General features: G+C 52.9%; 1 protein-coding gene across 1 annotated transcript; it reads left to right on the top strand.

Annotated features, from left to right (window-relative positions):
* Window positions 1–12,685: 12,685 nt before the first annotated feature.
* On the top strand, window positions 12,686–59,387 carry NTSR1 (neurotensin receptor 1). Its single transcript, XM_043884609.1, has 4 exons — window positions 12,686–13,402; window positions 54,054–54,255; window positions 57,375–57,465; window positions 58,427–59,387. Exons 1-4 carry the CDS (start codon window positions 12,686–12,688, stop codon window positions 58,674–58,676), a joined length of 1,260 nt encoding a protein of 419 aa, XP_043740544.1. The 3' UTR covers window positions 58,677–59,387.
* The last annotated feature ends 11,368 nt before the right edge of the window (window positions 59,388–70,755 follow it).

The raw sequence follows: 70,755 nt of genomic DNA, 5'->3' as shown, positions 1-70,755 counted from the left end.
GAGCTGGCCCTCAGCCCCTTTTTGCCCAGCTGGGAGCCCAGAGGATCTGCAGTTGCAACCATGGGCCCCAGAGGGCAGCACAGATGCGTCCTGGGCCGCAGGCTTCCCGGAACCCAGTCTCTCTGGCCCACTTGCCCTACTGGACCCCAGTCCTGTCCCCCGCTGGTAGCCCCTCCCCCCAAAATTCAGGGGGAAACCAAATGGGGTCTCTCCCTTCCACTCCCCTGGGAGAGGTGTCTGAGACATGAGGTGGATGCCCATCTTCTTGGAATCCTGATCCTCCATTTGCTGAGGACTTGCAGGGCCAGGGTTTAAGCAGGAAACAAAGGCTGGTACATTAACTGATCACCTGCCCCATGCCGGGCCTGGGGCACACGCCCTTGGGCAGAGGGACCCCTGGTGCCTGGCAGAGCCAATGCTTCTAGATTGTATGCCTTCTGTCTCTGTTTTTGGAGATGGGGTGTCTTGTGTGTGCACTCACTGAGCCAGTGTGTGCTTATTAAAAATCACATTTAAGAAAAAGTAGCTCTAGTTAAATATAAATGACATGCATGTAATTTGTCCATTTGAGGAGAATGGCTCAGGCAGCAGACTGGGATGTCTTGCAGAGTGCACAAGACAGTCCTCCTGGTCCACAATGCCCATCAGTGTTTAAGCGACACAAACAAGAGGAATTTGAGATGAAAGGCAGAAAAGCCCCTAGATTAGGAGTTGGAATAAAGCATCAGAACATCGAACACACCCAGGGAGCTCTGGGAATGCACTGGAGCCCATAGTAATTACATATCACATGCCGGGTCTGGCAGGCTGGGTAGCAGCGATGGACTAGGGGGAAGATATGGCCTGGGGGACAGGGGGAAAGGCAGACACGGGGCCAGGCTCTCCGACCACAGCTCCTCCGGGGACGATGATTCAGCTTGCATGGGGACCTCTCTGAAGGTGAGACCACTGCCCGCGACAGAAGCCCCCCTCCTCCAGTGACCCGAGGCTGGAAGGAGGGAGTGAATACCGTAGAGGAATAGGCACCGGAACCAGGGGGCTTTTCAGGGCAGAAGGAGCAGCCACACAGACACTCAGTCATGTCTAAAGTGAGTCCTAGGAAATGAGTTCTAAATCTGGTCCTGTAGTTAGTTGGAGCCTGGCTCTGGCGGGGAGATCTGACCTTGGGAGACTTGTGGTGACCCCACCTCAGTGATCCCACTCTAAGTAGGGCCGATATGGGGGCCCACCTCACAGGGTGAGGTGAGGATGGATCCATTCTGTGCAGAGCCCCCAGGATGCCCCTGGACACAGTGAACCATCCTGGTCACTCTAGGACCCTCAGTGCCCCTTGTGATCTGAGGCTGGGGGCCAGTGGTCCCTGAAGGACTGGCCACTTGAGGGTGGGGGTGGCAAGGCTCTTCCCCCCCGCTCCCCATGCCAGCTCCTGAGGGCACAAAGATGAGCTGAAGAGCAATTGCTCTGAATGATAATTTGCACTTAGATTTATAATCGGCAGCACATTAGCCAGGCACATGCGATAACCGTTTAATGACTGTTATATGTATAATCCATTTTATTCTCAGCTGGCTCCCACGGTAATTACATTCTGCTGTGTTTAATTCATAACTTGATCGTTTATTCCAAGTCATGCTGGGTTGGTCCACAGGCTCAAGGGAAGTGCCACTTGCTGAGGAGCTCAGCCTCTGCTCTGGCCATGCAGGAAGCTAGCGAGGCCACCGACATCTCCTCGGCTCTCGTGGGAGCTCTGGGCCAGCAGCTCCAACTCTGAGCCGGCCAGAGCCAGCAGTGGGTGGTAATGATGGTGATGCAATCAGCAAAGGCTGAAATAATATCAGACACTTTCTATTTAATGTAATAACTGCGCAAGACGTGTGCACACCTCACACCCAGCACACCCGAAAGGCAGGGGCCAACAGCTCAGTGTGAGTCTAACAGGCCTGGGAGGACCTGTGGGTTCAGTTCTGATGTCCGGAGTGTTTGACTTCACCTTTCCACACCTCAGTTTCCCCACTTTTGACACAGGGATGAGACCACAGTACCCATTTCACTGGGGCCTGTGAAGACTGGAGATCCAGAATATAGTAAATGCAGTCAAAGAGTTTTTTAAATAATTAAAGCAATTCTCATCCTTGCTGCTCAGGCAAGGAAACTAAGGTTGTCCCACAAAACAATACCGAAGTGGGTATATAAATGCATGAAGGTGGAGGCCTTCTGAGAAGCTGGCTGTCAGCCAGGGAGGCTAAGGAGTCCTACACCTACCACTCGCTGGAGGACCAGGAGGCTGGCAGTCAAGCTCATTCTCGGCCTGACAGCCTGAGAACCAGGGGAGCTGATGGGTGTGAGTCCCAGTCCCTCCATGTGAGTGCCCCGTGGCCAGTTTGGTTGACACAGAACATAAAGCATCACACACACCTGCCAGGCCTCTCTGCCTCTTCTGAGAACTCAGGTGTTCCCAGATGTCTGTCCACCATCCAAAGGGCCTTTTTCAGGCTTTCAGTCCCCGACACTTCCACCAGAGTCCTGTGGGGAACTTGCTTTTAAGGACAGAGTCCACCACCCTCGCACGCACTGGCTTAGAATCTCTGGGGAGGCTCTTCTACTACCTGCATTAAAGAGCAGGGCTGGCACCACACTCAGGCCAGCAGTGCTTGCTGGGTCCATGCCTGGCCCCACCCTCCATCCGCTATCTCACAGGCACATCCCCTTGGCATGTAGTGTTGTCCACACTGCTGGGAGTCTTTTCCCCAAGAGCAGTGTGACGTTCTCCTCAATTAATCACAGCCGCCCTTGCCCCCCGCCCCCTAGACACTGCCGCACCTGGAGGTCCCTAATTAGGAGCCTAATTAGCCCCACAGCCCATTTCTCATCACAACGGCCCATCATGAGTCTGCTTTGCAACTAATAACTGAGTCTTCATGACAAGAATGGCAATTCTTTCTGGTATTTACCTCCACCTTCCCCAGAAAAGTGCCAAGGGCAGCGTGCATAAGCCACCCAGGGGCCCGCAGCACTGTGCAGGTCAGGGCTGGCTGCTAGTTGGGCCATGGACCTGAGGGCAGGGGTCGGGTGACCACCATCCTGTCTTAGCTGGGATGGGAGGGCCTTCGGGGGGAGGGAAGCTACTGGGGGAGGGCAGGAACAGGGGAGTGTGCAGGCAGGTGGGCGTAGAATGGAAAGGGGGGCCTGGCTGCTGTGTCCTATGCCTCCCCAGCCTGGATCCTCAGGAAGAACTCCGGAGTCCACTTTGTACTTGGCCCTTCCACTCTGTCTGTGTGGCTGAGCAGGAAGTCTTTTGTCTTAAGGAGAGAGTGAATGCAGGAAGCTGTCAGAGCAGGCGTGGGCCTTACACATCGCTTGCCTTCAGCGGGAGCTTCACTGAGGCCATGGTGAATGTCCTGGCTTTTCTATGGAGGATGAACTGCCTGCTGGCCTTCTTGGGAAGGAAATGCACTGGTGTCCAATGCCCAGAGACAGAAGAGTCAAATACAGAAAATGACCAGGCAGGAAGCTGCGGCCCTCATTCCCGGAACACCAGGTGAACTCGCTTCAAAGGAAGGTTTGACAGGGAATGTGTGGATCAACCTGTACTGGTCCATGGAAGCAGCAGAGCTCAGGCTCTGGGGGTCCTGGCAGTCTAGCAGGGGAGGAGGGCTCCTTGCAGGGGAGGCTGCTCTAGGTCTCCTCCTCCCAGAAAGCCCCTCCTCTCCCCAACTCTCTGCCTTGCCCCCCAAGCTGCAGTTGTGGGTGATCCCCAGAGCAGCAGCTGGGCCTCTCTGTCCGGCCACCTTTGGTCTCTGATGACAAAACTTGCCCAGAGTGAGAAAACTGAATCAGACCAGAACCGTGTGGAGGGTGAGGCCTCCAGGCAGTGGGCTTCTCCAGGGGTCATTCCCAGAGCAGCCATCCCCGCTGAGCTGTTTCGGGGAGGCCTGAGTGTCTCAGTAGGAATTCGGCTCCCAGGCTCAGGGGGACAGAGGACGTCTGAATAGCTCTTCACTGAGATGTGTCACCTCCAGAACCAGCTCAAATGAGCCTCCTTCCCCTGCCACCCCTGCACCCCACCCCTGCAGTGGAGAAGTGCCCTAGACACACCCTCTGGTTACCAAGGACAACCCTGACTGTCTGATGACCAGGCTGAGACTGGACTTTATGAAGCTTCAAAATGAAGAAAATTCCCACCTCCAAGGGCAGAGGTTAGGGGACATGGTGCCCAGTCCACCAGCCTCGGGAAGGGGGCAGAATGAGGACTGAAAACCAAGCCCTGAGCCCCGCAGCTCAGACCCCACACACAGCCCCTGCTAGCTGCCATCACTCTGCAGTCAGATCTTTGCGGCTTTCTTTTTTCAAAAATCTATTGTGACAAGATAGAAAGGAAAAGAGGGTACATGAAGCCTTGGTAGTCACCCTTTAGTCTGAATTAGCATCAACTTCTTCACCAAAGGCGGATATGGATGGTGCAGGGGGAGGTGAGAGGGAGGTAGGACACAAAGAGCCACAGAGCAAAGGCAGATGGAGGGAGTGCCACCTGCAAGAAAAGCTCCCCAAACAGGACCAGGCATCTCTGAAGAAAAATACCTTCATTTCTGTTGTAATTTGGGCCGAGCCTGGTTCAACCTCACGATGCTCCAGATGTCATGGAGACAGCTAAAGGCCAGACAGCCACATGGGATGGTGTGCTTCCGTGCACTTGACTCTGCATTTATAATACAGACACTTTGGATTCACCACTCATTCCACATTGGGAGCAACAGGAGAGGCAGTGAGGTACCTCAATGGACTGATTCTGAGGTTTAGTCTCAGCATTGAAAGGGAAACACCCACTGATTTCCAGCTCAGTCTTTGCAAATGGAGCATCATGACTCAATACACACCTTTTTTATTTAAGCCAGACTTGGTTTTGTTAACTTTGTTGTGAGACTGCCAAACACACAGAAGCGAATCGAGAACAGTGTCCCCTGCTCCCACCTTCTGGGCCCAGAGGCACTCCAGTTTTGTCCACTGTCAATCTAGGGTCTCCACTGAATTATTGTTATTTTAACATGAATTTGACAAAGTCAAAAATCCCTCATCCATCTGTCCATCCATCAGCAGGTGAAGAATAGGGTGAAATGTTGGCTTCGGGGTAATTTCCCACGGCTTTTATTTTCACGGATATCCCACAGTAGAGCTGACACCCCCACCCCTTAAACCCGAATGACAGGGCCAGGTACCATCACCCCCATCCCCGGGTGGGAAGGAAGTGGACTTGAGCTGCTCGAGAATTTTCAGACTCAGAAGACGCTGGGTGGGGTTTCTGGATTATTTTGAAAGAAGTAGCACTGGGGCCCCGGAATTATGTTTTCTCAAAAACTTGTTTTTCATAAGTAACTGACTGTGTAGGCAAATCAGTCTGTGGCGGCGACGTGCTGGCATGAAGCTAATCATTAGCTGCCACAGGAAGGAGGCGATCATCCCCACTGGCTCCCATCAGACAGGAGCAGCCCAGGAGCTGATGTCTTCATTACCCAGCCTTGAAATTTCCAGAGAAGACGGCAATTCATGCGTGGCCTGGTTGTCATCCTCCCACTGATTTCAGAAAAATGAAACCCTGGGCTTCCTCTCGATGCTTTGTGGCCATTTCTCCATCCTCACACATAAAGGAATCAGCCATCAAGTGGATGCGGAATCCTTGCTTGATGTCTGAAGGGCCCGTGGCAGGCTCGGCGCGTACATTTTTGCTCAAGCACCCACAGTTTCAATGCTTGAATGTGGGGGGTGGATAGAAATGCAAATCAAGCCAGCCTGAGAAAAAGTGGGGTGGGTGGGTGCATTCCAGGTATGAAAGGATCAAGCGTTAGATGCCATCAGGACTCCAGGCCTCTTCCCATCCCCAGCTCTGCTGGAACCAGCCTGGCAACCGGTGACAGGGGCCTGCCTCTCCCAATGAGCAGGAAGGACTCTAAGTGTACAACTCGTGTCCCCAGGGTGGTGGGGATGGGCACTCTGATTAGCAGGAATGGAGAGGAAAGGACCAGCCCCTCCCCAAGGCCATGCAGGGTGGGCTCTCAGGAACACAGACCCCTGGGACCCAGCAGGAGGGCCAGTCTGGGGCACCGGGATGGAGCAGTGGGCACTGTGGGTCTGGATGAGCAAAGCCAACAGATGTCCCCTCCTGGGTCCATGCCCACTGTCGCCGGCAGAGCAGTGCCATTCAGCCTGTTGTGGAGAGTAACAAACGGGCAACAGATTGCCCGTGTGGAGGATGAGCCTGTTCCACCAACTTGGCATTTGAAACCAAGATAATAGAAAGCAGGCTGAGATTCCAGGGTCGTGACAGGTGTCCACAGCAAGGTTATCCACTTGGTGGCATCCAGCAGCCTTGGCCCCTTTTCAAAGAAAAATATTATACCATATTAGCTCTCTTAGCTGTCGCAGCCATGACATATGTGTGTGTATTTAATATTCGATCTATGGTTCTGTGTGTGTGTGTGTGTGTGTGTGTGTGTGTGTGCGCGCGCGCGCGCGCAGGGGGTGGGGAGGGAGGGAGCATATTCAAGGCGACGGTGCATGTGAAGCGCCTAGAACAATGCCCACAGCAGATCCCCGCTTTGATGTCGGCAGCGCGGGCAGCCTATCTGCACGGCAAGCACGTGTGTATTTATGGACCCGAGAGAGGCTGTGATTTCAGCAGATCGCGTTTGCTCTGCATGCATAATCTGATTATATTTTAACTGCTCATTTACACGAGAACACATTTCCCTCAAACGTGCTAATGCTCTTTTTTTTCCCCCTCAATGATATTTTTAAAAACCAGATTGCTGGGCGGTACAACTGCACTGAGAGAGCTTTCCGAAGTGAAAACAAGCGGCTCTCCACGTGTGGACATGATGCTGCCCGCCCCAGAATTACACTCTGAGGGGAACAGACCATGCGTCTGCAGAGCCTTCAGCCCTGCCCCAGGAAACGGCTTTCCCAGGACTGGGCCCCAGAGAAGGCCAGCCCTGGCCCTCACCCTCACCTGGTCATCCTCCCAGTGCCACGAGGACGGCCCTGAGCAGGGATGAGAGTGACGGCACATCACTGCTGCCTCTAGAGAAGGGGGCTTCACGCACACCTGCATTCACTGCAGCCCCCCAGGTTGTGCTCCTTGGTTACAGCAGCCCCTGGACCCTCATGGGGCCCACAGGGGAGCTCCTCAACTGTCCATGATTAATAGGTCCAGAGGAAGTCCCTCTGAGTCCCCCGGGCTGGGCGCTGACCAGCCTTGCCCACCCCATCCCTCACTGGTCTGCTTATCCTGTAGGAATCGGGGCCCATCCAGGGTCTCAAAGCACATCCTCGGGAGCTGCAGACTCTACCTCACCTCAGAAATGGTCTCAGGGGGCTCTTGCAGGGCAAGGGAGTTCCAGGAAGGTGAGAGGCAGGCAATGGCAGCCAGAGGAGGACCCGGGCCTGACAGAAGAGGGCGCCTCTCTCTGCCCCGCCCACCTGCAGGCCAGAACTTACTCCTAAGACACACCCACCTGCAGGGCGAAGGGGAGAGGGGATGAGCCCACTGGGGTCACTAGAGTCTCAGACGTGCCATGGGGACTGCACCCTGGAATCTACAAGCCCCCAGGCCTGCTGCTGGCGCTTCTGTGGGACTGCACCTCTCTCCAAGACTCCTGCCCCAGAGCAGGGGCCATCCAGGCAAGTGGGTCACCTGCCTTCTCTGGCAGTCATCTCGAAGCTCCGAGGCAAGAATGACTAAGGAGACTCGGGTTTTATTTTGGAACTCGTATGAAGTCATTAGGAAATGGGAGATGAGTTTTTTATTTAAGTACTTTTAGGCAACTGGAACTCCTGAGTATAGACAAAGGCCGCAGGTTTCAGGTCTCTGGAAGATGAGCTGGAACTGTCAGAAGTCGTGTTTATGCAAGCACCACCCTCCCTGGGAGATACCCCCACAGAAGGAAGGCCCATGGGGCGGGGGGCAGGGGCCCGGCAGCTGTGACCCTTTCTCTTTCAGCTTAAGTCACAAGTGTGTTCACAAGCACCCCTGGGAAAGCTAACCAGAAATTGGTAAATTTATAAGAGGCATAAACTCAGCTTCCCAGGGGGAGAGCTGACAAAACACTGCTTTTCTCTGAAAGCTGAGCAGATGGAACTGTTTGTCCTTCTGCATCGGATGCGCTGTTGTCTTTCGCCCAAGAGAAAGTCTCAAAAAGAAAATGCCTTTGTGGGAGGGGGTACTCAGGGACCCTCCTTGTAGCCTGACCCAAGTGTGGAGGGGGAGGGGGATGAAGGGGGAAGGCAGGGGACTTGGGGTGGGGGGATAACTCTATCAGTTTCAAACCTGGTCCCCAGAAGTCAGGCTGCAACTTCAAAGAAAATTCTAAAAAGCATTCTTTGTGTTGATCAGCCTGAAATGCATGCCATAACAAAGCCTTCACAGGAGTAATTTTTAGGAACCTGGGCTGCATGGAAGCTTGTTTTGGAGATCAGATTTTCTCTTTCTCCTTAGATGATCTAACATGCCCTTTTTTTTCCTCCAAAACATCATCTTTCCTGACACGTCTCTTTGCTGAAGTCTTCAACGCCCCAGGTGGAGTCCACAGTTGTCAGGCCCTTCTCGGCTGCAAGTGTTGGTGGCTATTGCTTGTACAAGTGCTCTGCTCAATAAATCTAGAAAAGTGCATGGCAAGATGGTTTAGATTGTTAGGAGAAGGGGCCGTGCTGCTGCCGGGGGGGTTAAATGACAGTTGCAACCGAGGTTTCCCCACTGCCTGAACCCCTCCCCCAGCCATCTCCCTTCCTGCTTTAGAGGGTGGAGCCCAGACCTAGCCCCCAACCTGCAGCTGGGAACTCAGCCTTCCTCATGCAACCTCCACAGGGACCCTGCCACTGACGGGAATGAAAGCCATGCCCGAACTCTCAGGGGCCCAGGAGCTCAGCCCTTCCTCTTCCTCATCTAGCCCACTGGCGATAAAGCCAGAGTTTGTGGAGCAGTCACCTCCACATGGCGTGTGGTCATGCACCTGAAACATGGTGCTCATAATGACCTGGTGACACCGGGTCCACTGAGGTTTGGTCGGTTTATAGACCTGGAGCCCACGGTCAGCAGGGTACACTCCTGGCAGCCACACCCTCCCCATCTTCTGGCTCTTCCTTGTGACCACAGCTCAAATTTCCAGAAAGCCAGACAGGGGCCAAGGGTTAAGGCACGACTGGAAACATGAAGGACAAGGATGTGAGAGCCAAGGAGGGTGCCCAGCCTCGAAGGAGACCTGCCGCTCCCGCTCCACTCACTAGCTCTCACACAAATGTTGCTCTATTTTTAACATCCTCCTTGGAATGCTCTGCATTCCGACATGTGCACTTTCCAGGCTGTGGGTGGGAAGTCAACAGCCAAACTCTACAAATTATGCATACTACATATCCTTAGCGTCTTTAGATAAATGTACACTACTCCCCACCCACCTGTAGCCTCATGGGAAACCTAATAATAACCTTAATAACAATAAAATGTTTCTTTTGCCACTAAGTCACAGAGTTTGGGGTCCTTTGTTATGCAGCAGTAGGTAAATAGATAGCTGATACAGGTATTGCTGTGAACCTTTCTTTTTTTTTTTTATTTTAGGAAGAAGCCTTCTTGTAATAAGGGTTGCCCAAGGGCCATGTGGGGGCCAGAGGAAAGACAGGATGTGACCCCAGGACTCCAAGGACTGAATTCTTGTAGCCAGGAAAGCAAAGTCCTTGTTACACCCTCTGCCCCTCATCCTGACTGCCACTCTCCTGAGATGGTTAGATAACCCTGCCCCCTCGATAGCTTCAGGCCCAGAGGTGCAACCCAGAGGGGTCTGTCTTGGGTTCCATAGCTACATCCTCTTACATTCGGAAGCCTGTTGGAAAAGACCAGGGGTGTTGCCAGTCTCGCTGTTCATCATCTAATCTCTTTCACTAGTTTATCAAAAGTCCGCTGAGCACTCACTACATCCAGGTACCTCTCAGAGCCTGGGAGAAGTTAGCAAAGCAAACAAACCAGGACCCCCCACACATACCTGCCCATGGCAGTGGTCATCCAGGCATCTTCCCTCCAGTGTCTCAGACTTGACCTTCACCCTGAAGCTCAGGTGACCACCCAGCTCAACAGCCAGGACACCACCCTGCCTACATCACACTGGGAACCCCAGGAAGCTGGAGACACCCAGTTGCTGCTGCCCTCTTGGCCGACACACCAGCTTCCCCAAGAAACTCAGACCCCTCATCAACGCATCTCAGCCCTGGCAGACTTGGACAAGCAAGCTTGTTGCAGACACACAGCATGTGGAGTGTCAGGGAGAGGCCAGCAAGGCTCAGAGGGAGTTAGGCCTGGGCAAGGGTGTGGTCCAGTCACTGATGGACACAGCAGACCAGCCCCGCCCTCTGTGAGCACCTCACCAAAGCTTTCCCTAAAGGGTCCCAGCTGTTCAGGAAGCACATGTCCAGGGAAATCATAAGCGAAAGAGGCAAACAGTTCGGACTTGGAAGGTTCCGGCTGCTGGGCCATCCAGACAGGCTCCCCACTTCACAGAAAGAGGATTTTAAGACACTGGGGACTCCAGACAAGGTCCCACCACCCATGCGGTTCAGCAAGGCAGCCCAGGTGACATTTCCTCTGTGGTTTCAAGCGAAAGCCTTGTCATAATATTTGTGCTAAGTTGCCTTTTATGATTTTTTAAGCTCCTAGGCTGGCTCGAAGAGAAATCTTCGCAAAGAAGCCCAGCTTAGCAGAAAGGTCAGGGGTGTGAAAACCAAACAGTGAGCTTAAGCAGCCAAGTGAGAGCGCATTTCCATCAGGAGCATCCTCAGTGGCAACAGCTACTGGCCGGCAAAGTGGCCACTGGCTGCTGCCTTCCTCTGGGGGGAGGGGTGGGGGTCTTAAGAGAGGTGACCGGATACCACTGTCCACGGCAAGACCCCCATGTCCCCATGGGTTCAGGATGACCTCCAGGGGCCAACACAGGCTGACACGGCACTGCTTTCTGTGGCAAGGACACTCAACTCCCAACCCCAGGACCAGTTCACTGAACCTATGGGCTCGCCTTCCAGAGAGCAAATCTGGGCTAACTTGGAGAAGTTAAAGCAACTTTTGTTTTCCCAGGTATTTCAGCTTCACACCCTCTGAAATCCTCACATGGTCTGCACAAAAGCATTCACTCCACAGGTGTCCACTGAGAGCCTGCCTTTTGCAGCGCCAACAGCATCCAGAACAACAGGGACCCGGGAACATCGATTTGAACTGTGTACCCATTTCACAGATGACTAAACAGAGGTACGGGGAAGCTAAAACACTCACCCAGATATTAAGCAGCAGGCTGAAACCACTCCTGTTGCCTCTGAGCTCACTGTGCTGGCCTCCAGCAAAAGGACATCTGTGTTTCCTGCGAGGCTACATTTTTAAGCACATATCTTATGTGCCAAGACTCCATGGTGGGAACATCAGGGTTCAGTGGAGCAGAGAAGCCCAGAGCCAGCTGGGAACTGGAGACTAAGCACTGAGCCCGAGCTTCTCCCCCAACTGGTCTGAAGTCTGGCTGCTCGGCCTCACCCCCTTTCCTCAGAGCTCCCTTTCCCTCAGCTCCCTCTGGTATCTGTTCCTGATTCCCAGGCAGCCAGGTCCCTCTACATCCTGCCAGGCTGGACCCTGAGGATGACGTCTGATGGTCCACGTGCAGGTGGTGATGACAGGCATGGACCCTATCACCTGCACCCACAGCGGCACACGCCACCCCAGGGTGCTGGGTGCAGGAGACCACCCTGCACAGAGGCAGGTGGTGCTTTATCCTCTGCTTTCTGATCACCAAGTCACCCCCTCCCCCAGTTACTTGTGCTAGAGTAAAGCCCCCTGGGAGCCCAGCTTCTGGCATCCCAGGAAGAAAGGGCATCCCCCTACCTCAGCAGGAAGCCCACTGCTTGGGCGGGCTGGAAGCGACCCGGGGGCAGTTCCCTTGGGGAAGTGGGGCATAAGAAGCTGGGGAGACCCGGGAAAGAAGCTGCCTGAGGAGGGTGCCTGGAAAGAGCCAATATTCCTGGCGCACCTCGCTGGAATCCCAATTCCCTGGGGCGCACCTTCCAGCCCAGATGGTCCCTGAGAGTGCGCGGGGGTGATCAGCCAGCCCTGCCCCCTTGCGGGGCGGGGACAGTGGCTGGGGCCGCCTTCTCTCCCCTCCAGCGCCCCCCACGGTTGGGCGCTCCCGTCGCCGCCGGCTCAGTGGAGGCGCAGAACCCGGGAGGGCGCTGGCGCGGCGGGAGGTGCCCGGAGCGAGGTGCGCGGAGAGCGCGAGCGAGAAGAGAGCGCGCTGGGCAGCCGGGCGTGCGCTCCGCTCGGCTCTACAGGCTTGCCTCGCGCAGCCCAAGCCCAAACCGGCTGGGCGCTCTCCTCGAGAACCGGTTCTGCCGCCCGGGGACCCGAGGAACCGTGGGATCGGGCATTCGGAGAAAGCCGGGAAAGCGCGGAGCCCGGAGGGACGCAGCAACCCCCGGTGAGTGCGAGCGCCGAGCGCGCCAGGCTGGCACGGACCGGGTCGGCGCTCCCCGGCTCGACGGCGCGCCCCCTCGGCCTCTCACACCCACCCCTCGGGCTCCCTCTATTCTGTCCCTGCCTGAGTCGCACCCACTCTCGCCCCGGCTTCTAGCCGCGGACCCCGGGAAGCGCAGCAGCACCCCGCCCCGCGCGTCCGACATGCGTCTCAACAGCTCGGCGTCTCCCGGTCCCTGGGTCGGCCTGACCGGCGACCCGTTCACGCAGCCGCCGTCGGTGCTGGAGGGGGCGGTCCTGGCTCCCGGCCTGGGCAATGGCTCTGGCAACCTGTCGGAGCCCGTACCAGCGGCGCCCAGCAGCGACCTGGATGTGAACACGGACATTTACTCCAAGGTGCTGGTGACCATCGTGTACCTGGCGCTCTTCGTGGTGGGCACGGTGGGCAACTCCGTGACTGCGTTCACGCTGGCGCGCAAGAAGTCGCTGCAGAACCTGCAGAGCACGGTGCACTACCACCTGGGCAGTCTGGCACTGTCCGACCTGCTCATCCTGCTGCTGGCCATGCCTGTGGAGTTGTACAACTTCATCTGGGTGCACCACCCCTGGGCCTTCGGTGACGCCGTGTGCCGCGGCTACTACTTCCTACGCGACGCCTGCACCTACGCCACTGCCCTCAACGTGGCCAGCCTGAGCGTGGAACGCTACCTGGCCATCTGCCACCCCTTCAAGGCCAAGACCCTCATGTCCCGCAGCCGCACCAAGAAGTTCATCAGCGCCGTCTGGCTGGCCTCCGGCCTCCTGGCCGTGCCTATGCTCTTCACCATGGGCCAGCAGAACCGCAGCGCCGACGGCCAGCACCCCGGAGGCCTGGTGTGCACACCCATTGTGGGCACCGCCACAGTCAAGGCCGTCATCCAGGTGAGCAGCTTCTTCGGGGGGCGGGGGCAGGAGTCAGAGGGCACCAGACCGGGATCTCCCCTGGGAGCAAGGGTCCAAGGTGGACCCTCAGGGAAGCCTCAGTGCCTCATCCCAAATGTAGTTTCCTGTCTGTGTGTCCTCTGGGTACAGGAAGTTGGAGAAAATTTCATGACCCAAAGAAATTTTATTCCTATGAAGCTGGGAAGGAGTGGGGATGGGGGAGGAGCAGGGGACTTGAGAGCAGCCTGACCCCCCGCTTCTTCTCACCTTTCGCCCCAGGGCTGCCAGGCCTCAGCCCCACTTATTTCATCCCCTCCTTTCATTAAAGGGGCTGGAACCCCAGATTACCGACCACTCTGGAGCCAAGGCTCCATGGATGGGCCTCAGCTGTCCCCAGAGTCCCTGAGATGTAAGGTAAATGTGTGTGCTGGTGTCCTCCTCTTTCCAGAGAGAGTCCCTCCCATCAGCTTCTTGAAAGGCTTTGTGCTCCCCACAGGCATGGTCCCTCTCCTCTACAGCAGAATCCCTATCCCAGACGGTTCCACCAGTGTCTCCTGGCCTGATGCTGTCTTGGGCTGGTTCCTTAGTTTAGCCTCAGTTTTCCCATCTGTGAAATGGGGGCAATCACAGCCCTGGTCTCCGAAGGTACAAGATTCAAGAGAGAAGGTGTGGGAAGCCCTTGTCTGGCTCCTGGTGGGTAGAAGCAGTCAGAGGCACTCTCACTGGTGGTGGTGGTGATGTTATTTCTGCTGGAAAATCCTAAGGTATTGGGCCTGGTGGCAGATTGGAGGGCCTGGAGTCGGGTGACCAACGCCCTCAGAGGGTCTGGGTGAAGCTTGTGGGGACCGAGGTGGGTGACCTCCCTGGGCATTGGCTCAGCCAGGCAGGGGGATTCCGACCCCAGGGAGAAGTCTTCTCAGGCAGGGCCCTGGCCTGGGAGCAGGGTGTCCACCAGAGCAAGTTAGGGCAGAGATACCACCTGGAATGGCATGGTAACCTCAGGATGTGGGTAACCATGAAAGGGCAGGGGCTCCCTCCACCTCGGAGTGGGATGGGAGAGGAGGGTCTGGACTGAGCCAGGTGGGGGTGGGTGTAGCCAGAGAGACTGGCTGTCCTGTGTGACTGTCCTTTCATGCCCAAGTCATCAACAGCTTCTCAGCAGAACCCATGCTGCTGCCTCTGAGTATGACAGGGGTGCCGGGCTCTGGGAGCTGGCGTGCTTGGGGGTGGGGAACGTGCCATCTACACATCTATTCTGGGCTGCAACTGACCCTCCACAGGCCACCACCGAGATGCAGTCAGTGGGCAGAGTTAAGCTCCAGGCTCCTCGCCTGCCCTGACTCCAGGTGGCCCCCGGCAGCCACGCGTAGCAGGAAGATGAGTCACGGGCGCTGCAGGCAGGAGCAACCAAGGCGCGTGCAGTGACAGAGTGGGAATTACCTTCCGACTTCCTCTGGGGTCTTGCAGGCTGTGCTGGGGCTGGGGAGTTGGGAGATAGCAGCCACGACATCTGGCGGTGAAGGTGGGGCAGGTCAGTCATGCCCACCTGGGAGATGCTCCCCTGAGACCCCTGCCCCCTTGGACCCCTGGGGGCTGGGCCAGGAGCAGCCGGGGCTGGATCATCAAGAAAACACAGCAGCAGAGGGAACCCCCCTTAAGCACTCTCACCCTCTGTTAGTGCCACATGCTCAGATGCCCCAGGAACTTGACTTGGCTTCCCAAAGGGCCCTGCCTGAACCTTTTGGTGGGAGGCTGCCATGCTGATGTGGCCCGGGCTGTGTTCTGGTCACTCGTCCACTAAGCAAGTGTCTGTGGAGCTCGCACTACAGAAGGACCGCATCTGTGGCTGCAGCTATAACACTGCTGAGCATTTACTCAGCACTTGCTGGCTCCGAGACCTCAGAGAGCAGAGTTTCCATTTTTCTTTGATGGCCTCAGCCATGTGCTTGGGAAAGACTGATGGGCGGGTTATTAGAGGCGCACTTCTCTCTGACGCCAACCACTCCCGCGAGGCTCCTTGGGCTCCTATGTGCTGCTCCGTGTGCCTGAAGGAACATTCCTCATGGGGAAGCTCAGCCCTGGCCTTGCCCCCTCCCACCTCATCCCTCTGCACCATCCACCATCCCAGGAGAGGTTCCCAGGGGGTTTTATGCTCCCCACGTGGGCTTCTGGGCCACTTGGCAAATCTGGGCCAATGTCTACTGTTTTAAACAGTGACATCTATGCAGAGAGGGGCTGGGCACCTATCCATGTGTCTCCCTGTCATGGGCTATGTTGGGAAGTGTGGAGAAGTGGGCCAATCAAAACGACCACTCTTTCCAAAACTGGGGCCCCCTCCCAGCCCAAGTGTCTCCCACCAGTCCTGTCGGCTGTCCACCCCTGTGAGGTTCCATCCTGGACACTTGCAAACGGAAGTGTGTTTAGAAATGAGGTGCTTTGGTGATGAGATTTCTGAGCAACTTGGAGCTGTCATTGCTGGATACAGCTGGGAGTTTTCTAAGAGGGGTTGGAGTGGACAGGGTGAGAGGAGCTCATGGTGAGGACGGGGCTTTCTGGGGCTAGCAAAGGCCCTGGATCCTGGGCCCCTGGTCAACAGGGAAGCCTGGGAGGTGGAGCCCGAGGAGCCTACCCCGTTGCCCTGGGATGGTCCAGTGCCTCCCCTGGGCCCCAGAGGGGACTGGATTCAATCCTACAGGGCAGTGGTATCTCCCTCCCCCTGCCACATCTCCATCCCCTAGTAGATCCTGTCTTCCCAAGAGAGGGGAGTAGATCTTCCCAATGCTGGGTAGGGGTGGGGGGATGTGGATGTCCCCCTCCCGGGACCTGTTGCTCTAGGAGCAGGGATGGCAGGTATCTAAGAGATGCCTCAGCTCGGAGCAGCCCCTCTGCATGCACGGTGCCCTGGCGAGGAGAATTAGGGGTCACAGGGCTTGTGTACCCTTGTTGGAGATCCACCCCCTGCCCACAAGGCCACATTAAAGCAGCCTCTCCCGGAATCACCCATCAGGCCTGCATCAACATGGGGAGGGCTCTGGGTCATCACTTCATTGTTACTGTTTTCCAGGACCTGCGGCCCTGGTGACAGCAGTGAGGCCGAGGGTGACAGAGGGTGGTAGTGGGGTACCCCTGTAATCTGCCTTCACAGATGGCCTCTTTCACATTCAGTGCTGGCAGCATTGCTCCTCACAATGGGCTGGGCCCAGCTTCAGAAGGGGCGGCTGGCCCTGGGTGTGGCTTGTGCAGGAGGGGCTCGTGTCCAGGGGCACATTGACTCTGGGCAGCCTCCTGAGCACCGAGGCCATTAAAGTCTGACGTGATCTGCGGAGGCAGAGGCCGCCGAGACCTGTCTCCACAAAGTGGAAGAAAATTGGTTCCAATAAAATCAGGCCATGGATCATTTTCTCCGTGTTTCTGTCTTGTACCACCAGCTGCGCTGTGCCCTCTCCCCCCACCCCCATCCATCCACCTGTTCGCTCCCCTTTCATCCATCGCTCTCCCATTCCTCCACCAGCAGCCAGCTCACCTCGGTGATGCTGACACTTGTGGCTGAAGTTTGGCGAGTCACGGGGCCCCAGGAGAGTGATGCTGTGTTGGGGAAACAGGCAAAAATGTGCCCCCAAGATTGGTGCCTCCTGCTGGACGCACTGCTCAGAATGGGGCTCCTCCCCAAGAAGCATCTGCCCAGCACTCACAACATGCCAGATCATGGAAATTCAGGGCAGGCCAAGGGGCTCTTCTGCATTAAGGGGATTGAAGACATGGCCCCTGAGCACCAGGCTAGGTTCCCATCAGACCCAGGTGCAGAAAGGATGCTGCTGCTGAGACAGTAGGGGTGCAGTCCTTGGTTCACTAGTGATGTCCCGGCATGCAGTGGGACTTCTTGGTTTGGCGACTGTGCTGTGGTTCTGTACAAGGACAGAGTCTGGGGCGAGTGGGGCAGGGACCCCCGTGAGCAGTCATCCCAGGAGACACCCACACGCTTGGGGACCGCAGCCCATCCCTCGTGTCCAGAGTCTCAGCTCAGGGGGACCAGGACTCTAGCCGGGAGCTTTGGTGCCAGCACGGTACGCTTGCCCATGGGCCCCAGCAGGACAATTGTGCTGGGCGGGGCAGGGCCTGTGAGGGGAGGAGGGTGTCAACCTGTTCAGGTAGTTGGAAGTCTCCATCCCACCACCAGAGAGGCAGCCAGGCTTCCGTCTGGTTATCTGAGGAATCACAAGCCTTTGTTCCTTTTTTTCTGTCCTAGTGAAACACACATAATGTGAAATTTACCACGCATCTCCAGATGGGGACTTCCCCACTGTCCCTGAGGGAGACTGTGTCCCCACTGGAGACCAGCTGCCCCTGCCTCCAGCCCCGACTGTGTGTCTAGGGTTTGGCTGCTCCAGACCCCTGTCAGATGGGATTTCCAGCCTGCCTTAGTCTCTAAGATGTGGTGGAGATGCGGTGGTCACGAGTGAATGTGCTGTGCCAAGGAAGGAAGCCAGTCTTAAAAGGCTCCAACTGTATTACTCCAGTCATGTGACTTTCTGGAAGGAAAGTGACGGGCACAGGGCAGGGAGGGGAGGGGTATTGGTGATGGGCAATGCATGTTCTGTGTCTTGTGGGTGCTGCCAGCTCTGTGATGGAGCATTATCAAAACTCACAGGACTTAGATAAAGGATGATTTTGGTGAATATACACTGTCTCCCTGAGTCCCTCAGAGGTTAAAGGCCAAGTCCATGGCTTCGCCCTGTGAAGGCAGTTTGGGTGCCAGGTCCTCTTGGGGGGTGGGGGGGTGCCTTTGGGCAGGAAAGTACCAAAGGGTCCCAGGGTCATTTCTGGGGAACTTGAATGCCCCAGGCAGCTGCTCATCCTACCCCCCCCCTCATCCCAGGAGCCAGGCAGATGCTCAGCCCTCTTGGGGGGACCATGGTACCGAGCTCAAAGCTGTGGGGGCTGCCTGCTCCCCAAGATCCCCATTCTAACCTGGCAGCACCCTGGCATTGAGCCTGGCCACCACCATCCCCCGTGACAGTGCAGCCCCTCAAAGAAAGCAGCCAAGCTCCTTGGGCCCCAAGAGAGAACCAAGGCCCAGAGAAGATTAGGGCATCCAAGCCAGGCCCACCCCTGCCTTGTCCTTCTGCTCCCACAAGGGGCCCAGATGAAGCACCCCATGTGCTATGACCCCTGCCCCCTTTAGGGATGTCACATACGGGCACCTGTGGGGGTGGCTCCATCCCCCAGGGCTGGAGCCAGAGGGGGAGAGGACCAGGGAGCCTGGTGGAGCTGGGCCAGTGCACCCAAGCTGCTAGGGAGGGGGTCTTTTGGGGTTTCTTGTCTTTGACAGTCCAGGATCCAAGGTTAAGTGCCAACTTCTCCACTGACCAGCTGCAGGGCCAGGCTAGAGATGTGACCTTCTGTGGCTCAGTTTCCTCAATTGCCAGCTGTAGGTGACATAATTGTCATGATCAAGGGCTGAGGCACCCCCACACAGCAGAGGCAGCTTCAAGAAGAGACAGGTTCTCTGATTTGTACCTTTAGGGGCAACAAGAGCCTTCTGCCCCCAAGAAGGCTTCCCTGCCCAGAGCTTGGAGCTGAACCCATGGTCACACCCAGTTCCATCTCGGGGTCTGTGTGCACATGGCAAGGTCCTGCAGGAGACCCCAGAAACCCCCAAGCCTGGCATTGTTCTCACACCTATAGGGTCAGGGACCAGACTGAGCATCTGTCCAGCTCCCCCGAAAAGCCTTCGCTGCCCGAGGGCCCCTGAGCTAGCGATCTGCAGCACCATGTGCTTGAAGAATCCCCATCTGTCTTCTGTGATGAAACCTCCGCCTTCACCCCCTTCCACACCCACTCACCCAGCACCACATGCCAAACACAGAGGGCCTTATGGGGAACCTCCCCCAAAAGGTGTGCATCCCAGCAGAGAAGACAAGACAAGTGGCAACACAATTAAGTACAAGTGAACAGGAGAGGCAGTGGGGCTGTGATCTTAGGTAAGGGCAGGTATGACAACATCTGGGGAAGAAGGTTCCAGAGTGGAAACAGCAAGTACACAGCATCTGCTGGGGTGACATGGCCAGAGCAGGGGAGCCCAGGGCAGGGCAACAAGCAACGAGTGATCATGGAAGACACAGTTCAGCTCAGTTCAGTCAGTCAGTCGTGTCCGACTCTGTGACCCCATGGACTGCAGCACACCAGGCCTCCCTGTCCATCACCAACTCCCGGAGTTTACCCAAACTCATGTCCACTGAGTCGGTGATGCCAGCCAACCATCTCATCCTCTGTCATCCCCTTCTCCTCCCGCCTTCAATCTTTCCCAGCATCAGGGTCTTTTCAAATGAGTCAGTTCTTCACATCAGGTAGCTAAAGTACTGGAGTTTCAACTTCAGCATCAGTCCTTCCAATGAATATTCTGGACTGACTCCCTTTAGGATGGACTGACTGGTTGGATCTCCTTGCAGTCCAAGGGACTCTCAAGAGTCGTCTCCAACACCACAGTTTAAAAGAATCGTTTCTTTGGCACTCAGCTTTCTTTATAGTCCAACTCTCACATCTATACATGACTACTGGAAAAACCATAGCTTTGAGGACACAGGACATCCTTTATCCTGGGAAAATGGGCCCCTTGGAGACTCTGAGCAAGAGGCCATGTGGCTTACACTTCAGACAACTGTTCTCCCTGCCTCTTTCACACAGTGGGGACTCAGGAGGATGGTTAGGAAGCCTGCGTGCATGATCAAGATGACCCAGACCAGGCTGCTTTTGGAGAAGGTGGGAAAATGATTAGATACCAGATCCATTTGTCTTCTTTCTTAGCTTAAGTTTACATCCAGGCTTCCCTGGTGACTCATATGGTAAAGAACCCACCTGCAATGCGGGAGACCTGAGTTCATTCCCTGAGTTGGGAAGATCCCCTGGAGAAGGGAATGGCAACCAATTCCAGTATTCTTGCCTGGAGAATTCCATGGACCAAGGAGCCTGGTGGGCTGCAGTCCATGGGGTTGCAAAGAGTTGGACAGGTCTGAGCAACTAACACTAAAGTTTACATCCAATAAAAATCCTTTGCCTTTGTTTACATCTATGACTTCTGACAAATGCAGAGAAGCCTGTAACCACTGCCTCCAAAGATAGAGCCCAGTCCTGTCACACAAAGGAGTCTCTGCAACCCCCTGCCCTCAACCCCCCCTCTGATGCCAGGTAAATTGATACTCTGAGCCCGGCTTTCTCAGAGCATGTAATGCCTGATTCACCCGTGCCATCGCCCGTGTCAGTAGCGTGTTCCTTTTGTGTGTGGAGGAGTGCTCTACTGTACAGATGCTCCACCACATGTTCACTGCTCATTGTTTGAAGGACATTTGGGTGGTTTCTGGTTTTGAGCGATTATAAAGAAACCTGATGCAAATATTCATGTGCAGGCCGATGTGTGAGCACATGGTTTCATTTTTCTCATGTAAACATGAGAGTCAGATTTCTGGGTCACACAGGAAGTGTGTTTAACTTCAGAGGAAGCTGCCAGACCTTCTACAGTGGATGTGCCATGTTGACCATCCACTAGCAACGTGGTAGAAAGACAGTTCTCCACGTCCCAGCCGGTACCGGGCACTGTCAGTGTCTGGTTTTTTTTTGGGTTTTTTTTTTTTTTTTGCTTTTCATTTATCCATTCTGTAGGTGTGTAGTGGTATCTTGCTGGGGTTGTAATTTGCATTTCCTTGATGACTCATGATATTAAGCATCTTTTCCGGCAGTTACGTGACATCTGTTTGTCTTCTTTGGAAAAGTGTCTGTTCCTGTAGCTTGCCTATTTTTAAAAATATATAGATATATTTATTTAGTTGACTCTGCTGACTCTTAGGCGTGGAATGCAGAATCTTTAGTTGCGGCATGTGACTCTTAGCTGTGGCATGTGGGATCTAGTTCCCTGACCAGGGATTGAACCTGGCCCCCTGCATTGGGAGCACAGAATCTTAGCCACTCGATCACCTGGGACATCCCTGCCTATTTTTAAAATTGAGTTGTTTTCTTTTTTAAGGTATTTATTTATTTATTTGGCTGCCCTGGGCCTTGGTTACGGTGTGTGGGATCTTTTGATGCGATGCTCTGGCTTAGTTGTTCCACCACGTATGGGATCTTAGTTCCCCTGCCTGGGATTGAACCTGCATCCCCCACCTTGGAAGGTGGATTCTTAACTACTGGACCACCAGGGAAGTCCTGGGTTGTTTGTTTTCTTATTGTTGACCTGTGAGAGTTTTAAAGATATATTCTGCATCTAAGTCTTTTGTGAGATGTGATTTGCAAATATTTTCTCCCCTTCTGTGGCTTGTCTTTGTATTTCCCTGAAGATGCAGGTCACAGAGCCAAAGGTTGGAATTTTGACAAAACCTAACTTGTCAAAAATTTCAGCGGCTTATGCAAGGTCACAAAGCTGTTTTTCTTTTTTCATCTTCTGGAATCTGTATGGTTCTTTGTTTTACACTTTTAGGCTTATGATCCATTTTGAGTTAATTTTTTTTATAGAATGTGAGATATAGGTAATTTTTGCATATACTTACCGAAATAATCAATACCATTTGTGAAAGGATGATCTTTTCTCCTTTGGAGTTTTCTTGTACCTTAATAAAAAATCATCTGACCTTGTGTTTGGGGCTATATCCAGACTATCATGCGTCCGTTTAATCTTTGTGCCTCTACCATCCCCAGTCCCACATTCCTGATCGCCGCAGCTTTATAGGAAGTCTTTCAAGTGGTACAAATGGCACAAGAGCAACCTTGTTCTTTTCCAAAAGTGTTTCGGCTACTCTAGTTCTCCTGCTTTTTAACATAAATTTTAGAATCAGGCCTTCAGTACCTACAAAAAAGCCTGCAGGGGTTTCAGTTGGGATTATGTTCCTCTATACTAATAGATCTATGTGGGGAGACTTGACATCTTAACACTGAGCCTTCCAATCCATATGCAACGTGCATCACTGCATTTATTTAGGTCTTTGATTTTTTTTCAATGGTAGTAGATTTCAGCATATAGATCCTACACATATTTTGTTATGTTTATATCTAATTATTCATGTTTGGGGAATTATATATATATATATATATATGTACTTTAAAATTTTTTCTATTTCTTATTCTTTTCAGCTAGTATACATACATGTGATTGATTTTTAGTTATTGGCCTTATATCTTACAACCATGATAAGTACATGTATTAATTCTAGAAATCCCTCTGTACATTCCCTGGGATTTTTTATGTCAACAGAGATGTTGTTTGTGAATAGAGGAAGTTTTATTTCATCCCTTCCAAATCTTTAATTTCCTTTTTTTGCCTTATTGGTCTGGCTACAACGTCTAGTATGATATTTAATAGGGGTAGAAGAGAAAGTTTCCACGCCTTGTTACTGATCTTAGAGAGGAAGTCTTTAGTATTTATAATTAAGTTTGAGGCCTTCCCTGGTGGCTCAGATGGTAGAGAATCCACCTGCAATGCAGCAGACCTGAGTTCAATTTCTGGGTCGGAAAGGTCCCCTGGAGAAGGGAATGGCTACCCACTCCAGTATTCTTTCCCAGAGAATTCCATGGACAGAGGAGCCTGATGGGCTACAGTCCATGCAGTTGCAGAGTCAGACACAACTAAGGGACTAATATGAGAGTTTTAGTTTAAACTTTTAATAAAATTTTTTTTTTAATCAGGTGAAGAAAGTTGCCTTCTATGCCTTGTTTGCTGAGAGTTTTATCACAAATGGCTGCTGGGTTTTGTCCAATCCTTTGCTCCATGTGTAGGCTTGGTTTACACCTCATCAGTGAAAGCCCACACCCTCCTACACTGGGAGGACTTGCGACTGGACTCAGTCTCTTCTGGGGATGTTGTCCATTTGGTTTTTGGCTTGGTTAGGGTGGGTCTAGACTCTAGGGCATGGTCCTTCTTCCTAAGGTGTGGACTTGCTGGCATCTCAGTGGGATGCTTGGTGTGTGAGGAAGACTTCTCTCTCTTCCAGCTCAGCCAGGATGCCAGCCACCCTCCCATAAGCCCATCAAGGTCACAGTGTGTGCACACAGCACAGCCGGCCCAGAACCTACAAGAGACCCCCGTGGGCTTCTGAGGACCCCACCATGCAGGTCCCCCCCCCAGCACCTGAATCTGCAGATTAAAGCCACTCCTGCAGCCCTAAGCTCTGAATTCTGCCTCCTCAGCTGGAGTAGCCAAGCTCTGCTCAGACCCCAGTTCCTAATGTCACAACGAGGAAAGTGTCCCCAAATAGAGCGCTGGGTGACAGCAGACCCCATCTTGTGACTCCTGCTCTCGGGGGCCATGGTTGCACACTGCAGTTTGTCTTGTGTCTGAAAACAATTGCCTGACAAATTGTGTACAGTTTTATAGTTGTTTATGACAGTCGAGCTTGTCCAGTGCCCCAAGTAGAAATCATCTGTGGATTTTAAACACTGCCTACTTTCAAAAATATCTGAGGCAGCTTATGATAAAAGACTTGGTTCAAAGAGATTATTAAAACAATGTAGCAAAAGAATACATAAAAAGAAACATTGTTATCCTAGAAACATAAAGTGGAAGACAGCCTCAGTGTTTGAGTAAATTTTGTACTAAGGCTTATGAAAAAGTGCAACATTATTTGGACTTAAACATTTTTAGCTCTTTGTCTGTTAAAAGGTGGGCTTATTGTAAATTTCAATAACTCTCTGTGGACACATCTAAAGGTTAAGAGCATTCTTCAGCGAGTGACTCAAAGAGAGTTCCTCTGTTTGAAGAAACACGCCACTTCCAATGTCCTGAAGTTCAGAGAGTCCTGGGGTTGTTTGCAATCATCCTTGTTCAGAAATTACTAAGTTGTGAGAGCTCATAGCAGGCTGTTGGATATTGTCACCCAGAGCATTGTTTCCTAGTTGTTTGGCAGGACCACAAACCTCCAGCTCCCAAGGGTTGGGAGGGAGTGAAAGTGCATCTGGATTGTGTCACTGGGGAGCCCTGTCTGTCCAGTCATCCAGGACATGCTGGCTTGGAGCCGATATCGAACACTTGCTCTTTTGTGACTCAGTCCACTTTGGGCTCTGTGCCCAGCAGGATGTGCACGGTCGGAAGAACTGTCCAGGGTCACTATTTATTGCCGGGGACAAGGGAGAAGCAGTTACATCTGTGCTGACCCATCTCCCAGGCTCTGCTGATCTGGACATACTGGCTGCTCCTGCTGCCGCCAGCCCCACCTGGGGACCCTTAAGAGGAAGGTGTGTCAGATGAGGGCAGAGATCTCTCTATCCCTGGGACCTACTTGGACAGGCAGTCCGGGGACCCCCCTCTGGACTGTCATCAGTGTGGGGAGCCCTGTGACATCACCCCTTTGCTCTTCCCACCCCAGGGATGGGCCTGGGGGAGGTAGGGCCAAGTTGAAGTCGAGTACCCCCTGGTGATCTCCCAGTGGCCTGCCTGTCTCCCTGGACAGTAGGTCAGGAGCTCAGGCACCAGCATCCAGGGGAGGAGGCAGGATGGAGAGCCCCATGAGCAAGGGGTCAGGCAGCTGAGCTGTGGCATGGCCCTTGCTGATGCCCTTATGGCTTTAGCTGGAGGCAGAAGGGAGTACGGCTGGCCTGAAGGCCCCTCTGTCCCCACAGGCTGCCTCAATGCCTGGGTACCAGATTCTGCCCAGCCCGACTGCCGGCTCTGCTGAGGTGGACCTGAGCACCCCCAGGGGACGACTTCTCTGCCTAGGGCTGCCCGGGGTTTGGGGAGGAGGGGCAGACGGGGGCACCTGCCGCACCCAGGCCAGGGCTCAGGGGGGCTCAAGTCTCATGGGGGCCCAGAGGACAGTGGGCTCCTGGCGCACTCAGAGGCCCAGAAGATTGGGAAAAAACACCAGCCAGCCACAGCGAGCTGGCAAGCGGACAGCGTACCCCAGCCGAGGCGAGCTGCTCTGCAACAGTAAGGCGCCTCTGAGCCCCCACCCTGTCACACTTGCCTGCAGACTCAACATGGATAATTGCAGGGCACCTAGACAGGGTTAACACCCTCTAAACTTCCTGCAATTCATTTTCCTGACAGCTTGTTTAAGAGACGCCGTCTCGTGTATTAAAAATACCTACTTTTATGTCAGAGCTGGAGAGCAGCTAAGAGGCGCTCAGAAAGCTTCCAGTTGAAACCACACAGGGCGGATCTTCATGTTTTAAAAAAGCTCTAACCCCAAACACTTTCTATGCATCTGCCTGTCACGGAAGCTGCGGGAACCCCATGGTCTCATGAGCTGATGGTCCTGGGGTTGCAGCAACAGACCACAGAAATCCATTCTCCCAGAGCTGGGAGGCTGGGCTCCCAAATCAGAGTGTCGGCAGAGCAGGTTCCCTCAGGGGCTCCCAGGGAGGGTCCTCCTGCTTCTTCCAGCTTCTGTGGTCCAGATGTCCTGGGCTCATGGCACCTCTCTGCCATCTCTGCTTTCATCTTCTCATGACTTCTCTCCTGTGTCCACATCTCTCCTCTCTGGCTCTTCCTAAGGACACTTGTCACTGGATTTAGGGCCACCCCTATCCAGGGTGATCTCATCTTGAGATCCTTAACTGCATCCATGGAGACCCTTTTTCCAGATAAGGTCCCATTCATAGGATCCAGGGGTTAGGATGGGGAGCCACGAATAACCCCACTAGACCCCACTCTCAAGGGCAGAGACAGAAAGTGGGATCAGGGCCAGCTCTCCTGGACAGAGGGCTGGCCCCTGTGTGCTGCCTGCCCGGGTCATCTCAGCTCAGGCCTGTGAGGGGCCCCGAGGTGAATGCTGGAGCAGGAAGGGCTGAACGCAGACCTCACAGGCCTCCAGTGCAAGTGCCCAGCACAGTCCCAAGACCAGCAAGGATGGGGCTTTTGGTGTCCCAGCAGAGGAGATGCTCTCTGACCTCCCTGCAAGGACGTGGTCCTGGGTGGGGTGGGGCTGGGGGAGGAAGAGGACACAGGTCAGGCAGGCCACAAATCCTCTTTCACAGATATTCTCATTTGACCCCCGTGGTGACCCTGTGCGGTTGGGACCACGAACACATGGGTTCTGTCATTGCTTTCTCCCTACACCCGCAGGCCTGGAATGGAAAGGGCCTCTGAAGGTGAGCCTCAGGATCCTCCACCAGGCTTGGCCAGTTGTTTTACCTGTTCAGTCCTTGTCCGGTGGCTCCTTGGCTGAAAACTCTTCTCATTGACTGCTGGAGCATGCTGACTTGTCCCAGCTTGGTCCTGTCTGACACTGTGATGAGCCAAAGTTGAGCTCAGGCTGACTCGATGACCATGCACGAACCTACAGTGAGGGACAGGTGCCTGTGATGGTCGAGGGGGCTAAATGTGGGGAGCCAGCCATGGCAAAGAGGTTATGGTGAGGTCTGTGGCTCCAGGGTCCATCCTTTCCACTCCAAGTGTGAAAACTTTAACACCTCTGTGGGGCCTCTGAACCTGGGTCAGAATCCATGCTGTCTCCAAGTGGCCATGTGAAGCCCGAGGGGACACATGTGCGGAACAAGCCTGGGTTTACTCCTGGGACTTGGCATCTGAGATGGCTCTGCTGTGTGGGGCGGCTGGGAGGGGCAGGTGTGGATGCTGGGACCCTGATCAGAAGGCTGTGCTGGCCCAAGGGTGAGCCAGAAAGGGGGCAGCGGCAGTGAGGCCAGACTGTGGACAGTTCCCCGACACCCTACAACCCAGTGTGTAGGCACCCTCCCTCCCCACTAGGCTCCCTGACCTGGGCACGGGGGGCTCCCAGTGGCTCTGCCTCAAGGCCCCCAACCCCAGCTCCATTCCCTGGGGCCCTAGTGGCCCCCTGAAGAGCCAAGAGCTCCCCCCCCCACCCCGTCTTGCCCCTGGGCTTGACCAGACAGGGCCTGAAAGGAGCTGCCAGACAGTGGCCCAGGGGATGGGGTCACCAGCACCCCGATGATATTTAAATCATTTGAGCCAATTCCAGTCTTTTCTCAGAGAAGGCAATGGCACCCCACTCCAGTACTCTTGCCTGGAAAATCCCATGGATGGAGGAGCCTGGCAGGCTGCAGTCCAAGGGGTCGCTACGAGTCGGATATGACTGAGTGACTTCACTTTCACTTTTCACTTTCATGCATTGGAGAAGGAAATGGCACCCCACTCCAGTGTTCTTTCCTGGAGAATCCCAGGGATGGGGGAGCCTGGTGGGCTGATGTCTATGGGGTCGCACAGAGTCGGACACGACTGAAGTGACAGCAGCAGTAGCAGCAGCCCTTTCTAGGGGTGTTAATGGAGTCCTTCCCTGACCTTTTCCACTAAATCTCAAAAGGGATGGGGCACCCCTGGGTCAGCTTCCCCCACACTCTCAGAAACTATGAGCTGGGGTCATGGTGCAGGAACTATTTAGAATCCAACACCAGCATGCCAGGACAGAAATAGATCTCCAGGGAGGCTCCGGTGTCCAGGAGCCAGTGGCTCAGGCCCCAGCTGCCTTGGGACTTCCACTGCTATTACCAATAAATTAAACTTGTTTTTGTTTCTCCTGCCCTGGAGAAATAGCCGCTGTCAGAGAGCGGAATCCAGGAGTGCAGGCTCTCAACTAAGGAATGCCCGAAGGGGCCCCATGTGACCCCCTTCTCTGCACTTCTTTCCCCTCTGAGAGATGGAGCTGGTCACCCTAGTTACCCGCATGTGGGTCCCAGGAGCTCCTGACTGTCCCATGCAGTGTGGCCCCTGGAACACAAGAACCCTCCACAGACATCATGGGGTTAGTCAGTTCATGGATCTGAGGTCAAGTGCCTGCTTATCTACAAACAGTGAGGGTTCCCACAAGCCAGGGAGTCTGCTCATCCATTGCTACCACAGGAGAGATGGGTGCTGAATGATGCTTGTGACCCTTTTCACTTTTGACAGCCTTTGGGTGTCACATTGTCACTCTAGGGTTGCTTTAGAAACCAAATGCTCTGGTGCAGCCTATCGATCCCCCGCTCCATCAACAGGATGAAGGAGTGGGTGCTGGTGTTTGTGAGGACTGACTGTCAGGAAGGAGAGGGCTTAGGGTCACCCGTGCTCATTGGTCACACAGGCGCTGCATGCTCCTGGAGTCCCAGAGAGAGACCATCTCATTCCAACCAGAAGAGTTATCTCCTGAAGCCAGGTCAGGTCATGTCAAGCCCCCACAAGAGCCCATGCAGGCCCCTTCAGCCCGGAGTCAAGTGCAGGGCCTCTGTGCACACATGTCTCCATCTCCCCAAAGACTTGTCACCTAGGGCTGTCTCTCTCTCTGCAGCTCCCTCTGCCCTCTGCCGCACCCAGCATGGCACCCGAGCCTGTGGGCACAGTCCCTGAATCTCCATGAGTCTGGAGCAGCAAGGTTGGGAGGGCAAGGGGATCACAGCCACCCCAGCCTGGAGTTTGCTGGGAACAGGTGGGTTCAGGTGCCGGAGTGCAGCGCAAACAGCTTGTCTCTGCCCCCGAACATAAACACGGCTGTCACCGCCTGGAACACAGTTTCCTTCCCTGTGATAGAGCCCATCCAGCAAGCAGGTCGGAGCCAGCTTCGTTCCACGAGCCTGCCGGCACTCAGCAAAGCAGCTCTGGGCCTTCCTGTGGACAGCCGCTGGGCAGTGGCTCTGAGCCCCTGACTAGCAACAAGGTGACTCCAGCAGGCTGCACAGATGGGGCAGCTGGACAGAATTTCTACAAGGACATGTGTCCAGGGCAGCTGGAGGGTGCACCTCAGCTGGAAGAGGTGGATCCTGGACCAGTCATCATCTCTGGTTGAAAGCTCAAATGGCCCCTGGATGTTAGGAATCCAGGCAAATCGCCTGGGCAGACCTTGGTCAGCAGGAGCTTCCTGAGGGCCAGCAGGGAACTGAGGCACTGCCCAGGGACCTGCCCTCTTTCCTCTCAGTTCCCCTGGGTCCTTCCTGGAGTCTGGGGGAAAATGTTGTCTCAGACTGGCCAGGCCTGGCTCCTGGTTGAGAGCGGGCAAAGCAGGCCACAGGACAGAGCAGCTGGGTGCCACACCCTTGGTCCCCCAGTGCTGCGACTGACTCGGGGCCAACCCTGCCCCAAGTGCCCTACACTTCTCACACTCTGTCAGAGCAGACAATGCCAGGCCAAGCAGAGTTCCAGGACTACCCAAACTCCATGGCTCATTCAGGCCCCAAACGGGGCCATTTGGGCTCTTTACAGCTCTCCCAGGACTCCCTATGAGGAAAAGGAAGAGTGACATTGACTTTCAAGCACTGTCAGCTTCCTGAAGTAGGGAGGGCTTCCTGGAGGGAGGGCTTCCTAGAGGAAGGGCCAAGAAGCTTTCAGGTCTGGGGAAGTGGGTGGTTGCTGCCCCCAGATTTTCTGAGCATCTGAGTTTTGATCCAGTAGGATGGAGGCTCGGGCTCCTTGACTGTGATGTTCTCGCCTCCCTCCACTGCTCAGCAGGGCCCCAGGGTTTTCTCCTCCATGAGGCTCTCCATCCCCTAACCTCACAGCTCTTGGGTAATGAGGGCGGAGTCCAATAAGGCAGCCCTGACTCCCCGGCATCTGGCCTGGTTGGCAAACTGCCAGCTTTCCTCTGAGGGTGGACAGACAGACGGATGCTCAAGGCAGCAGTGCGCAAAGCTTCCGTTCAACCCCAGCTTCGCTCCTGCAGGTTTTTACGTTTGGTTCTAAAAACAGCAGAGGGCTCGTTTCTCAACTTTCCCTCTGCAAAGCTGTTTCTATTTCAGTGAAAATTGAAGGCATTGGTGGTTTTAATTGCTGGCCGATCCCTGGACCCGTTTCCACTTGGGCTGGACCAGAGCTCTACAGAAGATAGGTGTGCACGGTGGAAGTTTATTTCTGTGTGAGTGTCTTGCTCACAAAGAGAAAGAAGAAAAGAACCATCCGTGAAGGGCGAGCGTGCTGACTAGAAGGCTGGGCTTTCTCTGCCGAGCAGATTGTAAGGCAGTCGTGCTTGTGAGACAAACACCTCTTCCTCATTCAGAACAGAGGCACGTCCCCCAGGCCCACCTGGACAGGCCGGCAGATGCTTGGGCCGGGCACTGGCAGCTGCACTCACATTCCCCACAGCAAAGCCTGGGGCTCAGGATGCAGATGCCTCTCAGCAGAGGACTTTGGGTAGATTTTATTCTGAGGGCACCTGGGACTGGAATTTGAGAGGGGGCTGTGTCCTCCCCTCCCAACTGCAGTCAGAGAGATGCTGTCTGGTCATCATCCTTCCATGCCTGGGAGCTCTTGGCCAGCAGGGAGTCAGTGCTGAGATGTGATGGTGCCCAGACATACTCTCCATGGCTTTTCCCAGGCTGCAGCCCATGGACTCACCCAGGCCAATTTCTCTGCTCTGCCCACAGCCCTAGGAGGGCCCAGTCAGGAAACATTAGGCCCTTGGAGACACAGGCATGGCAGGCAAGGGGCACAGGAGAAGTCCAGCCTCAGCCCCTCGCACTGGAGTCTGAGCTACCTGGAGATGGTCCTGCTGGAAGGCGGGGGCTGGGCTGTGGCCCACATAGTGGACATCTCTGAGTCAGGGGTGACTTGGGTCACATGGAGCCTGTGGCAGGGCCAGGACCTGCAGCAAGTCACCTCGGCCTTTGTGGCGCCGTCAGCCCCAGCCCCATGGAGGACACCTGTTCTGCCCCTGGGGCTTGGGACTGTGTCCAAGGTCCCCACCCAGGCACAGCCACTGGCAGTAGCATTCACTGGGTTTGTGACCCACCTCAGTGGCCAGGGTGGAGCTCAGGGTGATGAGTTTGGGGATGGCCCAGAGGACCAGGCACCCCAGCTTCCCCACCCAAAGCTCCCACTCATCCAGACCTCTGTGTCCTGGCCCCCAGTGGGCACCTGAGGGCCTCAGAACTCACCCTGGGCCTCAGCCAGGATGTTGAGCCCTCATGCCTCAGTTTCCTCAGCCTCTAATTTGTGCCCACTTTAAATGCAACTGGATGTGTCCTGAGGAAGGTGACCACAGGAGTGGGGGCACCCAAGGAAGGCAGCAGGGACTGGGGACCAAGGGGACCTGGTCACTGTTTCTAAATGTCTAAATTCTGCCCAGAAGCAGTGTGTATCTCTTACCATCTCCATGTTTCTGCCTTTTCCAGAATGTCATACAAAGAGTTGGAATCATAGTCCATAGGCTTTTCAAATCAGCTTCTTTCACTTAAAAATGCCCTTAAGTTTATTCCATGTCTTTTCATGGCTGGATAATGCCTTTGTTTTTAGTGCAGAATAATATTCCATGGTCTGGAAGCACCATGGTTTTTATTTATTCACCTGCTGAAGGATATCTTGGTTGCTTCCAAGTTTTGGCAATGTGAATACCGCTGCTATAAACCTCAGTGTGCAGGCTTTTGTGTAGATACACGTTTTCAGCTCCTTTGGGTAAATACCAAGGAGCACAATTGCTGGATTGTACGGTGAGAGTATGTTTAGTTATATAAGAAACGACAAACTCTTCCACAGTGGCTATCCCATGTGGCATCCCCACCAGCGGAATGAGAGTTTCTGCTGCTCTGTATCCTTTCCAGCTTGTGGTGTCCTCCTTTTTATTTTAGCCATTCACATTGTATCTCCATTCGCATTGTATCTCTCTTGGCATTATATCTCTAGTTCACATTGTATCTATCTCCATTCACATTGTATCTTCTTGTCTTGGTTTGTCTTTCCATAATGGCTTAGGAGGGATTCCCTGGTGGCTCAGGCGAAAGAATCCTCCTGCCAATGCAGGAGGGGAGGGTTCCAGCCCTGAGTTAGGAAGATCCCCTGGAGAAGGAAATGGCAAGGCACTCCAGTATTCTTGCGTGGAGAATCCCATGGACAAAGGAGCCTGGTGGGCTATAGCCCATGGGGTCTCAAGAGTCAGACATGACTTAACAACTAAACCCCCCCCACCACCATCAATGACGTAGGATGTTAAGCACCTTGATTTCTTATGCTTATTTTGTCATCTATGTATTTTTTGATGAAGTGCCTGTTCAGAGCTTTTGCCAATTTTTAAATTCTTACTGTTGAGTCAAGAGAGTTCTTTGTGTATTATGGAGGTTTTCTCCTGTGTTTTTATTGTGCCAGGTTGAACTGATGACATCATAGGAAATCCTGAGGCCAGTGGTCAGTCCTCCAACTTTGTTCTCTTTCAATGTTGTGTCCGCTGTTCTGGGTCTTTCACCTCTTCTCCACTTAAACCTTAGAATCAGTTCATTGATATCTACAAAATAACTTCTTGAGGTTTTGATGGTGTTGAGTTGAATCTATAGATGAAGAGAACTGAAACAGTAACAGTAGTGTCTTCGTGTCCATGAACATGGACTCTCTCCATTGATTTAGGTGTTCTCTGATTTGTAATTTTTCTTCCATAGATCCAGTACACACACAGTTAGATGTATAACTAAAGTATTTCATTTTGGGTGTTACTGGCAAGCAGGGGCTGGCCAGGGTGGCCTGCACACACATCCCCACCCACACCTGCTTACGGGGTGATGGGACCTCTCTGCCTTGGTTCCCCACCTGGACCATGGTGAGGATGCAGGGAACTGGCATCTGTGGGTCACTGGTAACTGGCGGGGAGCTCCCATGTCAGGGTTTAGAGATAAAGGCCACTTGCCGGCCCCCTGCTCTTCATGCAAATTTCCAAATTTCCTTCCATAACCAGCTTTAGCAGTTAAGACAGTTTAAAACAGGAAGTCCAGCTTGAGCCCAACCCAAACCCACTTTCCTTTGGTTCAAAAGGAGTATCTTTAACCAATGCCCACGTTGCTGGGCCTTTGACCTGCTGGGCAAATGCACCTGTTTTTACCTCACAAGCAGGAGGGTGCACAGGGCCCATCACTGGGCTGGTCAGCCATGGGCTGGCTGGGCCCTGCAGCTGCCAAAGAAGGCCTGAATGTGGACCCCAGGCTCCCTCTGACTGTCCAGCTCACAGACCAGCTGCCCCAGCCATCTGCAGTGCCTGTGGTCACAGGGGAGAGAACCTCAGAGCTCCCCATCCAGTGTCAGAGATGGACAAGGAGCCAGGAGTGCACACATCCCGGGGGAGGGCTACAGCCTTGTCCCACTCCCACCACCAGGCCAATGCCAAGGGAGCCCTGGGTCTTGGCCAGAGCCCCACGCAGCCACCTTTAATTTAGGAAAGTAGGTCAATCAACAGGGCAAGGGTGCCCCCACCCCATTCCCTGGTGCAGCATCTCTTCCCCTGCCTGTCGGGGTCACAGTGAGGTGGCTCCAGGCCTGCAGACCCTGCTGATGTCTAGGTGACAGTGACCTCTGGTGACTGTGCGGGCATCTGTCAGACTTGTCATGTCACTGTGAGAGGCCTGGGGACCCAGGCGGGCTGTGTCCTGGGAGCCACGACCTGCCTGGGTATCCAGCATCGTGAATATTCATGCAGGTAATCGACTTGCAAATCCCAAGTAATTTACATGTCATAAACACAGTGTGGATGTCTTTTCAGGATAAGATCTGTCAGGGAAAATGAATCTTGATTACCAGTTGTAACAGGGAAATAGTCTCCATGTCCGAGTCTACGTCTGAGTCCTTGTCCTCACGAGGCTGCTGGAAGGCACCTTGTGTGACCACCCTTCAAAGCCTCAGCTCTGGGGATAAACGTTAGCACAAATCTGGGGAGAAGGAGGCGGTGGGTTCCCTCATGAGCCACCCCTGACCCGCATTCCTCTCTGTGGTCCTTGAGCTCCGTCTTGGGCAGGGACCCCCCGGGGTCCCCACTGGAGTCAGTCTGTGTCCATCCCAGTGTTCTGGGTGGGGAGGACAAGTTCTAGAAAGTGTGACTGCTGTTGACCAGCTCAGGGCCTCTTACCTAGTGATGTGACAGGTGGTCCAGGCTTTGAGAGGGCGGGTCCGCCACCCTCTGATGGAGGCTCTCAACTCGGGTCTCAGGTGATGACGAAGCTTCTGAGCGGGGTAAGCAGACCTCCCACAGGGATCAGGACTGTGACAAAGCTGTGATTGGTGTGTGTCAGGCACTGTGACAGCCCAGACACGGTTGCCCCCAACTCCCCGCATCACTGATGAAGTTCTGAGAGCTGACTCGGACCCCTCCCCCACCCCACGGCCACCCTCAGGGCTGAGTGCTGTCCCCACTGTCCCAGTTTATGGAGAAAGAGACTGGGGCCAGGGGTGGGGGGAAGGGAAGCTGCTCAGTCTGCCTCTTCTCCTGGGTGCTTCCACCCTTCCCAGCACCCTGTCCTCAGGGTTTAGCTCCTTGGCATAACTCCGGTTCCTTTCTGGAGCTGGGCGGGTGATTGGGCAGGACAGCGAGATTTCCTGGGGCGCACCTTGTGGCTTTTCCCCCCTCCTTGGAAATCTTAGTGCATCTGGACACTTCCTGAGGTGTGGAGAAGGCCAAGGTCTGTTTCTGGACGCTGTGGCCCCAGACACAGTCTATCCTGGGGTCCCTGCTGCTCCTCCAGTGTCCCCCAGAGGGGCTGCCTGCCCACAGTTCCTGCTGAGTGGCTTCATCTTTTAGCACAACTTTGCTCATGACTCCCTTTAAATGAATGACTAACTTGACCTTGTGCAGGTTCTGACACATCCCATTTTAGGGGTGACCCTGGGGTTTGAAGGCTGCACTTCTCTCTCCCCTGCAGGCCAGAGGTGGGACCTGGGGAGGGGGTGCAGGCATCACGGGCTGTGGGGTGGACGTTTCTGGAAACTGCTCTGCAGGGCTTCTCATAAAAGCCTTGAGCTGCCCTTTGCAATGCAGAGTCCAGTCTGAATCCCAGGGACTTTCAGTGAAAACTACACATTTGTGACTCCAGAGAGCTCGTAGGAAGCAGAAACAACAGCACCTCACTCGTGCTTTTTATTCTGGTTGCTTGTTGAAATGGTAATATTTTGAATAAATTAAGTTAAATAAAAATCCATTAATGAAATTATTTCCACCTGTTTCTACTTTGTTAATGTAGCCACTGGAAAATTGTAAATCATTTGTGGCTGGCACAAGCCAGGCTGTTCCATTGGGCTGTTCAGCCACAGACGCTGCCACCAGCGGGGAGGAAGTGGCCTGTCCATGCATGTGGGAAACGTGTGTACTTGGGGCCATTCTCCAGAGTCTGCCCAGGCCTCCCCCACCCACTGCTACTAGAGCCCCCACCCACCCCGTGTGGAGATGGTTCATCCCTCCCCTTGCCAGCTGTTCTGGACTGAAAGTGTCCCCCCAAATTCCAATGTTGAATCACTGCCCCTAGTCATGGTTTAAGGGGTGGGGCCTTTGTGGGGTATCCCTCGTGATGGGATTAGCACCCCTATAAGAGGCCAGAGAGTCCCCGCCCTCTTTCTGCTGCAGGGGAACACGGAAGGCAGCCTCCCCCAAGCCCATCTACACTGGCACCTGGTCTCACCCTGTGGCCCCCAGAGCTGTGAGAGATTGACTCTATCATTTACAGGCCACACCGTTAGGGTGGCCGGGGCGAGAGAGGTGAAGGGGAGCATGTACTCATCTGTTCAGTGTGTGAGTGACTGGGAGCGCTGCGTTCAGTTCCTGGGCAGCCAGCTGGGGGTGGGGTGGGGGGAACAGGAACTCAGAGACACACACCATGCCCCAGGGAATAGCTCACTCTTGACCTCTCCATCCTCTGGGGCTGCGCCACTGCCCACCTGGCCTACTGGGGGCTACAGGGAGGCCTGTGCCTGCTTGGTGCTCCGCACAGACCCCGCCAACCCAGGCCAGCCCCATTCACAGTTATGCAAATTGCCATAATTGCAGGCAGGAGGTGGGGCCTCTGGAAGCCTGTCTGCTCCGTGCCAGGATGCCACAGTTCAGCTGGATCTCACTTCTGCATCAAAACCCAGTGTCAGCAGCTTGACACACCCCCAGTCTAACAAATGAACTGACTATGCCTTTGTGACAAGTGCAGGGCTGGGAGGGGGAATTTAGTTCCTCGCATGGTTGGAGAAAAGATGAAGACAAAGTGGCCCTAGGACGAGATGCCCACTGCAGGGAGAAGCGCCCCATGGGCTGTCGGCCCCCACCCTCCTCCACAGTTCGAGGATGGGATGGTGGCTGTGCCCCTGGAGCCTCCCCAGATGGCAGCCACCCTGCCCATCCCTCCCTGGAGCGGTCACCCTGGGGAACTGTCTCCATCTGCTCTGATGGACCAGACTGGAGGCTTCTACCAGACTCCAGGTACTGGGACTGACCATGTCCTTTTTTTTTTTTTTTTTTCTAATGTATTATTTTACTGAAGGATAATTGCTTTACAGAATTTTGTTGTTTTCTGTCAAACCTCAACATGAATCAGCCGTGAAGTCACTCAGTCGTGTCTGACTCTTTGCCACCACATGGACTGTAGTCTACCAGGCTCCTCTGTCCATGGAATTTTCCAGGCAAGAGTACTGGAGTGGGTTGCCATTTCCTTCTCCAGGGGATCTTCCCGACCCAGGGATTGAAGCCGGGTCTCCAGCATTGCAGGCAGATGCTTTACCATCTGAATCAGCCATAGGTATACATATATCCCCTCCCTTTTGAACCTCCCTCCCACCTCCCTCCCCATCCCACCCCTCTAGGTTGATACAGAGCCCCTATTTGAGTTTCCTGAGCCATACAGCAAATTCCCGTTGGCTATCTATTTTATATATGGTAATGTAAGTTTCCACATGTTACTCTTTCTATACATCTCATCCTCTCCTTCCCTCTCCCCGTGTCTATAAGTCCATTCTCCATATCTGTTTCTCCATTGCTGCCCTGTAAATAAATTCTTCAGAACCATTTTTTTAGATTCCATATATGTGCGTTAGAATACAATATTTATCTTTCTCTTTCTGACTCACTTCACTCTGTATAATAGGTTCTATGTTCATCCACTTCATCAGAACTGACTCAAATGCATTCCTTTTTTACAGCTGAGTAATATTCCATTGTGTATATGTACCACAACTTCTTTATCCATTCATCTGTCAATGGGCATCTAGGTTGCTTCCATGTTCTAGCTATTGTAAATAGTGCTGCAGTGAACAATGCAATACACGTGTCTTTTTCAACCCTGGTTTCCTCAGGGTATATGCCTAGGAGTGGGATTGCTGGGTCATATGGTGGTTTTATTCCTAGTTTTTTTAAGGACTCTCCATACCGTCTTCCATAGTGGCTGTATCAGCTTACATTCCCACCAACAGTGCAAGAGTGCTCCTTCTTCTCCACATCCTCTCCAGCATTTATTGTTTGTAGGCTTTTTGATGATGGCTATTCTGACCAGTGTGAGATGATATTTCACTGTGGTTTTGATTTGCATTTCTCTAATAATGAGTGATGTTGAGCATCTTTTCATGTTTTTTAGCCATCTGTATGTCTTCTTTGAAGAAATGTCTGTTTAGGTCTTTTTCCACTTTTTGATTGGGTTGTTTGTTTTCTTGGTATTGGGTTGTATGAGCTGCTTATATATTTGGAAATTAATCCTTTGTCAGTTGTTTCATTTGCTATTATTTTCTCCCATTCCAAGGTTTGTCTTTCCACCTTGCTTATAGTTTCCTTTGCTGTGCAAAAGCTTTTAAGCTTAATCAGGTTCCACTTGTTTACTTTTGTTTTTATTTCTGTTACTCTAGGAGGTGGGTCATAGAGGATCTTGCTTTGATTCATATCATTGAGTGTTCTGCCTATGTTTTTCTCTAAGAGTTTTATAGTTTCTGGTCTTACATTTAGATCTTTAATCCATTTTGAGTTTATCTTTGTGAATGGTCTTAGAAGTGTTCTAATTTCATTCTTTTACATGTAGCTGTCCAGTTTCCCCAGCACCATTTATTGAAGAGGCTGTCCTTGCCCCATTGCATATTCTTGCCTCCTCTGTCAAAAATAAGGTATCCATAGGTGCATGGGTTTATTTCTGGGTTTTCTATCTTGTTCCATTGGTCTGTATTTCTGTTTTTGTGCCAGTACCATACTCTCTTGATGACTGTAGCTTTGTAGTATAACCTGAAGTCAGGAAGGTTGATTCCTCCAGCTCCATTCTTCTTTGTCAAGATTGCTTTGGTATTTGGGGTCTTTTGTGTTTCCATATGAATTGTGAAATTTTTTGTTCTAGTTCTGTGAAAAATGCCATTGGTAATTTGATAGGGATTGCATTGAATCTATAGATTGCATTTGGTAGTATAGTCATTTTCACAATATTGATTCTTCCTACCCAGGAACATGGAATATCTCTCCATCTGTTTATGTCATCTTTGATTTCTTTCAACAGTGTTTTATGATTTTCTGTGTACAGTTCTTTTGTCTCCTTAAGTAAGTTTATTCCTAGATATTTAATTCTTTTTGTTGCAATGGTGAATGGGATTGATTCCTTAATTTCTCTTTCTGATTTCTCATTGTTAGTAAATAGAAATGCAAGTGATTTCTGTGTGTTGATTTTTTATCCTGCAACTTTGCTAAATTCACTGATTAGCTTCAGTAATTTTCTGATACCATCTTTAGGGTTTTCTAGGTACAGTATCATGTCATCTGCAAACAGTGAGAGCTTTACTTCTTCTTTTCTGATCTGGATTCCTTTTATTCCTTTTTCTTCTCTTCTTGTTGTAACTAGGACTTCCAGAACTATGTTGAATAATAGTGGTGAAAGTGGACACCCTTGTCTTGTTCCTAATCTTAGGGGCAATGCTTTCAGTTTCTCACCATTGAGAATAAATGTTTGCTGTAGGCTTATCATAGATGGCCTTTACTATGTTGAGGTAGATTCCTTCTATGCCCATTTTTTGAAGAGTTTTAATTATAAATGGGTGATGAAAAATTTTGTCAAAGGTTTTACTGCATATTGAGATTATCATATGGTTTTTATCTTTCAATTTGTTAATATGGTATACCACATTGATTGATTTGTGTATATTGAAGAATCCTTGCATTCCTGGAATAAACCCAACTTGATCGTGGTGTATGAGCATTTTGATGTGGTGCTGAATTCTGTTTTTGTTGAGGATTTTTGCATCTATGTTCTTCAGTGATATTGGCCGGTAGTTTTCTTTTTTTGTGTGTTGTCTTTGTCTGTTTTTGGTATCAGGGCAATGGTGGCCTCGTAGAATGAGTTTGGAAGTGTTCTCCTCTGCAATTTTTTGAAAGAGTTTTAGAAGGATAGGCATTAGCTCTTTCTAAATGTTTGATAGAATTCTCCTGTGAAGCTGTCTGGTCCTGGCTTTCATTTTTGGGGAGATTTTTGATCACAGCTTCAATTTCAGTGCTTGCAGCTGGGTTGTTCATAATTTCTATTTCTTCCTGGTTCAGTCTTGGAAGATTGAACTTTTCTAAAAGTCTGTCCATTTCTTCCAGGTTATCCATTTTATTGCCATATAGTTGTTCATAATAGTCTCTTGCAATTCTTTATATTTCTGCATTGTCTATTGTAACCTCTCCTTTTTCATTCCTAATTTTGTTGATTTGGTTCTTCTCTCCTTTTTCCTTGATGAGTCTGGCTAAAGGTTTGTCAATTTTGTTTATCATCTCAAAGAACCAGTTTTTAGTTTCATTAATCTTTACTGTTGTTTCTTTCATTTCTTTTTCATTTATTTATGCTCAGATCTTCATGATTTCTTTCCTTCTACTAATTTTGGGGTTTTTTTTGTTGTTGTTCTTCTTCTTTTTCCAGTAGTTTTAGGTGTAAACTTAGGCTGTCTATTCGATGTTTTTCTTGTTTCTTGAGGTAGGATTGTATTGCTATAAACTTCCCTCTTAGAAATGCTTTTGCTGCATCCCATAGGTTTTAAGTTGTCATGTTTTCATTGTCATTTGTTTCTAGAAATTTTTTTATTTCCCTTTTGATTTATTCAGTAACCTATTGGTTATTTAGAAACATGTTATTTAATTTCCATGTGTTTGTGTTTCTTACAGTTTTTTTCTTGTAATTGATATCTAGTCTCATAGCATTGTGGTCAGAGAAGATGCTTGATACAATGTCAATTTTCTTAAATTTACTGAGATTTGATTTGTGACCCAAGATGTGGTCTATCCTGGAGAATGTTCCATGTGCACTTGAGAAGAAGGTATATTTTTCTGCATTTGGATGGAATGCCCTGAAGATATCAATGAGATCCATCTCATCTAATGTATCATTTAAGACTTGTATTTCCTTATTAATTTTCTGTTTTAATGATCTGTTCATTGATGTGAGTGGGATGTTAAAGTCTCCTACTACTATTGTGTTACTATCAATTTCTCCTTTTATGTCTGTTAGTGTTTGTCTTATGTATTGAGGCGCTCCTATGTTGGGTGCATAGATATTTACAGTTGTTATGTCTTCCTCTTGGACTGATCCCTTGATCATTATGTAGTGTCCTTCCTTATCTCTTGTAATCTTCTTTACTTTAAGGTTTATTTTGTCTGATATGAGTACTGCTACTCCAGCTTTCTTTTGCTTCCCATTTGTGTGGAATATATTTTTCCATCCTTTCACTTTCAGTCTATGCAAGTCTTAAGGTTTCAAGTGGGTTTCTTGCAGACAACATATATATAGGTCTTGTTTTTGTATCCATTCAGTTTGTGTCTTTTCGTTGGAGCATTTAATCCATTTACATTTAAAGTTATTGTTGATATATATGTTCCTATTGCCATTTTCTTAATTGTTTGGTGTTGATTTTATAGATCTTTTTTCCTCTCCTGTATTTCTTGACTGTATAAGTCTATTTAACATTTGTTGTAAAGCTGGTTTGGTGGTATTGAATTCTCTTAACTTTTGCTTGTCTGAAAAGCTTTTGATTTCTCCGTCAATTTTGAATGAGATCCTTTCTGGGTACAGTAATCTTGATTGTAGATTTTTCCCTTTCAGTACTTTAAATATATCCTGCCATTCCCTTCTGGCCTGCAGAGTTTCTGGTGAAAGATCAGCTGTTAAGCCTATGGGATTTCCCTTGTATGTTACTTGTTGCTTCTCCCTTGCTGCTTTTAACATTCTTTCCTTGTGTTTATTCTTTGTTAGTTTGATTAGTATGTGTCTTGGCATGTTTTTCCTTGGGTTTATCCTGTATGGGACTCTTTGTGTCTCTTGGACTTGATTGATTATTTCTGTTTCCATGTTGGGGAAATTTTCAACTATAATCTCTTCAAAAATTTTCTCATACCATTTCTTTTTCTCTTCTTCTTCTGGGACCTCTATTATTGGAATGCTGGTGTGCTTGATGTTGTCTGAGAGGTTTCTGAAACTATCCTGTTTTTTTCATTCTTTTTACTTTATTCTGCTCTTCAGAAGTTTTTTCCACCATTTTATCTTCCAGCTCACTGACTCGTTCTTCTGCTTCAGATATTCTGCTATTGATTCCTTCTAGAGTATTTTTAATTTAAGTAATTATGCTGTTTGTCTCTTATGTTTATTCTTTAATTCTTCTAGGCTTTTGTTAATTGATTCTTGTATTTTCTCCATGTTGCTTTCAAGGTTTTTTTTTTTATCATCTTTACTATCATTATTCTGAATTCTTTTTCAAGTAGTTTGCCTATTTCCTCTTCATTTATTCAGACTTATGTGTTTCTAATTTTTTCCTTTATTTGTGTAGTATTTCTCTGCCTTTTCATTTTTCTTTTTTTTTTTTTAACTTATTGTGTTTGAGATCTCCTTTTCCCAGGCTTCAAGGTTGAATTCTTTCTTCCTTTGGTTTCTCCACTCTAAGTTTGGTCCAGTGGTTTGTGTAAGCTTCATATAGGGTGAAATTTGTGCTGAGTTTTTGTTTGTTTGTTTGTTTGTTTTTCCTCTGATGGGCAAGGCTGAGTGAGGTGGTAATCCTATCTGCTGATGACTGGGTTTGTATTTTTATTTTGCTTGTTGTTCAGATGAGGCATCCTGCACAGGGTGCTATCGTGGCTGGGTGATGCCTGGTCTTGTATTACAGTGATTTCCTTTGTGTGAGTTCTCACTATTTGATACCCCTTAGGGTTAGTTCTCTGGTAGTCTAGGGTCTTAGAGTCAGTGCTCCCACTCCAAAGGCTCAGGGCTTGATCTCTCATCAGGAACAAAGATTCAACAAGTGGTTTGTTATGGCAGTAAGTGAGATTAAAGCAGATATGCAAAAACAAGAAACCAAAGATGAACCCCAGACAAATGCAGTTACAAAATCAGGCAAATAGTCATTAAAATAATGGAATATACACATATACATATACACCCATGAGCAAAGTCAAAACAGTCCAATAAAAATAAAGTACAATAGATTGACCCAGCAAACAAAGGAAATCAAAAATTATATTTACCAGTTAAGAACAAAACTAACTAAAGCACAAACTGGAAAACAAAACTAAAGCAAGGTGCCAAGTGGGGAATAAAGCAATGAAAACAAAACTAACAAATATGTTGAGAGGAAAGGAAAGAAAGAAAAGAAAGAAAGAATAGATATGCAAAGTTAAATAGAGGTAGATAAAGAAGATTTATATACATTGAAGATTAACTGCAAGGGGAAAAGAATAGTAGGAAAGGCAAACAAAGGAATAAATATAGAAAAATATATACTAAGTTTAAGAAAATTAAAATTTTAAAATAGTGAAAAGGAAAAAAGGGGAAGAAGGAGAAAAGGAAAAAAAGGATCATGTCCTTTTGCTGTCTTCACTGGGTGGGAGGGCAGGGTCTCCCTGGGGCCTCTAAGCCCATCATGGGGCTCCACCCTCATGACCTCATCAACTCCCGGAGGTCCCAACTCCCAACATATCGCCTTGGGGGCTGGGATTCAGCGGGTGGATTGGGGGACACACGTTCAGCCCAGAGCAGTCACCCCTCTGTGTAGGGCTGTGTAGGGCTGCAACCTGGGGGTGGGAGGTGGTGTGGGTGCTCTGAGGCACTGCGCGAGGACTCCGGGCCTGGTCTCTGCCCTCCAGTGTTTGTAATTTTGTGAGGGACAGAGAGTGAAATGGTTAAACAATGACAAGAAAGTGAGACTGGACACAAGTCTGTCTGGGAGGGGAGGCTCTCCCCAACCTACCCACAAACAGGTGCAAGGCGCCGATGGGGAGCACATGGCCTGGCCCGGCCCCTGACCCCCTGCAGCCCAGGGTCCTCATGCCAAGACAACGCCTCTGCTGCCCCCTTCAAGTCTGTCGTCCCATGCACACTTTAATTAATGTGAGGCTGAACTGAGGGTAAAAGACATAAAATAAATGAATGCACAGGCAAGAGAGCACTGTTTACCCCATCGTGGCCCATGAGGCTGAGGCTGCAGAACCAAATCCCGCCTGGGGGACAGGGGGCATGTGTCCAGGGAGCCAAGGCTCTGGTCAAACCCCATTTCTGGCTCAGAGCTTTCTTCAGCTTTCTTCAAAGGTATCTGGTCTAAACACTAAATTTGGACTCCATGTTCAACAGCCCTCTTGATCAGAGTCTAATTTTTAGAGCCTGCTATCAGCCAGATCTGCTTGTTCTCCTCCCTCCACAGAGGGAGACCCATGTCGGCTGAGCGGAAGTTTGTTTAGAAACATGTCCCCTTGGTGGTGACACAGATTGGGGGGCATGGGGTCTGCTCAGGATCTGAGGCACAGCAGCTGGACAGCTGGAACCTGATGGCCTTCTCAGAGGCCACTTGAGGGGGAGGCCAAGGCCTCAGTCATGAAGCATTTCTGTCACTGAAGTCACCATCTGGGTCTTCGTGAGCCAATGTCACCAAACCACATTGGTCCCCTCGCCCACATACAGTAAAGCCAGTCCAGTGACAAGGAAAGTGCAGGGTTTACTGTTGGTACCAAACCCAGTGTCCAGGGCAGCTGGTGCTGAAAAATCCTGAACTCCCTGATGGATTTCAGGGGAGCATTTTAAAGGCTGGCTGAGAGAAGGGGTGGGCGTCGCAGGGTGTGTGATCAGCTCCTGCACAATTCTCTGATTGGTTGTGGGGAGGTGCCGGAGCGGGGTCACTGGGATTCAGATTATCAGTCCTCCAGCTCCAGGAGGCTTGGGGGCTACGAGCGTGAGGTCCTCAAGTAGTTGCCATCTTCATCTGGTTTCAGCATCTGTGCCACAACTTGGGAATGTGCATCAGATACTGTTATCTGGTGCTTCAGAGATGAGCTAAAGCAGAGGATGTGAGGGGTTTGCCTCAGGAAGGTGTCCCTGGTGGCTCAGTGGTAAAGAATCCACCTGCCAATGCAGGAGATGAGGGTTTGCTCACAGCATAGGAAAGATCCCCTGGAAGAGGAAATGGCAACCCACTCCAGTATTCTTGCCTGGAGAATCCCATGGACAGAGGAACCTGGCAGGCTACAGTCCATGGGGTCACAAAGAGTCGGACATGACTGAGCAACTAACCCTTTCAGGAAGACCTCAGAGTGTCCCGCTTGGTTGCAACAAAGGGCTGAACAGGACTAGACATGGAAGACAGCTGTGCACACATGCAGCTCACACACACACTCACATAGGCACGCATAGACACACAGACACACATGCACAATACACCCACTGAAGTATGACTGGCGTCTGGGGGCTCGAGGGAGGACCACTCAGACCCCGTCACAGCACGGACCCCTTGCAGGACACCTGGTGCTCATCTCGACCTGAGCTCAGCTGCATGGGCCCCTGTTGCGGTCCCCTCTCACGGTTGATTTCACAGTCACTTAAGCTCATTCAGCAGCCAGCTCTCCTCTATCAAGCTTTAATTACATGCTGCTGGTTTTTCAAGTCAGACCCACAGTTTAGATTTGTTGGTTCATAGGAAATACAAGCAAAAGGCCCCCACCCTCCCACCCACCCCCCTTTCTGTGTAGTGTGACTGGAAGGGTGGGACATCACAGGTAGTATCCATTTCATTTGTAAAACCAGTCCCCTCCTGGCCAGCCAGCTGCTGGCAACCTTTTCCTAGGACCAGAGTCTATGAAGAAATTTAAAAAACAGTCCCCAAGTTCTGGGGTCAGACAGCCCAGTCAAATGACACAAATGACCCCTGTCCAGCATTCCCACCATTTCCCCCTGTCTTCACAGGACTTCTTGTCAGTGCTGGGGGGTAGAAAGAAAGTGAAGTCGCTCAGTCGTGTCTGACTCTTTGTGACCCAGTGGACTGTAGCCCACCAGGCTCCTCCATCCATGGGATTTTCCAGGCAAGAGTACTGGAGTGGGTTACCATTCCCTTCTCCAAAATATTCTGTGGAGCCCCCTTTTTTTGAGGGGGTGGGGGTGGGCAAGAACACCGGAGTGGGTTGCCATTCCCTTCTCCAGGAGATCTTCCTGACCCAAGGATCGAACCCAGGTCTCCTGCACTGTAGGCAGACGCTTTACCATCTGAGCCACCAGGGAAGTCTTGCTTAGGGAGTGAGGGCCCGTGAAAGGTTGAGGAGAGGAACTGCAGGTAAACAAAGGAGGGTGCTGGAACATTCCAGAAGAGACACAAAGCCTGTCCCTGCTCCTCCATCCATGGCCCCCGGGCTGGGAGGGGGCCAGCTGCCCAGGGCACATCTCCAGGTAATAGCCTGAGTCACAGCCACCTCAAGTTCCTGCGAGGAAAGAAAGGGCTGATGAGCCTTGAGTGGGGCATCAGTAAGCCTCTCACAGTCCCTGTGAGCTCCTGGCCTGGCTCTCAAGAGAGCGAAGCTCCCCTGGGCACCAATCAGCATCCACCCCGGCCCCGGCCCTCAGGCTCAGACTGTCAACAGTGCTCCAGGCACCCAGGGCCTGGGTCATGCAGGGTCCTTCTGCAGCTGGGGACCAGCCTGGTCTGCTTCCATCCCCTGATCTTCCAGGTGGACCAGCCACCCTGTGTTTACAGGCAGGAGGCAGGTCCGGTCTGAGAAGGGCATGTGCTTGGGTGGCTCTGATCTTCACTCTGCTTCTAGAAACAGGAATCACCCTTCAGGATCCCCCCAATACACATGCAAAGGGCGGGGAGCCACGCGTGCCTGGGCCACCCACAACACGCAAAAGCCAAGCCTGCTCCCTATTGCAGAGGGCCCTGCATCGCCATAAGGAGGACAGCACAGTGGACCCCATGTGGTCATGCAGCCAGGGGTCTCTTGGGGGGTGGGGGAAGAGTGGTCTTCAGATACGGGTGTGGGGGAATGAACTTTGGGATGCCGGCCAGCCCCCCCGGCTATTCTCTCTCACTTCACTGATGTGAGGCAGCCAGGCCCACCTGCACGGGTGGGGGCTGAGTGGGGTGGGAGTGCAGGACCCCACCATCTCTTCTAAGGCACCCTCCCTCCTCATCACAGCCATCCAGGTGGAAGCCCCAGGAGGCCTGGCTGAGGGGACCCCTGTGTCATTTCCCAGGGCCAAGCCCAGAGCACAGGGTGCCCCCCATGCCCAGGGGGTGGTCAGCTTGGGAGAAAACTAGAGCCAAACGCTGGTTGAGTGGGGTCTCGGGGGACGTGGATGGCCGCTCTCAGGCCCCCTCCCTGACACCGGCCACTCGGCTCCGAGTCCACCGTAATCAGATTGCCCTAAGCAAGGACAGAGCTCTAATTCTATTGAGAGCAGCCGAGACTCAGAGTTCAGAGCCTGATGTCCACAAGGAGCGCAGTGACCACACGTCAGTGGGTGGTAATTTGAAATTGGAAATGAACAGGATATTTGCTGAGCTGCCCACACAATTACATGGCCAGAAAACACTAAAAATTGTGGGGCTGGAGAATCAGCTGCCAATGAACTCAAGGTAGGGCCACTCTCACCACCCCTGGAGGTGGAGGACTAGGTGAGGGACAGTTGCCCTGCAGCAGGGACACCACTCCTTCCTAGGAATCCCTTTCTGGAATACACTGACACCAGCTTGGACCCCGGTCCCAACAGCACAGCGGTGCCTGGTGCTACAGGACTCACTCTCCAGCATAGCTGGGGAATTTGCTCAATTCCCCAGAAATCCACTCCCCATGTCCACTGGCCCTAGAGGCTCTCAATTAAGACCAGGCCCCCAGGTTTTCCTGGCCTGGAGCCAAGAGTGTTCTCTGATGGCTAAGTTCCTTCAAGGCGCACATGGAGCCTCCAAAACATGTGTAGCATTGGCACCACTGGTAATCCTGAATCAAGCTGTGGTCCCACACAGCAGGAAAGCTCAAACAGGAGGCTTGGCAATGACCACAGGGGCTTGTGTGTGGATAGTGGGGAAACAGCAGCCAGTTCTTACTGTCTGGGAGCAGCCCTGCAAGGCAGACTTTGTTGCCATTGTGGTGTGAGGTGTGGGTGGGGACAAGAGCCATGATTCCATGTAGATGCCCAGGTGACCACCAAGGTACCTTCCTGCCCACATGCACAGAGGTGGGGGCCAGGCCCGGGATTAGACCTCCACCCCCTGCCCTGTGCCCATCCTGGTCAAGGACTTTTACAGCCCTGTTGGTGGTTAATCAGCAGACATCCCACTGGTCTGAATATTCTTGTGGGCTTTTTAGCCAAGAGGTGTTTGAAAACATGGCAAACAGGCATCCAGCCCACAGATGGTTTTGAAGCAGTTTTGAGAGGGGCTGGAATCACTGGAATGTGACTTGCCACCCCAGCTTCCACACCCAGAGTGATGAATGAGCCCCCACCAGCTCACAGCCAAGTCCAGGCCCCAGGATCTGGCCTGTGTGCTGCTGAGGGCAGGGGTCCCCTCCTCTCCCCTCGAGGATGAGCACGGCTGACCCAGCAGGGGTGGAGGGGCAGGGGTGGTGAGAGGCCATTTCCCTAATCCAATTGAGGGTCTCCTGGAGCCGGGCTGGTGCCATCATTACAGCACAGCCAGGAGCAGACAGGATGTGACTACCCGGAAGGGGGATGGGGGAGGTAGCATGTCTCTGTGGCTCCAGCGCTCAAGAGGGGAAAGACACACAGACAGAGCTGCTGCCTGCATAGGCAGCAGGGCACTTGGTGAGGCTCCTGTAGAGGTTACAGGCTGCTCATCTGCCCCTCATCAGAGGCCACAAAGAGTTTAGGAGCAGTGAGGACAGTGTGGAGTGTTCCTGATGGCCCCTGCCCCCAGCTGGCCCTATTCCCCCCACCCAGGCCCTCCCCACCCCAATCTCTCCAGTCTCTCTCCCCACCAGGCCAGTGGTCAACGGGCACTGTCCGTGGTGCTGAACCCCGAGGCTCTCTGGGGCTCAAGCATTCTGTCCACTCTGAGTCGCTGGTGACCCTGGTCCACCCTTTCCCAGAAATTCTAAGCCAGAAGACATGCATGAGAGGCAGGGTGGAGTAAAGGGCAGGCCAAAGAAAGAGAGTGATGGATGGAGGTGCAGTCCTGGAAGGAGTCATGGCCTTTGCACTAGAAGGTGTGCTCAAATTTCTGCAGTTACCCAAAGTGTCCCCTCTGGGAATCTGGGTTGGGGCATGTCCCCCCCTGAGGCTTTGTGGATGAGGATGAAGTCCCTCCACTTGCCCACCACCAGTGGGTGCTCCATTCACTTATTCTCTGCTCACAGACCAGCCCCACCATGCAGGTGAGCGCCGGGATGCAGGTCAGATTGGGTCTGGGCTTTGTCTTCTGTAAAATGAGAATAGCAGTAGTTTCTCCATGCATACTCCATGTGCACAGTGCTAAGCATGGGTCTGGCTGGTGGAAAGCATCTGTCAAGCGTTATGATATGTATCATCTAGAAAGTGGAAGTTAGAGGGACTTAGAATGTCCTCTTTTATATTGAGCCAAGTTCTGTTACTGGAACCACCTAACAGTGAGGGACTGCACTGTGAGAAGCAAGACCAGTGGCTGAGCAGTCAAGTTAAGCCCAAGGTGCACCCAATCCATGGAGCCCACTCCCCAAAGTGCCCTTTTAGGAACTAAGATGACTAACTTGGTGCCTCAGCAGCACAGGCAATTCTGGGGGAGGCTCAGATGTTCTGCTCTGCGGTCAGCACTGACTTGACCCACGGGGCAGCAGGCTTCAATGTTGGTCTGTCTTCTCTCCCAGACTTGTCTGCTGTGGACTGTGCACCCTCTTGGAGGGGTCCCAGCAATATCTGGAGTATCTGGGAGCCACTGAGATGAGGGATGATGGAGGGCAGTCACCCTAGATGGTGTCAGCCCCAGAAGATTATGGGTTGTGTCACCTGAAAGGACCTTTCTGCCATCCCAGACCCAGTGTCCTGCCCCTGAAGTGAGAGTGGATGTGCTGAAATCTGGTCCCCTCCACCTACAATATCCTGCCCCAGGGAGGCAAGAGGGGTGTGTGGTTGGCGTGTCACCATGGGTGCAGGACCTGGGCAGTGGTCACAGGATACACGTTCATTCCATTCATTAATTTCATTTAAGGCCAAGAGGACATGCCTGGAGCCCCCAGCACCCAGTCCTCTCCCTAGGTCGGCCTCTGTTAGGCTTCTCTCCAGGGAGCCACCTGGTGTAGAGCTGGCATCTTACCCCACAGATGCCAGCTGCTCTGTTCTTGCTCTCCTCACTACACCATGACCTTGGCCCTCCCTGTCGGTCACTCTGTATTGACAGCGCCCTGTGGTGTGGATACATCATAACATCAAGAAGCCCAGGCAGTGGGTGTTGAAGATGTTCTGGGTTCTTGCTTTCTGAGCAAGGCTGTGCTGAGTGATGGTGACACACAGGGACCCTGGGTGACTTACATCACTGTTCTGCCTTTGGCAGCGGCTGAGGGGAGGGGAGGGCTTCCCAGGTGGTGCTGATGGTAAAGAATCTTCCTGCAATGCAGAAGACATGGGTTTGACCCATGAGTTGGAAAGATCCCCTGAAGGAAGGCAAAGCAACCCACCCCAATATTCTTGCCTGGAGAATCCCATGGACAGAGGAGCCTGGTGGACTGCCATCCATAGGGTCACACAAGTAGGATACAACTAAAGCAACTTAACAAGGATGCACACACATGGGGGAGGGACTTTCAGCATTTGCTGGGTGAGGAGGGTTCGTTCCCCAAGGTTAGAAGGAGGTGGTCCCTAAACCCTGGGCCTGGCTGAGCTGGTCGCCTGCTGGGAGTGACCTCTGCCAAGCCAAAGAGGCCATCCCAGCGGCTCCACAGTGGAAGTTCAGACAGGAAATCCCTTCTCTCCTCCTCCCCCACCCCCCGCAGCCTCAGAAGCTGCTGCACAAGCTGCTGGGTTTTGCCAACACCCTGAGCAGTGTTTTGCACCTTCCCACTCACCACGGGCTGCTTGCTGAGCTGTGAAGCTTGGGAGTCCAGAGGCTGGCTCTTTACTAAACACAGTGGGATCAGTTAGGGGGAGACAGGTGGCATAAAACCAGCTATGGCTCCTCAGAGAAAGAGTGCACAGGACAACAGCCTTGAAGGGGGCAGCAGAGGAGTTGTCTTGATGTGAGGACCCTGGGCTCTGGGGGGCCAGAGGCCGGGCCAGGCCATGTGCTTCCCATTGGCACTTTGTACCTGTTTGTGGGCAGGTCAGGGAGAGCCTCCCCTCCCAGATAAGACTTGTGTCCTGTTCCACTTTCTTGTTATTGTTTAACCATTTCACTCTCTGTCCCTCACAAAATTGCAAATGCTGGAGGGCAGAGACCAGGTCCAGAGTCCTCGGGCAGTGCCTCAGAGCACCCACTCCACCCCCTCTCGCCCCAGGCTGCAGCCCTAGTCCTGGGTAACCCAGCGTGAATTCTGCTTCTGGTCCTGAGCCTGGCACTGTCATTGTCTCTGTTGGTGATGAGAACGCTGAAGCCAACATGCCCCTCTGGGACCACCTGAGGTCAAAGCTAACCAGTGGACAGGTCAGGGGTCCTGCAGCTTCCTGGTGGTCCTGCCCGACTCAGGAGTTTTCAGCTCAGGGATGCAGACCCCAGAGGAGGAGTGGGGCAAGGAATCATCTCAACATGTCACTCAGAAGACCATCCACCCCCAAGCAGGTTGCCCGGTGTGGTTGGAGCTTGCCCAGTGGTCATTCATGATGTGGCAGAGTGTGCCTGGCCACCATCTCAGAAAAGACAGGCTCTGGGGTGGCCCTGCACCAGGACCCGGCCCTCCAGCTCTGCAGACTGTGTCCTCCTGGCTCCCTGGGGCGGGGATCTGGTCCCTGTTCTCCACACCCTACCGTCTGAAGTGAGAGAGGCAGGAGGCCAGGGCCATAGTTGTAGGAGTGTTTGGAGGGTATGGTGGGACCGGAATTTCTCCTGGGACTGAGAGAATTTTTTTTCCACCACTTAACTTTTATAGCAGAATTTTCCAGCTGTGCCTAAACTACTTTTTTTTTTTTAATTCCAACAGTATATCATGATAGTTAAAATTTCATAATTTCTCCTAGCAGACTTGTAGCTTTTATTTCTGTGTTCTAATCTTTGCTTGATCTTGATTTTGTGTGTGTGTGTGTGTGTGTGTGTGAGATCTCTGTGAGTCAGGGTACACGTTCCAGGAACTCATTCGGATTGTCTTAAGGGGAATAAAGGAATATTTATTTTGCACAAGAAGGACTCAAATTCTGGGAAGAATGACTACAGGCAGAGCTGGATCCAGGAGCTCAGTGTCCCCAGGGTGCTTTCCTTTCCCCTGTTGTGGGGGTTTCACGGTTAGTCAGGTCCTTCCCTCACAGGTGAGAAAATAGCACCAAGGGCCACAAAAGCAGTTTCCTACTCAGCAGCCTCCCACCCTCAACAAGAGATGAGATCTCTTTCCTGAACATCAGGTCTGGGGCTGATCTTCAGAGGACAAGCATGATTGGTGCAGAGGCGAGCACGCACCCTGCATTTGTCCAAAGAGGACACAACTGGGCCTTACGGAATGTGCCCATTGGTCAGAAATCCAGAGGGGTGGGGGGTTCCTGGGCAGCAGAAGGAGGTCCCAGGAAAGGGCAGTAGATGCAGCAGGCCCTGAGTGCCCACCCCCAGCTCTGCAGCCTGTCACCATCTTCCCCCACCACTTGGACGCCACCTCCACCATCTACCATGTTTGCCTCCTTGGGAACATTTCGGGCCTCTCTTGCCCCCATGAATTATTTGCACCAAGCAAATCTTGTACCGTCTCTGTTAGTGATCTCCTATAGTGAGTAAGGCCTCCTGCCCCTGCTGACCTACCATCCTTCCCTCCAGAACTGTCCTGGCCACTATTATATTGTTTTTTCCAGTTGAATTTTAGAGTCTGCCTCTCTGTCCCCACATGGTCTCATGTGTCATTGGGACAAACGCACAGATGAGGCTGAGGTTGAGCCCTCCACACCCAGGCATCTCTGTCTGGAAGGAAAGGCCCGGCTGCTCCTCCTTCCCCCTCTGTCTCTCCTGTGGATGCACTTCCAGTGTTTCCTGGATGGTTTGCACAGGGCAGAGCAGACTCACTCCTCTTTGTTTGTAGCTGGGAGTGGGCTGCTCCCCTGTTCCCAGAAGTGGGGTGTAGAGTGCAGAACTGGGTGAAGCCTGAGCCCCAATCTGTGCTGGAAAACCTGGCAAAACGAGGCAGACCCCTGGACCCCCACAGTCCAGGCTGGAGGGGCAAGGGAAGCCTAGGCAAGGCACCCACTCTGGAAGCCCCTGCTGGCCGAGCCTCATCCTCAAACCTCTACTGGGGGGCTGCAGTGGTGGGGCCCTCACCCCACCCTGGAATGTCAGGGTCAGTGCCTGGACTTCTTCCAACTCAGGGATCTGCTGGGGCCTCAGGCTAGACCCCACAACCCACCAGCCTGGGCCCTGGTCCACCGCTCGCATCCCCCATATGTGGCTGTTTCACTGTCTGTGCTCAGCGAGGTGTGGTATTTCAAATGTTTTGACATTTAAAATCTGTGTTGGGTACATTCATTTTGTTTAAATTATACCCGGCTGTGGTGACTCATGGGAATTGATTTGTCTCCTGGGCCTGCACCCCTACCCAGCCCCCAGCCCAGAGCTGCCCCTCGGCTTCACCAGCCCCTCGTTGTCTAAGTCTCCAGACCTGTCCCCCAAACTCGGTGGGGCTGAGCACTCAAAAGACAGAGCCATGTGTGATTTTACACCAGAGTGTATTTCTCCTGACTTCCCTTATGGCTCAGAAGGTAAAGAATCTGCCTGCAATGCAAGAGACCCGAGTTTGATTCCTGGGCTGGGAAGATCCTCTGGAGAAGGAAATGGCAACCCACTCCAGTGTTCTTGCCTGGAGAATCCCATGGACAGAGGAGCCTGGCAGGCTACAGTCCATGGGATCACCAAGAGTTGGACACGACTGAGCAACTAAACTACCACCACCACTGGAGGTGATGGCGGATTCAGGACCGTGGGAGACCTGTTCCCCATCACTGGTCAGGGTCACACACATCCACTGGAGGTTTGTGTCCCTATTGGGAACAACAGTACTTTCTCAGAGAGGCCACAGCCTCTCGGGCTGAGCAGGTGCCTGCGAAGGTGGGTCTCAGCCTAGTATCACTAAAGGGCCAGGCCCTAGCTCAAGTTCCCATCTGAGCCGGTGATTTTAGCAAGACCCTCGGCACCTGGAGACTCGGTCTCCCCAGAGGCTGAGAGACGCCGAAGATGGAGGTGCCAACAGGAAGTGCTCTTCAATGCACTGAGAGGCAGTAGGGGGTGGGGCAGTAGGGAGGGTCCTTGCTTTGTGTCCTAATGTGAGCTGTCCATGTGCAGGATGAGGGACACTGGGTGGGCCGTGCTGAAGAGAGGTCAGGTGGGGCCGCATCCTTGTCCAGACCTGGAAATGCAGAGCCTAGACCCTCACCACAGCCGGGACGCCCCAGACTGGGCCCTGTGCTGGGGGCTCCCTGAGGTGGCAGAGAGTCCGTGAACCCTCAAGCCAGCAGACGGAGCTGGCCTGGAGATGGGCAGATCCAGCGACTCCCACATCCAGCCGCTGAACCTGGGCCAGTGGGTGGGCGAGCACCAGGGCACATCCCCGCTTGGGGCTCAGGGACACCCTCCTCTGTCTCTCTGAGGGCCAGCAGACAGGTGGGCCCCAGGGCGCATCCCCACCCAGGTCTCAGAGCCACCCTCCTCCCTCTCTCACAGATCAACACCTTCATGTCCTTCGTGTTCCCCATGGTTCTCATCTCCATCCTGAACACCGTCATCGCCAACAAGCTGACCGTGATGGTCCGCCAAGCCGCTGAGCCGGGCCAGGTGTGCACCGTCGGGGACCAGCACAGCTCCTTCAACATGTCCATCGAGCCCGGCCGGGTCCAGGCCCTGCGCCACGGCGTCCGGGTCTTACGTACGTAACTTCTGGGCCCTGGGGTGGGTGTGGGGGCAAGCTCGGTACCACGAACAGGGAGATCTAGAGACCTGGGGAACCAAGCATGTCAGGCTGAGGCTTGGAGTGCCAGTTCCTCTGGGGATCGGGCTGCTCTTCATTTACTCACTCGTCCACCCACTCACCAATTAACAAGCCTCCGTCATGGCTCTAAATCAGTTTGCTCACAAAGCCGGGGCTGCAGAGTTGGGGTCCCCGTGCATGCCAGGCAGTCGAGTGCCAGCTAGAAAGGCCAGAGGTTCCGTCCCCCCTCACAGCTTCTAACAGGGCATCCTGAAGTCCTGAAGGGTCACATGGAGTGGACCCTTTGTTTCTGTGGGTTGTGAGGGTCCAGCCTCCATCCATCTGTTCCCTGGCCTGGTCTGGGCCTGCAGGTGGCATCATAAGGAAGGGTCTTCAAAACCACCTACCCCTCCCCACTCTCCTGAGGCAGCCCCGGTCCACTCAGCCCCCCAGAGCACCCACCCCCACCTTCCGCCAGCCCCAGCAGCCACCCTCCCATCTCCTGCTCTGCCCCAGGCTGCTGGCCCCTCACCGTCTGCAGCCACTGGTCGTAAGAGGAAAAGGTCCCAGCAGCTCTACCCAACAGGAACATGATGCCTGCAGGCCCCATATGAGATATTAAATGGTCCAATAATCATGTTTTTAAACAGTAAAAAGAAACAGGTAAAATTCATTTTGTTTGTTTATTACTCCAATATTTCCCACATATGATCTTCTCTGCCTCCATCTGTGTCCTGTAACTGATGGGTGAGGCGCTTCGGGCGTGTTTAGCCCTTGGCCTGACTCGGCTCCCTGCAACCTGGTTTCAGGTGACCAGCAGGCAGTGTCCAGCAGGCAAGACCACAGCATCTGTATCTGCTGTGTGTGGGCAGGCTTTCTGGAACTCCTGGTGCCTCCAACCCCTGTTTTCTGCTGCTTCCAGCAGGCGGCTCCCTTGACAGGGCCTCCCCACTCCAGGCCTGCGGTCTCCGGAGACCCCCCAGTGAGGGTCTCCAGGGCCTATGGGGTCAGGACAGCAGCCAGGGTGTGGGCCCCAAACCCAAGACCCCCACAGATGCCTCTACAACCCCAAGACAATGACACTACCTCAGGGACCACACTTTTCTCTTCCCCAAGACAGCACAGTCAGCCCCAAGCTTTCCCAAGCAGTTGACTTTTTATTGCTCTCTTTTTCATTCTTGTAAAATATACCCAGCATAAAACTTACCATTTTGACCATTTTTAAGTGCACAGTTTGGCACCTGTATAGACACTGTATCACTATGGGGCCATCACCACCATCCCTTCCTGCCTTGTAAAACTGCAACTCTTCCCATTAATAGCAAGCCCTCACCACTCCTCCATCCCCTGACAACCACCTTCTACTTTCAGTCTCTATGAATTTGACTCCTCTAGGGAACTCATATAAGTGGAATCATACAGTATTTGTGGGTTTTGTGACTGGTTGGTTTATTCACGTGATGTAATAGCCTCAGGGTTCATCCACCTTGTAGCCTGTGTCAGAATTTCCTTCCTTTTTAAGGCTGAATAATATTCCACTGGATGCAAGGGCCACATGTTTATCCATCCTCCACTGATTTCAGCTCCTGTGAATAGTGCTATGAGGTGCTGGTATCTGAGTTCCTGCTTTCAGTTCTTTGGATATATATATGTGTGTATATACCCTGGAGTAGAATTGCTAAATCACATGGTCATGTCTGGGTTGGGAAGATCCGCTGGAGAAGGGATATTCTACCCACTCCAGTATTCTTGGGCTTCCCTTGTGGCTCAGCTGGTAAAGAATCCACCTGTAATGCTGGAGACCTGGGTTTGATCCCTGGGTTGGGAAGATCCCCTGGAGAAGGGAACAGCTACCCACTCCAGTATTCTGGCCTGGAGAATTCCATGGACTGTATAGTCCATCGGGTTGCAAAGAGTCGGACACAACTGAGCTACTTTCACTTTCATAGTACTTTCACAGGGTCATTGCACGTTTAAGTTTTTGAATTAAGAAATACTTTTAAACAGCCATACTATTTTCTAAAGTGGCTGCACCATTTTACATTCCCACCAACAGTGCACAAAAGTTCCAGTTTCTCCATATCCTCCCCCAAATTACTATGTTCTGGTGTTTTACTGTTTTTTATAATAGTCATCCTATTGGATATGAGGTGGTATCTTATTGTAGTTTTGATTTGCTTTTCCTGGGTGATCAGTGGTGTTGAGCATCTTTTCATGTGCTTATTGCATATTTGCGTCTCTTCTTTGGAGAAATGTCTGTTCAAATCTTCTGCCCACTTGTGAACTGGGTTGCTTGAGTTTTGTTATTGAGTTTCCCATATATCCAGGATATTAATCCCTATCAGGTGTGAAGCAAACATTTTCTCCCATCTGTAGGTTGTCTTTTCACTCTGTCAATTGTATCCTTTAATACACAGTTTTAAAATTTTTATCCAAATTATTTATTTTTTCCCTTTGTTGTCTTTGGTGCCATCACCAAGAAATGATTTTCAAGTCCATTGTTGTGAAAATTTTGTTCTATATTTTCTTCTAGGAATTTTATACTCATAGCTCTTATGTTTAGATCTCTGATACACTGTGAATTAATTTTTGTGGATGGTGTGAGATTAGGGTCCAGCTTCATTTTTTACATGTGGGGATCCAGTTTTCCCAGAGCATTTGTTGAAAAGAGTCCTTCCCACCTTGATCTTGGTACCTAATAGAAAATCATTTGAGCGTTTCTGGGAGGGCTTATTTCTGGACCCTCCATTCTGACCCATGGGTCTATATGTCTGTCCTTGTAACCGTACCACTCCATTTGGATGACTGTAGCTTTGTCGGGGGGGAACTGAAGTCAGGAAGGACAAGTCCTCCTGCGTTGTTCTTTCTCAAGACTGTCTTGGCTATTCAGCATCCATTGAAATTCCCAATGAGTTTTTCTACTTCTACAAAAAATGTCATCAGGACTTACCCAGAAATTGCACTGAATCTGTAGATCTGTTGGGTAGCACAGTCATCTTAACAGTATTAGGTCTTTCAATCCGTGGGCACAGGACCTCTCCCTCCAGTTCTCTGAGGTCAGTGTCTCCATGTCTCAGGGGCCGTGGTCATCGCCTTCGTGGTCTGCTGGCTGCCCTACCACGTGCGACGCCTCATGTTCTGCTACATTTCGGACAAACAGTGGACCCCGTGAGTACAGGAGGCAGGGGCCGAGGGGGTGAGGCTCAGGACGGGGGCATGCTCCCCAAAACAGGTGGGGGTGGGGCACTGAGAGGGGCAGCTCAGGGTAGGGGTGAGAGTCAGTGTCCCCCAGCAGGCTGTGATGGGACAGAAACCCCTGGAAGCTGCTTCAGAAAAGGAAAGCAGGTCCTAAGATGGTCAGCAGGTTTGGGGGAGTCTGGAGAGCGAAAGGAAGGGCTGGCCCTGCTGGCTGTGGGTGGAGAGACAGCAACCATCAGGGCCCCTGGACCACCCCCACCCCCAGCCTGGAGGAGTCATCCACCAGGAGGACCTGGGGCTCCAAGAACATCACACCCACACTGTGACATTTGGGCACAGGCCTTCCCACGATGGCAGTCTGAACCCTGCTGGGTGAGCTCCTCTGCACAGCGGGCTCCAGGTCAAGGGTCATGGGCTCTTCCAAGTGACAGGGAGCCTCTGGGGAGGGCACAGCTAGGCTGAATGAGGAGAAGGTGCAGGGCGTGGAACATAGCCCCAAACACAGGGTTTCTGAGACTCAGGGCTGCCAGGTGAGGGAGTGAGGTCCCTGTGCATGCAGGCAAGCAAGTCAAGGTGAGGTGCACAACTGTCTGAACTGTGTGGAGGGGCTTCTACCCTGGCTGTTCCATTGAGGCCAAGCCCCAGCTGAGCCTGGCAGCCCTGGGGAGACTGGGATCTTGCAGAGGAAGGGCACGCCCACGGGGCAGCAGGGAAAGGTGGAGACTGTGGCCCAAGTAAGCTGAACACCCTGCTTGGGAGGGTGGCCGCAGCTCAGCTCAGCAGCTCAGCTGACCGGTGCTGGGCAGGAGTGTATACAGAACAACCTCTCAAGAGAAACCAGAGTCCTGGAGGTTATTATGAAATATCCCCACATTGGCCAGGGCCACCCTGTGTGTCTGGGCCCACAGACCTGAGCGTCCTCTCCCCCCAGGTTCCTCTACGACTTCTACCACTACTTCTACATGCTGACCAACGCCCTCTTCTACGTCAGCTCCACCATCAACCCCATCCTCTACAACCTCGTCTCCGCCAACTTCCGCCAGATCTTCCTGTCCACCCTGGTCTGTCTCTGTCCCCTGGCGGGGCGCAGGAGGAGGGGGCCAGCCTTCTCAAGGAAGGCCAACAGCGTGTCCAGCAACCACACCTTCTCCAGCAACGTCACCCGGGAGACATTGTACTAGCGCCGGGCAGGCTGGGAGGGAGCTGGGAGGGGACCAGGATGGGGTCACTCAGCCTCCACCCCCATCCACCCAGCACCTGCGAGCTAGAGGGAGTCATTCCAGGGCCTGCTCCCTGGTATCCAAGGTCCAGGACCCGGCACCCATATCCCAGAGGCCCCATTTCTTTTCAGCTTCTCCTCTCTCCCCACCCCCCCCCCCTCCTCTCCTCTTTGAAAGCAAGAGAGATTGCTCTCCTCCCAGATCCAAAAATGGCCTTTAATGAGGAGAAATTCATGTTGGGTGATAGGCAGTCTTCTTTGTTCTCAAACTAATGGATGTTTAGGGAGAAAAAAATGAAAGGGGCAGATCAAGGCAGGCCATTGGGCAGCCCAGTTGACATTGGAGGGCAATGACCCCAAGAGCTGGCGCTGAAAAGAGCCTGGCCGGCAGGACCACCACTGGCCTGGTGCCGCCGAGGGCCTCTGTCACACCTCCAGTCAGCTCAAGACCAAGTTAGCCCCTTCTGCAGCAGGCATTCGACACCCCCTCCAAGGTGGTGTCACAGGAAGCTTTGATGCCACCAGAGGGCTGAGGTCAGCCTGCCATTGCCCAGCCCTGGGCCTCTCCCTCCTCGCCTGTCCTCCCCCGGCCAAGGTGGCAAAGCCCTGCAGGGACACCTTGGGAGGCTTGGCCTCCCAGTTCTCCATCCTGGCTCTGCGGAAGCAAGACCAGGGCCGCGGGGTCCTGGCGGCCCAGGCCAGGACAGGGGCATTGCCATGCACCCTCATTTCTGCTGTCCAATTGAGTTCCTGCAGCCTGGCTCCGAGCTGCTTCAGGGTGGACACCCGAGGTGGAGGAGGGTCGGCTGGGTCTCCAAGAGATGCCAGCCCTGGGGCCGCAGGTGAGGAGGAAGAACCACGGGTACAGGCCACCTGCTGGCCAGCAGCCAGGCAGAGACTGAGACTCGTCCATCATGCGGGAAGACGGGCCTGGCCCAGCTCAGATGCCCAGGATGGCAAGCGCCTCCTTGGTCTCTGGGAGCCGGTCCCAGACAGGACGGCCCAGCCCCAGGAAAGCGCCCTGAGCCAGAGGAAGGCAGCCCCGGGAGAGTTACTCTGGACCAGCTGGACTATGAGTGGCCAAGAGACCAGAAGTGAAACATAGACCTTTAAAAGCAAGTCCTCCCTGGGCCTGGAATACATCGGCCCAGAAGGGAGACAGTCAGACCGATGGTCAGACAGGCTGACGACTACATGGGTGGCACTGACTCGGGATCTGAGAGTCACTCCTGGTCTGGTCTCAGCCTCCGTCCACAGAAACAGCCAGTTAGATGCTGCAGTGTCCACGGGCATGTCAGATCTGCGCTCTGCTATGGATCAGGGGTCACGTGACCCTCCCCCAAGCTGTTCAGCAAGAACCAGGCCAGGAGAGTCAGCCCACAGCTGGTCCCCATACCAGGCAGCCACGCCGTGACACAGCGGCCATGGGCGCAGAGGACAAGGCCAGCCCAGAACTCCCACACAGGCGCCTGTTCTGGACAGGGAGAGGGGAGCTCCCCGCCCTGCTCAGTGAGTGGGCATCAGAGTTCAGCAAAGACTGAGTCTGGTCCCAGGTGCTGGCTTCAGGCGGAGGACCTGGACTCTTTCTGACAGACCCTCAGACCCTTCTGGCCTCCTTGGACCATGCGCACACTGCAATTCCCCGAGCCCCGGTTTCCCTGCCTGAGGAGTGGGCGTGGTGACTCCACCCACTCGGCCAGAGCTGGACGTGTCGGCTCTGGAGGACCCAGCCTGGATGATGGAAGGACGGTTCCCTGAGGTAGGGGCGGAGAGGACGTGGAATGAGATGAGACCTTCCTGGGGGCACACCTTACTGTCTGCCCACTTCACGTCAGTGGGGACCCGGGTCTGTGTGCTGTCAGACACCCTCCTGAACCACCCCAGCTGCTGGTCAGGTCACCGTGGAATGCCAGAGGCCAGCTCTGTGTGCTGTCCATGTCCCATCTCAGGGCCCAGTGCCCATGAGCCTGGTCACCAGTGATGGCGAAACCCCATGGTATGCACTGCCCAACCGCCCTAATGTCCCGCAGTGACATGGGGGACATGACCCCCTCAATAAAGAAGTAAAGGAGCCTGCGGGCCTGTGATGCACCCCCACATGGGAGAGGGGCCCCACAGGCCTGCCAGCAGCCGTTCATTCACTCATCAGACAGTGACTGTGTCGGTGACAGCCTTCTGCTGGGCCCTTTTACCAAAAAAACCATGTGCTTTGGTCCCGTTTCCCAGAGCTGGGGGACTGGGGGCCAGGACCCCCAGCTCAGGTCCCGTCTGCCCCCAGAGCTTTCAGCAGCAGCCTGTGAGGGGCCCCTCCTGAGCACGAGGTCACACGGGGCCTGAATGTGGAGACCTGGGTCCACATTGGCTGTGTAGCGACACCTGCCACCCAGTGTCCTGATATGGGGGCTGGGCACAGGCAAGGCCTATCCAAGGGGGTGCGGGGCCCTGTGACTGTTTGACCCTCGTCTCCATGGCCCCTCTAACCAGCCTGGCTCCTCCCTGGGGGCCAGCAGGTGGGGGCCGGGCCAGGGAGGGGCACTCGTCTGTCCTTGGACATAGCCAAGGCCATCCTCCAACAGAAGGGCTCCTGCCCTCTCCTCTTCCCCTGCTCTGCCTTCATCTCACAGCAGCAGCAGAGTCCCTGGGGACCCCAACCTGGTAGGGGGTGGGCAACATGGAAAGCCTCTCTCCACATTGCCAGCCTCTGTCTTTCCCTTCTGTCTCCTTGGCCAGCAGTCTTCCCCACCTTCCCCACACTCCCCTTCATTCATTCATTCACTTGCCAACTGCCCCTCTGAGCCTGGTTTCCTCAAAGCCTCCCCATCTTAATGGACACAGGGCTGAGGTGTGAGCTTCAAGTCCTCTGTGCTTATGAGCCATCCACCCCATCAGCAGGGAAGTCTCAGGATGCCCACTCTCACTGGCAAGCTCCAATAGGTATGTTGACATTTTACAAGAATAGCCAGAGGAATAAAACTCTAACAGTAGAATTTCAGGCCAGTCATGAGGAGAGAAATTTGAGGTCAGTGGCAGCAGGCCCAAACCCTCAATGCCACTCTCGCATAGGGCCAGAGCTCTGGTCAAGCCCCTCCCTGCCTCCTGCAGGTTTTCTGAGCTGCGGTCCCTGTTCCAGCACAGGGAAGGGGGAGGAATCCACTCTCCTACAGGAAGGCACCTCTGGCCCCATCACTGTCACTAGGCAACAGGAGGAGGGCCTGGGAGAGAATTCCATACATTTTGAAATATATTTGAAGAAAGAAAAAAGCATCCAGTGGCTGGCTGCTTGAGCACAAGGGAAACTCTTCCCCACCCCCGCCCCGGACTCCTCCCCACCCTCTTCCTCCTCCCTCCCTCTCCCTCCTCCCATCCCCTCCCTCCTCCCACATGCCCCCCACCACTTCCCACAATTATGATTTGAATTCCAATTTCTATCAGAACACCATGGAAACCATGTCCAGGATGAATTGATGAAGGAGAGACTGGGAGAAGGGGAAGGTGGGGGGCTGGTCAGGGAAGAAGGAGAGGCAGAGTGAGGGGCTGGGAAAGGACTGCACTCCACCTGGGAGGGCCCCCCACCACACATGTGCACCCCCACCATTCACATGCACGTGCTCGCACATGCACCCAGCCAGCACCAGCCTCTGCCTCCCAGGCCTCATTTGTCGGCTGAGGTTGCCAGTTCTCAGCCTGCAGTCTGGCTCTGGCCAGGGGTGGGGGCCAGCACCCGGACACTGCTTTCCTGACCACCACCTGGGCCCCTCAGTCTCACCTCCCCTCCCCTCTTTGGAATGAAGAGAGACACGGGGGCCCTCATTCTGCTCTCAGCACCCTCAGAGATCCCCAGAAAAGCTACAAAGAAACCAAGGGAGCTGCCTGCCACAGCCAAGAATGCTCCGGGTGAGGGTGGGGATGGGGGTGGGGGTGGGAGTGTGCGGGCAGCTGCACTGGGTCCAGCTGGGCCCTGACTCTATATGGTCCCCCACCCTACCTCCCTTCACTCCTCAAGGAATGTGAGCTCAGCTCTCTGGGGAGAGAAGTGGACCCTGGATGGAGTAGGAGGGAGGTCTGCAGAGGGCATCTGAACCTGCTCCCCAACAGGAGCCCTTCCCACTCCATCTAGCTTGCTGTGTACACACTAACTTTCAAGATGCAAAACCTTTATCTTTTATTATAAAAGCTATTCACTCTTTCGTGAAAAATTGAAATAATATGAAAAAATACAAAGTATAGAGTGAAGCCTCAGCTTTGTCCCACCTGGAGGTGACCACAGTTGGCAGATGGGTAAGAACACCGCCCAGGGCACCACCATGTGCAACCACATAAACACATTGGTACTTGAAGAGAACGCACACCACCACGCACATGACACACACACATGCACTTACATACACACATGCAAACATATGCACATGTGCACCCTCACATAACACACATATACAGACATACATGCATATACACACATGCAAACATATGCATGTCCTCGCATATACACATACATGCACACATGCACATACATGCTGTGCTCATATGCATATACTCATATACACACATACCTGCACACCACACATCCATGTGTGTACACTCACATATATACACATGTGCATATATACACTCATGCCAACATATACACATGCACACTCTCATACACACATATACACGCATACATAGACATGCACATACATACTGTGCATACATGGAGGTACTCATGCACACATAGTTGCACATGCATGCACACATGTGCACACTCACATACATATATACATGTGCATACATATATGCATGCAAGTGTACACTCATGCACACCCTCATACACACATATACACATACATGCACACATCCTTACACTTGCACACTTGCACATAAATGCACATATACACATGTGCATGTGTGCATGCATGCAAACATATATGCATGCACATGCTCATACACACATGTGCACACATGCATGTGCGTGCATACACATGCACATACATACACACATGACCACAGCCATGTCAGTGCACACAGCACTCCCTCTTTCTTTTCTATTTAATCTATTTAAAAAATTTTTTTAACTTTTTATTTTATATTGAAGTATAGCTAATTAACAGTGTTGTGATATTTCAGGTGCATCGCAAAAGGACTCTGCCATACATATACATGTATCCATTCTCCCCCAAACTCCCCTCCCATTCAAGCTGCCACATAAAATTGAGCAGGGTTTCCTGTGCTATATAGCAGGTCCTTGTTGGTTATCAATTTTCTTTTCTTTTTTATTAAATTTATTTATTTTTAATTGAAGGATAATTGCTTTACAGTATTGCATTGGTTTCTACCAAGCATCAACATGAATCAGTCATAGGTTTACCCATGTCCCCTCCTACTTGAACATCCCTCTCACCTCCCTCTCCATCTCACCCCTCTAGGTTGTTACCTCCAGGCTTTTTCAACACAAAGTTAAAATAAATTTCTGACATTCAGATGTTTCTAAAAGCAACCCTCCTGTGCAGGTAATAAGTCCCCAAGAGTCCAAGCATAGGACATGCTGTGTCTCAACAGAGTTCAACTGACCCCTTGGGAGCTCAGAGATGGGACAGCCCTTCAGGGGTGTCCTGCAGGGCTGGGATGGGAGGCCAGCAGAGAGCTGGGCCAGCAAGGTGGCAAGCACTGCAGGCTGTCCATCCTCATCAGTCACTTCTCTCAGCCCACATTACCCTTCATCACTGATCCTTCCTCCCAGCAGCCAGGCTCCTCTGAGCAGCCTGGCCATATGTCTACATTAGAAAGGGGCACTCCTGCAGGGCTAGGGGGCAGCTCTGTGACTCCTGCCTGATGGCCTAGACCCCTGACCCTAGGTGACCTCGGGGCTGAAGAGACCCAGTGCCACCCACACAGACCCCCCACAGCTGAGAATGGTCCCCAAGGCCGAGACGCCAGTCTGAACCTGTCTCCATCACTCAACACATTTAATAAGCACCTACTGTGTGCACCTGGCCCGGAGGGAGCTGCTGGTCAGGGGTTCAGGGTGGAGGCCAGCTTGTCCTCAGCCCAGTCCCCTCCCATGCAGCCCCAACACCACTAACAAGCTGTCTCTCTGGTCCTTCAACCCCCTGCATTAGGGCTCCAGGAGGGGGCCTGGGATGCAGCACTTACCCAGCATTTCTCAGGCCTGCTTGGCATGGACTAGCCACTGCTGAATGTCCCAGTAGGGCCAAGAAATGCCCCCTCACTGGTCCTAGTTTACTGGTGGGAGAGGGGCCTGGAGTCCCCCAGACACCATCAGGTACGGGAATCCAATCTCAGTGTATAAGGGGGTGAATTTTAAGGCCCGCTTTCCACCCTGGGGTCCCTGGGATTGCGAGTCTCCTTCCCCCACCCCAACCCTAGCCAGAATACCCCGGCCTCAGCCTTCAGGGCCCCAAGAAGCTAAAGAGGCAGATTCTTCCACAGCAAGATGGCATCTGTGACCAGGAGGGTGACCACAAAGGATCCTGACCATCTCCCACCCACCTTTAGGGGTCCCAGCCTGGCCTAGGACACCCCATTCCTACTGCTCACTTGCTGCTAAAACTTGCCGGCACCCCCCCACCCCAACCACTCCTCCTCTGAGCAGCAGGCTATCTGCTGCCCCCATGTGCCCCACTTCCTCCTCAAGTGCATCCTAGGCCCATTCATGACCACAGAATCTTCCGTGCACCTGTGGATTCACCCCAGCTGCACCCCCAAGGAAAGAACTGTCAGCACAGCCATTTCACAGGCGCCGAGTCTGTGCAGAGCTGGGGCTGGGGGGCGGGGGGGGGGGGCGGTGGTCTGGCTGGAGTAGAGGCAGGCTGGGGTCCCCCAGACACCATCTGGTGTCCTGACGAGAGTCAGGACCTCTGGTGCCTTGAGCACCCCCATGATCTCAGCATGGCCCATGGGTGCTGCAGAGGGCCAGCCGGACACCTTCATGCTGGCCCCTATGTGGGTGAATAGCCACTGAAAAAGAAAACAGAAATTCCCTGATGCAAACAGGGAAAAAGTGCCCCCACTCCTTCTTCAAGTGTTTATTTTAGAAAGCTTGATATCATGCTTCCCTTTGAGAGGAACAAGCCTCTCTTTAAAAGCAGAATAAGCCTCTTGCCAGCTCCCAGCCCAGTCTGTGTTCCTCAGGGGCTTAGAGCGATCTCTGTCTTGGATGCAGTCACGAAGTACAATGGCGCCCCTCTCCCAGCCCCTGTGGAGGCAGGAACCTGGCCCCAAACTACCTCCTGCTATAGAGATGCTAGAGGTGTCTTTTTCCTTTTGGAAAAAGCCAATTAGTTAACACAGACAGTCACCCCCATTACCAAGTAGATTTAGGATGAACTATATGTGACAAGGGTTTCCCACATGGCACAGTGGTAAAGAATCCGATACAGGAGATGTAGGAGAAGTGAGTTTGATCCCTAGATGAGGAAGATGCCCTGGAGAAGGAAATGGCAACCCATTCCAGTAATTCTTGCCTGGGAAATCCCATGAATAAAGGAGTCTGACAAACTACAGTCGATGAGGTTGCAGAAGAGTCAGACATGAATTTTTAAAACACACCTTTTTCATACATATATGAACAATTTTTCTAATAGGTGGTACATGCACACCATGCAGCAGGAAAGAGGTGCAAAACTGATGAAGAGACACCACGTCGTGGCCCTTCCCTTCTTCCCCTCTGGTTCTCCCTGGAGGCAGCCCCCACAGGGACATGAGTGACCGGCTGGCCCTTCTGTGAGCACCCAGCCCTCTGCCTCTCTCTGCAGCTCAGGTCCCTCCATGACAGGCTTGCTTCCTGGAGCCAGGTCCCAGGCGGAGACACTTGGCAGGTGAGGTTAAGGTGAGGGGAGCCTCCTGGACTCCCAAGTGGGTCCAGCGTGGCCTCAGGAGCCCAGCCTGGATGAAGGGCATTGGCTTCTTCCCAGAGACTCCCGTGTGGAGCCCAGCGGGCAACCCTGTGATTTTAGCCTGTAGGACCAAGCAGAGGGACCGTCTGCCTCGCAAAACACGAGGTGGTAAATAATGCTATTTGGTGCTGCCATGTCACGGTCATCATTATGGCTGCTGGGGAATCAGGGAATTGATACACAGCCTGCTGTGTGCTTCACTACAGCTCCTGCATACCCACGTTCTTTTCCGTTTCTTTGCTGTTATAGAAACTTTTGCAATGTGTCCCTGCACCCTGTGTGGTGAGCCTGCTGTGCAGGTCAGCCTGCTCGTGAGCCCTGAGTTAACCCTCTCCTGTGAGCCTGCAGGGGCTGCGTCTCCACAAGGCCACCAGCCACGGATGGGGCGCTGACTCAGCCACCCCAGGACTCTCCCCGCAGGGACCGCTGACTGATTCTGGGTGCTGATCTGCTGTCACCTGCTTTGTCCTGAGCTGGTGGCATCCTGAATCTGGATTGGGGGCTACCAGGGACATGGGACAGTGTCTCTGGCTCCCTATCTGCAGGGAGGGGACACCTCTGAGCTCCCAAACCAGTAAGGCCCTGCTCTCCACCACACTCCCGAGGATGATGGCTGGAGGGCAGGGCAGGCCTGAGTCAGCACAGTCAGCAGTGAGGGGGCAGCAGGGGAAGACGTGGCCATGTACACACACTCCTGCTAGTTCCAGGATGCAGCTGGAGAAAAGGGTGCCAGGTGTCTTTGGGGGTGAGCCCGGAGCAGGTCGGGGGGGAGTGAGTACATCTGTGGGTCCTGGGGGCTCCACCAAGGACCCCTCGGAGATGGTGCTGGAATGCCAATAGTTCCTATCTAGGGGTGGGGGAGCAGGGGCTTGCACCAAGGACCCAAGCAGCAGCAAAATCTGCTCCAGCTGTTAGCATTCATGGTGTACAGAGCAAGCCTGGGGCAGGACAGCTGCACATCTGGGGTGTTCCTCACTCAGACACCCAAGCAGAGGGACCCAGTCCACCCCTGGCCTCTCCAGGTAGGAGCCGACCTGGCCCATCACCGGCATTCAGCAAATATTTGCCAAATGAGGCAAATCTATATGGGCTGAAATGGAGCCTATTTATGATCAATGGTTGTGTTAAAAGTAAGTGAAGGGTCAGCAGCAGACAGAGTGGGCTTCCATTTGGGCTTTTTTTTTTCTTTAACTAGGGGAATTACAGATGGAAAACCAAGCTTCCAGGCAGAGGGAATGGGTGGTTTCTCCACATGGACTTTTGTAGCCAGAATGTTCTTCGCCATGTAGTGATTACTTGTTTTTGTTTTTATAAAAATCATCTTCATCAGCATAGAAACACTATTTATATTCTCCAGTTCTTTATGATGAAAAATGTCAAACATATAGAAAGGCTGAGAGAGGTACAGTGGGAACCTGGATGCACACCAGCTGGATTCAACCATCATGAATAAAAAAATTCTGCATTTTCTTTTAAGTCTGCTGGGAGGTCAGAGATCAGGACACAGCAGGAGGGAAAGCTGGGCTGGGGGGTACGTAAGTGCTGGCAGGGGATGGGGGACAGGGAGGTGCTGATGCAGTGGGAGAGGAATGGGGGGGATGGGGGGTGGGACAGGGTGACTGAGCGCCCCCAGCATCCTGGCCCAAGGACCAGGTGAGGAGGCAGGAGAGAGGGGCAGCTCCACGTCCACTGCGGCCATCCCCAGGTCTGGGGGCTCCCCCTTGTGGTTGCTTCTCTGGGGAAGCTCCCGACCAGGAAACAGAGGCACCTCCCCCACAGCCCCCAGTGGGGCCTCAGGGAAGGCTGTATCTATTGAGGACTTCGTGAGTCAGTTGTGATGTGTCAGGTTCTTGGGAAAACATGACAAGTGCTGAAATCTCCCCCAGAGGAGTCACAGTATCGCTACTCACTGTCTCAGGCTGGGCAGGCTGATGTGCCAGGAATTTCAGGAACTGGGAGGAACCACAGTGCACCAGAGCACCAAGGCCATGGGGGCAGCTGGCCAGGGATGGGCTTCTTCCTTGAGCCCCTCCTCCACCTGGTACACCCAGGGAACTGGGCTTCTGTGTCCAGGCTCAGACCACGGGGACCCCACCTTCCCCCAGCCTCCCCAGGATGACAGATCCAACAGCTTCCCTGAGGCCTCTGAAGACAGCAATACCTGTCTTTCTCCTCCAGCTCCATGACCGGAAAGTAGATTCTCCTTAATTACTTGGAGATTTCAGACAAAGGCAAAGCCCAACTTCCTGCATCCCTGGCGAGGACAGTCATCACAGCGAGGGAGGCTGGGGCCAGACAGACTCCCGCACCCCACAGACAGGAAGCAGCCCATGTTGCCGTGGAGGGGACAGGCACACAGCCCACCACCCTGCCTGGGACCGGGGGACTGCTTTCCACTTCCCAGACCCCAAGCCTCAGATGGAGGAGCCAAAGGGTCTGTAATGGGGCACCGCCTGGCTTGGACAGACTGACGCCAGGAGATGCTGGGCTCTGAGCCCGGCATTCACCTCGATCCCGGGAAGGCCTGACACTGCCATTTGTTCTGACTTAACCAGCTCTGCACGAACGGCCGCCCTGCCCCAACCTCACACAAACCTGAGATCAAGGAGGGCGTGTGTGGGTGCCCTTGACAAGGAAGGGCAGGGGCCCTGGGACCCAGTTATAGAACTGGAGCCCTGGCAATGGGGGGTTCTCAGAAGAGAGCTGCATAGGGACCCTTCCTGGAAGTAGCTCAGCCCTCCCACCCACTCCCCAGGGGGCAGCCGTCCCACCTGCTGAGGCTGATCCAGCTAGTGACAGTCAGTGTGACCCCCCCTCCCAGCATGGGGGCCTGGACTGGAGGGACAGAGGTGGAGAGCAGGGGACCCCACCTACCCCAGCACCCCTGCTCCCTGTCAGTTTTGGGAGCCCTGACACCTGAGCCAGCTAGGGTCCTTTCTGCTGCCCCCCAACACACAAATGAAGGAGAAGATGCAGGACGGAAGAAAGGCCTCCAGCCGGGATGGGCATGAGCTCTCTCATGGAGTTTTCAAAGCCTCAATGCTGTCTTTGAGAATGTATGTGGAAACCTGCCCGCTGGGGCCATCCCAGCCATCCTGCATTGCGCCTCCTCGGATGTGCCAGGAGCTGCCCTGACTGATGCTGGCAGGAGCTGAGTGCCCAGAGGCAGGCAGGAGTCCTAACCAGGACCCCAGATAAGGCGGGTAACATGGGGCTATTTGAGGACAGCCCCCACCTTACGCTCCATCCTGGGACCAACCACACTCACAGCCTGCACTGTCCTGGCTCCAGGTGGGCAGGGACTGCCCAGGATCACAGAGTGGGTTCCACTGCTGCCAGGAGCCCTGGGGAGCCCAGGCTGAGGCTCGGGGGTCCTCCCCCTCCTGTATAAGATGGAGGGACAGGTGGGTCTTCATGACCTCGTTTCTCCAAACAATGTTGGAAGCTTCCGGAAGCACCAGGACCTATCTCTACATGAGTTCCCAGAATCCCAGAGTGGCCCCCACCCCAACAGTCCCCCCACCCCATCTCTGGGGCTATGTGGCCCTTTCAGAGTTCCCCCAGTGCTCCCAGGAGACCCCTGGTGACCCCATGAGATCCTCTGAGGGGTCAGCCCTGACAGTCCTCTCATTTTCCCTCTGCCTTCCCCCTGCCACATGCTGACCGCCTCCATCTGTGAAATGGAAATAATTTTCTTTCGCAAAGCAGGTTTGGGAAATTAGTTTAATCAGAAAGGCTTGCTCTGAAGTACTAGAAAGTCCAGGATTTAGGAATCGATCATGTATGAAATTACACAATGCTGTTTTTTAAAATGAAACAAAGCCTACTGCTGGTAGGTTTCCTTCACTTATCTTTTCCCCCCTTCCATCTCTCTATATTTTTAAATTTCAAATAATTCCAAACTAAAGTTGCATGATTCACATGAGTGTTTTGCCCAACCCCACCCCCACCTCCAGACCCACGAGGTTGCTGTGTCTGCCCACATTTGCTTTTCAGCTTCTGTCTCTCTAAGGATCCTCTCCTGGACTGTCTGAGATCACTGCCTTCATGGACTTGAATTATTCAATAAAAGTAAAAAGCAAGTTCAGACAGCACAGCAGGTACAGAGGGGAGGATCACGTGGTGACGCCCTCTTCCGGTGGCATCTGG

Source organism: Cervus elaphus, chromosome 23 (assembly GCF_910594005.1).
Source record: "Cervus elaphus chromosome 23, mCerEla1.1, whole genome shotgun sequence".
NCBI lineage: Eukaryota > Metazoa > Chordata > Mammalia > Artiodactyla > Cervidae > Cervus > Cervus elaphus.
Note: the sequence above shows the minus strand (reverse complement) of the source record. Positions and strands in the feature narration are given on the sequence as shown.

Excerpts from the sequence above, each read along its gene's own strand:
- NTSR1 (XM_043884609.1), top strand. The coding sequence starts at position 12,686 with ATGCGTCTCAACAGCTCGGCGTCTCCCGGTCCCTGGGTCGGCCTGACC. Across the intron at positions 54,256-57,374 it reads CCACGGCGTCCGGGTCTTAC|GGGCCGTGGTCATCGCCTTC; the intron begins GTACGTAACTTC and ends TCCATGTCTCAG. Across the intron at positions 57,466-58,426 it reads TCGGACAAACAGTGGACCCC|GTTCCTCTACGACTTCTACC; the intron begins GTGAGTACAGGA and ends CTCTCCCCCCAG.